Below are 70,881 nucleotides of genomic sequence, written 5' to 3'. Positions count from 1 at the left end.
GCGTCTTCCATGGCAGCCACCCCCAAGTCCGGGTCGTCAACATCATCCACCGTGCGGTCGGGGGCGTACTGGCGTTCGATCCCTGCCACCCCGGCCAGCGGCGCAAGAAGAGGGTTCTGCTCAGAGAACCGACTAGTCAGAAGCCGGCCGACACGAAGCCGGCTGACGACGAAAAAGAAGATAAAGGGAGAAACTTACCACGGGTGGAGGATTTGCGCGAGAATACGGCGCCTTGCCGTATTGCCAGTCCCCGCTGAGCTTGCAGTTGGCAATGTAGTTGACCATGAGCGCCACCTCCGCGTGGGGCATCTCCCATGTGCTCAGCCGGCTTAGGTCGAAGCGGCCGCTCATCTGACACATCATATGGGGCCGGCTCTGGAGAGGAAGGATCCGGCGCTCCACGAAGGCGGCCACCAAGTCGGCCCCGCGCAAGCCTTCCGACTGAATCAGCACCCGAAGCCGGGAGATGGCAGCGTTCCCGGCCGGAGACAACGACCGGGATCGAAAGCTCCACGAGGGCTGCCTCCCAGCCGGCGGGCCGGCTACGTAAGCCGGCAGGTTGATGTAGTCTTCTTGCTCGGCGACGTTCCTCACATAGAAATAAGATCTCTGCCAGACCTTTACCGACTGGATCAGGGGGATGGGCGGGAACGGATTGTTCTCGCTCGCCCTCCTCATGGCGATGAAGGCTCCGCAGGGGGCGGGCACGCCGGCGACGACTGTGCCGAGCTTGCTCTGGAAGAACTCTCCCCAGAGCTCCAGCATGGGAAGCAGCCCCAAGAAGCCTTCGTAGAGGGAGACGAAGGCCGACAGCAACATCACCGCATCGGCCGTGAGGTGATGCGGCTGGAGGTTGTAGAAGTCGAGGAAGGAACGCAGAAACCCGCTCGCCGGGAGGCCGAAGCCGCGCAGGCAGTGCGAGCGGAAGACGACCCGCTCGCCCTCCTCCGGCGCCGGCGAGATCTCCCTCTCGGGCGCCAGGCGGACCTGTACGCGGTCAGCGCCGGGCAGGCACCGGGTCTGGCGAAGGAACTCCACGTGGTCTTCATGGACGTTGGAGCCGTCCCAGGAGCTTGACAACGCCATGGGAGCGAGGTGGCATGGAGACGCGACGGCGCTGAGACGGGAGGCTGCGGCGGCAGCGAAAGGAAGAAGACGAGGGTTAGGAGGGACGGAGTGGGAGGGAGCGCGCGAACCTCTGTCGCTCCCCCTCCTCCCCCTACTTATAGGCTCGCGTGGCGGAGCCGAGGAGGCGTGGCATGGGGAAGCGTGGGGGTCGATCGTGCCCACTTCCCACGCCCCGCGATTATCGATCCTTAATGGCGAGACGAAAACTGCCTTGAGAAGGCGAGCGGCCCTGTGGGCCACAGGAGATCCGCGCCCGGACCGAGGCTCGCTAGTGGCGGGCCCGGGCCTGCGGCGGTGTCTCGTCGCGCGCGTGCACTCGCAGGGTCCTGCCGCCACGTGGCCGCGAGAGGGCCCGTAGTCAGCACGCAGGTCCCCTCTCCTCCCGCCTGCGCGGGGCTATCTGAAGTCGACGTATGCCCGCGAAGCCGGCTATTCAGGATAGGAAGCTGACCAAGCTTCTCATCCCCCACTGCTCACCTCGAAGCTCGATCAGCTTTGGGGACTACTGTCGGAGTAAATAGCCATGGGTAGCCTAGCCGGTCTCCCCTGGCCCTTCTGAAAAAATCACGAGCCAGCCCGGCTCTCAAGAATCCAAGACATGGGGCCGCCTTCCCCTAGCCGGCTGCGATCAAGGCCGGCTTTCGGAAGGCGGTCCGACTTTAGCCCTCATGAGAGGGCCGACTCCAAGAAGCCGGCTGTGAGAAGGCCGACTCCTTCGAGCCGGCTCCCCGTAAAGCAGTCAAGACCGTACCCACAAAGTTTGCACCCACCTAACGGCGGTGCGACAGGGCGTGGCTACAGAAGAGCCTGCCACCCTCGAATCCCGGGGCACGCCTGGCACAGTGCGCCGTACGGGGTAGGCATGACCCGTCCGGCGCAACACTGCTACCATGTTGACCCTGGCCTCACCCACGACGGGCCGCCAGCGTGGCCCGCAGGCGGTGGGCCCCTTTGCGCAGAGAGACGGCCAAAGGCGGCCACGCTTCCAGCCAGCCGGCCCAAGACGGAGCCGGCTCCCCGCAGCCGGCTGGCCGCCTCCCTTGAAGAAGACGCCCCATTAAGGGGACAAGACGCGGTAAGGCTACCGCGACCCTCCGATAGGCGGCGGTACTATAGCCGCACTTACCACGATGAAGCTCACGTCAGCAAGATGAAGCCACAGTGACCAGCCGCCGACCTGGCCCCGGACAGTGGGGCCCGCCTGTCGACCAAGGGGTTGGCAGCCGGCGGGACCCACCAGCCGGCGGGCCCCAGCAGCCGGCGCAGAAGCCGGCGAGCGCAGTCACAGACGGCTGGGCCCCGCGCCCAGCCGGATTACCATTGTACCCCCGGGGGGTAGGCCTATATAAACCCCCCGGAGCACCCATGCAAAGGGTTGGACCCCCTGCTAGTTCTAGAAACCATACAAGGAGAAGAAGCAAGCTAGTCGTGCCCTTTCTTCCTCCTCCCGCCCCCCCCCCCCAAAAACAGCTCAAGGAGCGTTGTGTAGCTACTTGATTCGTCTAGTGAGCATGCGGAGACCCCGCAGAGCAGCAGTAGGGGTGTTATCTCCTCGGAGAGCCCCAAAGCTAGGTAAGATCCGCCGGCGTGCATGTCTTCGCCTCATCCCGCTTCCAGGCACCGGCGATGTCTTCTGGTTCCCACAAAGATAAGCCACCCGTTGGCATATGTCGCACCCACCACCCGACAATGATGAGGCGAGAGACCGGTCGCTGTTCGAGAGGTTTTTCGAGTCCTTAAAGACTTATGCCGCTTCGAGCAAGGAACCGGCTTTGTCCGGCCAAGGCGTGGATAGCGCCCCGAACTCGGTCTTCCGAATACTAGGGGCTTCGCTGAAATTTAAAATTATAGAGTTCTATGGCTAAGTGAGAGTGTTCAAGCATTATAGTCCGATTGCCTTGTTCGTTGTGTTGAGCACCTCCCTCGACGGACCCAATCATGGGAAAAAGAGCGCTCAGGTTTATCCCGAACACCCCAGCACTAGTGGCATGGGGGCAGAAGCCGACGACTGGCCATCTCTCAATTTTTTGATAAATGGCTGCACAGAAAGTAATATTTTAAATTCAAGCATTGCTTAGCGCATATGAACAAGTTTTCAGCGCACAGGATAACACGAGCGAGTTCATTCAAAAATTACATCCTTGGTGCATTTCATCCGCCATAAGGCGGGCACCGGCCAGAACATCCTTTTAATAGTTCTCGGGCTTGCGATGCTCCTTCCCCGGCGGCGGCCTGTCCCTCACAAGCTTCTCACCGTCCAACTTACCCCAGTGCACCTTTGCATGGGCAAGGGCCCTACGGGCACCTTCGATGCAGACGGAGCGCTTGATGACCTCGAGCCTTGGACAAGCCTCCACCAGCCGCCGCACCAGTCCGAAGTAGCTCCCAGGCAGGGCCTCTCCAGGCCACAGCCGAACTATGAAGCCCTTCAGGGCCTGTTCGGCCACCTTGTGGAGCTCGACCAGCTGCTTCAGCTAGTCGCTCAAGGGCACAGGGTGTCCGGCCTCAGCGTACTGAGACCAGAACACCTTCTCCCTTGAGCTGCCTTCCTCGGCTCGGTAGAATGCGGCGGCATCGGATACGCTGCGGGGAAGATCTGCGAATGCCCCTGGAGAGCTCCAGATTCGGGTAAGTAACAAGTAGTTTACTTTTATATGCCTACTTTGCATAGAGAATGCCTTACCCGTCGCTATCTTTTTCACCACATCCAATTCCTGGAGGGCCTTCTGGGCTTCGGCCTTGGCAGATTTGGCAGTTTTAAGGGCCGCAGCAAGCTCGGACGCTCGCGTCTTCGAGTCGAGCTCCAAACTCTCATGTTTTTTCATGAGAGCCTGAAGCTCTTGCTGCACCTCGCCGACCTGCGCCTCAAATTTCTCCCGCTCGGTGCGCTCCGTGGCCGCTCTCTTCTCGGCCTCGGACAGCGCCTGCTTGAGGGTCGCCACCTCAGTTGTGGCCCCTACAATAAGCAGTATACTCCTGTCATTTTTTGCAATTGCGTCTTCTTATAGGCATTTTTTTCTATAAGGTATCTCTTACCTTCTTTCTCCTCGAGCTGCCGTTTGGCAAGGCCGAGCTCTTGCTCGGTTCGCTCGAGGCCCTGCTTCAGGGCACCCACCTCCGCAGTTAGTGCGGCGGTGGCCGGCAGTGAAGCCTGCATACGTATATTGACTCCTTTTTAGTTAGACTCCTGCGATATTTAATAGATCCTCTATTCGGCTTTTCTTTCCGAACGCCAAACAGAGCATCAGGGGCTACTGTCTATGCGGTAATATTTTTACATATTTCTATTTACCTTGAAGCCTGTTAGAAGGCTAGCACAAGCTTCAGTAAGTCTGCTTTTGGCGGACCGAACCTTCTGGACCACCGCACTCATGATGGTACGGTGCTCCTCGTCGATGGAGGCGCCCTTAAGCACCTCCAGCAGATTGTCCGGCGCCTCCGGTTGGACGGAGGACGCCGACTCAATAGGCTTGCTCCTCTTCGCAGGAGTTCGCCTGTCGCGGTCCAAAACCGTTGACGATTCCGGCGCGGTGTCCGGCTTAAAGCCGGACTTGGAGCCCTAGGGGGTCTTGTCCCCTTCACTCCTGGAGTCCGGGAGGTCGCCTCGCGGCTCCTCCTAGACCACCTCCTCTTGCCCCGGAGCTTGTCGCGACGCCACTTCGGCGTCATCCGTAGCACAGGGGGAGGCAGCGGGCGGAACTGAATTCACGTCCGATGAATCCAGGGAGCCGCTCGACGACTCGTCGAGCCCGTCCCTGGGCGGGCTGCATGATTATATTCGACATTAGGGAAAGCTGCGCAACAAAAGGAATATCATGAGTTACTCTGGTATCCGAACACTTACGATTTCGCCGGACGCTTGGCCCTGTCCGGCCACTCCTCTTCGTCCTCGTCGGCGTCGGGGGCATAGTCCGGCGGAGGGGTTTTCCTCTTCTTGGACCCTCCGGCCTCCCCTACTAGGGCGGCCTTCCTCTTCTTTCCTCCCCCCGCTGGAGGGGGAGAGGTCTCTTCTTCCTCCTCCTCGTCTTCACGGGAGGAGCGCGTCTCGGACTCATCGGACGACGAGTCTGACACCACCATATGCCGGGAACTCTTTCGAGTCCCCGTGGCCTTCTTCTTCTTGGCCTTCTTCTCCGGCACCACATAAGGTGCCGGAACCAGCAGCTTCACTAGGAGAGCAGGGGTTGGGTCTTCGGGCAAGGGAGCCGGACAGTTAATCAGTCCGGACTTCGCCTGCCAATCCTGTCAAAGGTGAGGGAGTTTAGATCCCGCATAGAGTCAAACTATGAAGAAAACTTAACATCCTGTAAAAGATGAAAATATTTTACCTCGCCAGCAGGACGCTGCAAGCTGAATCCGCGGTCTTCGGAGGCGGATGTGGGAGCCTCGGCGCCTTTGGTTAGCCCCTTCCAGACATCTTCGTACGTCGTGTCAAAGAGCCTGCTCAGAGTTTGGTGCTGTGCCGGGTTGAACTCCCACAAATTGAAGTCCCGTTCTTGACATCGAAGGATCCGGCGGATGAGCATGACCTGGACTACGTTGACAAGCTTGAGCTGCTTGTTCACCAGGGACTGGATGCATTTTTGCAGTCCGGTCACCTCTTCTTCGTCGCCCCACGACAAGCCCGTCTCCTTCCAGGATGTGAGCCACGTAGGGGGTCCGGATCGGAATTCAGGGGCTGCGATCCACTTCGGATCGCGTGGCTCGGTGATGTAAAACCACCCTGACTGCCACCCCTTCAAGGTCTCCACAAAGGAGCCCTCGAGCCATAGGACGTTGGCTATTTTGCCCGCCATGGCACCTCCGCACTCCGCCTGGTTGCCGCGCACCACCTTTGGCTTGACATTGAAGGTCTTGAGTCAGAGGCCGAAATGGGGGCGAATGCAGAGGAAAGCCTCGCACACGACGATAAACACCGAGATATTGAGGATGAAGTTCGGGGCCAGATCGTGTAAATCTAGGCCATAGTAGAACATGATCCCACGGACAAATGGGTGGAGAGGAAAACCCAGTCCGCGGAGGAAGTGGGGAAGAAATACTACCCTCTCATGGGGCCTTGGGGTGGGGAGAAGCTGCCCCTCCTCAGGAAGCCGGTGCACGATGTCTTTGGACAGGTATCTGGCCTTCCTTAGCCTTTTGACATGGCCCTCCGTGACGGAGGAGACCATCCACTTGCCTCCCGCTCCGGACATTGTTGGAGAAGGTTGAGGTAGGAAGTGCGGGCTTGGGCACTGGAGCTCGGGTGCGCAGAAGATGGATAGGCAAAGGAGGAAGAAGGCATAGGTAAAAAGGTGGATCCTTATCCCCTTATTTGAGCGGATGCGACTATGCGTCCCCACCAGCCTAGTAAGGGCTAGTTCTTTTGGGCGGCTTAAAAAATAAGCTGCCTCTCCCCAGCTTAAAAAATAAGCCGCTCTCAAAATTCATGGAGGCTTCTAGATTAGTAATCCCATAACTAGTTCAGAAGCCCCAATAAATAAGGGAGGGGGCTTATGACAAAAGCTAGGGAGGAGGCGGCTTATTTTTTAAGCCGCCAAAAGAACTGGCCCTAAAACTCGCTTGCCTCCCAAGCACCGTGATAAATGGCGCGGTTGGGTTACCCATGTCCGTATTGATGAGAATCCCGTAAATGGGGGACACGATCTCTTCTTTGACAAGACGTGCCAAGGAAACCGCCTCGCAAAACACGCTGAGGTGGAAAAGTGAAAACGATTCGAATAAAGGCTTGGCCGTAGTGTGATGTCACGCTGCGGAATACATCAGCAGATTAGATTTGTGTTAATATTATTCTCTCTGTGGCAATACGTGGAAATTTATTTTGCAGAGCCGAACACTACTCTTGGTGTTTACAAACTTTTATGAAGAATTTGGAGGAGGAACCCGCCTTGCAATGCCGAAGACAATCTACGCGCCGGACTCGTCGTCATTGAAGCCTGGTTCAGGGGCTACTGAGGGAGTCCTGGATTAGGGGGTGTTTGGGTAGCCGGACTATACCTTCAGCCGGACTCCAGGACTATGAAGATACAAGATTGAAGACTTCGTCCCGTGTCCGGATGGGACTTTCCTTGGCGTGGAAGGCAAGCTTGGCGATGCGGATATTCAAGATTTCCTACCATTGTAACCGACTTTGTGTAACCCTAACCCTCTCCGGTGTCTATATAAACTGCAGGGTTTTAGTCCGTAGGACAACTTCATCATACAACAATCATACCATAGGCTAGCTTTTAGGGTTTAGCCTCCTTGATCTCGTGGTAGATCTACTCTTGTACTACCCATATCATCAATATTAATCAAGCAGGACGTAGGGTTTTACCTCCATCAAGAGGGCCCGAACCTGGGTAAAACATCGTGTACCTTGCCTCCTGTTACCATCCGGCCTAGACGCACAGTTCGGGACCCCCTACCCAAGATCCACCGGTTTTGACACCGACAGCATCCTTCCTGATGGCGACGGCACAGAGGAACTCTCAAAGCACCAATGTCGGTGTCAAAACCGGCGGATCTCGGGTAGGGGGTCCCGAACTGTGCATCTAGGCGGATGGTAACAGGAGGCAGGGGACACGATGTTTTGCCCAGGTTCGGGCCCTCTTGATGGAGGTAAAACCCTACGTCCTGCTTGATTAATATTGATGATATGGGTAGTACAAGAGTAGATCTACCACGAGATCAAGGAGGCTAAACCCTAGAAGCTAGCCTATGGTATGATTGTTGTTCGTCCTACGGACTAAAACCCTCCGGTTTATATAGACACTGGAGAGGGCTAGGGTTACACAGAGTCGGTTACGATGGTAGGAGATCTACATATCCGTATCGCCAAGCTTGCCTTCCACGCCAAGGAAAGTCCCTTCCGGACACGGGACGAAGTCTTCAATCTTGTATCTTCATAGTCCAGGAGTCCGGCCGAAGGTATAGTCCGGCTATCCGGACACCCCTAATCCAGGACTCCCTCAGAGGCTATGTAATCATATGAGGTAACACTTTTAAGTAGCTGACTACAATATCCATTTCTTTTTGTGCGCCTCTACACTAACATGTCAATGCATTATGTTTAAAGTAAATAACCAATGGCACTAAATTATCTATTTACACGAGAAATACATAGGCTGAGCGTTTGATCCCTTTTTTGTGAACGCGCCACTACCCCCGTACGATTGGCCGCGCCCGTGTGAACGTCCAAGTTATTGGCGCATCATCCCGAGTTATTGTCTTTTTTCTGGGGTGGACTTCACACCAGTTATTAACTGCTGACGCGTGCCCCGTGTACATAGTCTAGCATGACCTTCCCGCTAGCATGGTCCAAAATTAGTTGAAACTGGTTACGAACGATCCCGCGGGCAGCAAAATCTCCCGCCTCCTTCTAAAATTTCCGCCACCTTAGTCTTTAGCATGCGAAATCCCCCTTTTGTCCTTGGTGCACAGAGACCAACAGTTACAATGCCACCCTCATCTACATGATAGGTCGGGGCTGCTTTGGTAACTTCTAGTTCCCCCACTACACGGCACCCCCATTTCCTCTCTCCCTCCTACAAAAACGACTAACTCCACAGCACCAGAGCATCTTACATGACGCTATCCATACTTCATCGCCCTTTCTCCCCTTCCCTCTCGAAACCTTAGACTGCTCATCCACCGGTGTACCATAGCCCATTCACTGCCAGCGGTGTCCACCTCGCCGGATCTGCTTCTGCGGCCGCATCTACCCCTCCCACCTCCCCTAGACACAAGTAGACTGCTCATCCACCACTATACCACAGCCCATTCAGTGCCGGCCTTGTCCACGGCGCCGAATCTGCTTCGCCAGTACTCTCGTCAACCGCCGTGCATCTACAGCGGCTCATTCGTACTCCCCGCCGGAGACGCTTCGTGCACACCCCCCGGAGCCGCCCCACCGACGCCCCCGTCGACGGCCTCTGATCCTCTTTGCCGACACCTTCCTCAACCCTACCGGAGCCGCTTCGCCGACACCTTCCTCAACCCTACCGGAGTAGCTTCGCATATATCATTCTCAACCCTACCAGGGCCGCTTTGCCAACTCACAAGTCCACGACCTCAGATCCGCTTCCTCGCACCCTCATCCAACCTACCGGAGCAGCTTCTGACGCCCCATCCACGGCCGCAGATCCGCATCGTCGACACCACCCTTAACCCAACCACCGGAGCAGCTTCTGACACCCCGTCCATGGCTGTAGATCCGCATCGTCGACACCATCCTTAACCCAACCACCGGAGCAGCTTCACCTACGCCCTCGTCCACGGCCATAGATCCGCTTCGCCCACACCGTAGTCCACCCTACCGGAGCCTCTCCACAAACACCCTACTCGACGGTTCTAGATCTCCTTACCGGACCCCGACAGCCAGTGCAACGTCATCACCCTCGACGTTTCTAACCTGATTCCCATAGTCTGGAGAGATGCCAAGCACCCGCCACGGCCTAGGTACTTGTCACCTTTAAACCCGTCCAGCATCACCTGCCCGATGTACTTCAAATATACTAACCGGCCGCTGTTACCTGTTATGCAGCTGGCAAAAACTATAAGGACGATGTTTCTTCTGGATCTAACAGCTTGGCCAACCAAGATCCTGGACTGAGGCATTGCTATGATCTTGTAAGCGCGTCTCTCTCTCTTGTATTACTCTGTGCCTGCCAGCGTGCTTTGCTAGGATTTTCGACCAGTAATCCCTTTGTGCAGACAATGATTTCTACTACTGGCTGCTAAATTAGATGTAGATGTCATACATGATACTACCTCGTACCTCCATTCCTAAATATAAGTTTTTCTAGAGATTCCACTATAGGCTACATACGGAGCAAAATGAGTGAATCTACACTCGAAAATGCATCTATATACATTTGTATGTGGTCCATACTGGAATTTCTACAAAGACATATATTTAGGAACAGGGGCAGTACATTACACAAAATCATAGGTGGCATGTAGGAATTCCAGTGCACTACATTAGGCTCCCTTAGAGTGCCTGCTAGTCCAGCATACAGAGTCATCGCTAGTTTATGGTATGCACACAATCGTTAATTGGTGGTTTAAGTATGCGCAAGGGATATGCAATGTAGTATCATGTAGAGATGTCTGAAATTAGCCGTGTCAACTTGCAGATAGGGTTACACAATGAAAAAGTACAAGATGTATGTGGCAATTTCATGGAACATCGCAAAAAAAAGGAGAGGCAGCGGTGAGCCTATACGGTGTGCCATGGTATGTCACTCCTCCATTGCAATCATCATGACATGTTATTTGTATGCCAGTTCTATTAGCCAAGTTTCTTAGAGACAGTTATTATGAGTTATCCTAAGAAAATAAGCACCTGTGAATATAAGCTCCATGTAATAAGCCAACCAGTTATTTTCATTGTGTTTTCAGCTTATCTTTGGTATGATCAGTGGAAATTCTAGATTGCATTATATTTTTTCATTTTGCTGCCCATATGGAAATTAATTTGACTTGCAAACATCACAAATTGAACCCAGTGCAGTAATTAATATGATAGGAAAACAGACCATCACTATTTGCTCAAAATGCAAATACAAAGATACCATCTACTTGGCACAATCTACTTTGGTCAATGTTTTCCATAGAGATCCCATTGCCTAATTTAAACGAAGAACGCATGACCCACATTTAAATGAAGAACAATTATTTATTGAAATTCGATGGTCCAAGTGGCTGGTTATTATCGTATAGCAGCACCACCTGAAAGCATCATATAGCAGCAACAGCTCATAGCAACTCATCATACAACAACAGCGGTCTGCAATTCATCATATACCAGCAGCAGCTCATAGCAATTCATCATATAGCAGCAGCAGGAGCAGCTCATAGAAATTCATCATATAGCAGCAGCAGGAGCAGCTCATAGCAATTCATCATATAGCAGCAGCAGGTGCAGCTTGTAGCAACTCATCATATAGCAGCAGCAGGAGCAGGAGCAGCTTGTAGCAACTCATCATATAGCAGCAGCGGCTCATAGCAATTCATCATATAGCAGCAGCTCATAGCAACTCATCATACAACAGCAGCAGCTCATAGCAATTCATCATATAGCAGCAGCAGGAGCAGCTCATAGCAATGCATCATATAGCAGCAGCAGAAGCAGCTCATAGCAATTCATCATATAGTGGAAAGGGTAGAGGAGATGCAAGCGGGCAGGGCAATGAATGCTTGCGTGTTTGTTTTTACTTGAGGGTCAGGTGTGACACAGGCGTCAACGGTTGCATTTTGAGTGTAATATAGGTAGACAACAGAGTCATTTCACTATTCCCCTTCCCTTCAAATTTGAGTGAGATTCTACAAGAAACACCCCCCTCCAAAGCGAAATTAGTTAAGCCCAAGCCCATAACTCAAAAATGACTTCTTTACATCTTTTATGGCTTATTTTCACAATATGCCATGAAAAGGCAGAATCGAACTGGCCCTTGACCTGCAATTCAATTGTGCTTGCAATGATGAATCACTCCTGCCTGCTATCTGTACATTTAGGCATCATCATACATGGCATAACCTAATACATGTGCATTTCATTGTAGAATCTGGAAATATGCAATGTTTATGTTAGTTCATACGTTGCACATGATGTTTAAATGCCCCTTAAATCTGGTCAGTCAAGTGATGGTCTTTAAGCCTCCTTCTTTGCTTCTTTTCTTGATATGTAAGATTTTCTCACACATCTGTTCAATTGCTTGTTTGCATCAGCCGGCCATACTAGGACTATTTGCTTTGATTACTTGTTGTTCTTGACATAACACTCTAATAGAGCTTGTCAACGATTTAAACACTAAGGGCTGTTGTAGTGGGGCCTTGTCTAACTCATAGGTGACATAAAGGTTTGGTTGTACACTACAGTAGGCTCTCCAAGAGTACCTGGAGATCCACTTCGAAGGTATGCCTAGTTTTTACATAGTGCAAACATGGTAAATGCTCATTTCATTGTGTGCAAGTGCAAGAGATGCAGCATGTTTCATTATGTGGTGTTGTTTTGTTATAATCTCATTCTTTTGTGTTCACAGACTGGAAAGTATGCATATTTATCTTCCAAGGAGACGAGTAACTAGTTTGTGTCACCTTGTAGAGGGGGTGCAATGAAGATAATATTGAGGATTTCCAAGTACAAGATGTTAGGAAGGAGCCTTGCAAGAGAAGTAGGAGTTGCGCTGAGCCTCTTCAACCTGCTAAGGTAAGTCACTGTATGCAACTCAACAGTTCAATTCCTTGTTTGTTTCAGGCATAGTTAATTTTCTCTTTTCAATTGCTTTATTTATCCTCAGTTAATGAGATGCCCAAATAATCATGCCTGATGTTCGGTACTTGTATCACTATTAGTTGACATAATTAAAGACCTTACCATTTAATTACTCTACCGAAGTGTGCCTGAAGCTTTGAAGTCTATTAGCCAACTGTTATTGCATGAAGCTCACAATCTAGTTTATACTACGCTAATGATTGCATAGTTTTGCCTGATGTAGTATGTTTGTATGAAACCCTCTGTTGTTCATTATGCTCCCTAAGACTTTAATTGAGGCACAGAATGGCCAACTGCTTGCTTACTTATACGCAACGTGCTGTCTAAATTTGTAACTTGTCTGTGTTTTTGATTGGGCCCCAACATCATGCTCCTCTGGTGAGCTAAGAGGGATTTCTGTATGCAGACTGCACAGACTATGTTTTTTATAATTTTTAAAATATCACCTGCTTATGCTTCATGACGTGTAACAATTTTTTTGAAAGTGACGTGTAACATTATTGTTAGTCCTATTTTGCCATGTAGTACAAAATAGTGTCTTGTTCACTTCACTGTTGTAACTATATTTTTGCCCTAGTCATGTGTACTTACAGAAACATTTCAGGATGAAGTGACATCAACACAAAGATCTGCGAGCAGTGCGGCATGGCCGTTACCGAATGATTATGTATTGGAATTGGAATGTGCTGATGTTCTCGAGCATCAACTAGAGGTGGCAAGACAACGTGTACATGATTTTCAACGTATAATCAACAAGTTGAGACTGGACATGCAGGTATTAGATGCAGGAGTCAAAAAAATGAAACAAGACACTGAGGTAACCATGAAGGAATTGGAGATTTTGCAGACTGAAATTTGTGCTATCTGAATCCGGCCAATCCTATTTTCTGAAGAGATTATAGTTCAATTGGAGTTAAGTTGATGCGCGTCCATGATGTATGAGTTGTATTTGCCCAGTGTATGTAATTTGTTGTTTGTGTAGGCTTTATTATCACCTGTGACGAACCATAATGCCCAGTGGGTATAATCGGCTGTAATTTCTTTATTGTATAGTGTAGGATTATTCTACCTTTCTATGCCTTGATCTCTTTGTTGTAATAGTGTAGGCTTTTTAGAGGTGATAGTATTGAGTAGGATAATTCTTTGAATATGCTATATCGTTCAAACGGGGGCCAATTTTCCCGACCATGGCCCTTCACGGGCCGTCGGATCCATGGGCCTTCTACGTCTCGTAGGATCCATGGGCCGCCGGCTCATTTATGGGTCTTGTACGGGCCTTTAATGGGCCGTAGATGGGCCTTTAATGGAAATCGTACGTTTTATGGGCTGACCATAACGGGCCGTTAATAGGCCGTATTTGGTGATGCTATGAAAATGGCCCAACAGACTAATGGTCCGCAAACGGGCCGACCGTAACGACGGGCTGAATTTGGCCCACAAACAGAAAATGACAGTAACTGGCCGTAAGTAACCGAATGCTGCAAATGAGCCCAAGAATAAATGGGCCCTCAGAAGGCCAAAAGTTAACTTGGGCTGGAAACGGCCCAACGGAATAACGGGCCGTTAATGGGTATAAAGTGATACACTATTCATTACGGGCCAGTTTCACCACGGGCCGTTAATGGGTGTAAAGTAATACACTGTTCATTACGAGCCATTTTCAGCACGGGCCGCTAATGGGCCAAGAGTTACAAAGGGCCTCATATGGGCCGAAAGAAGTCATGAGCTATACATGGGCCAGAAGTGAAAACGGGCTGGAATCATATTGGACGGCCCAGATGACGCTACTGGGCCTAATTCGGATAGGGTGTAACGGGCCTTGGATTAGCGGGCTGTAAATGGGCTATATGTGAACATGTCGTTAACAGGCTTTCCATGGGCCGGCCCGCCAGCTTTTGACCAAGTCAAATGGGCCGGCCTTTTCACAGGAATGGGCCATTGTTGGGCCATGCCACGTGTCGACGTATCATAGGCGCCTTCTGTCCAGTGAGTGGATGACATCTGTCCCAACGATGAGCCGACACGTGTTTCCTCTAGCCAATGATGAATTTACACGTGGAAAATCCCCATTGGTCGGGGGTGTTAACGGGTTATCGGATCCAAAACCCGACCCGATAGCTTAACGGTGTTCCGTTACGGTGGATGCCACGTGTCGGTCACCCTTGACGAAAGCACTTTTGTGACGCGCGATTTATCGTCATGGAAGTGGACACTTCCGTGATGATAATTTTGGTAATGTCATGGAACACTTCTACGACAGCACATGTATGACTATCTTGATTCTGTCATAAATTTGTCATGGATGTACATGCATGACAAAAAAAGTGACCTACTGTGACAAACACGTATCACCACGAAAGTGTATTTTTTTGTAGTGATGTTCTTGCGTGATTTGATTTCGTGCGGTACTACTGCTCCTCCTGGAGCGGTACTACTGCTCACCCGCCCGAGAATCGCCCATGTGCGATACTACCGCTCAGATGGAGCGGTACTACCGCCCGGGGCGCGGAAGTAAAATTTTACTTCCACTCCAGGTGCGGTACTACCGTGCCACCCCAGCACAGTACTACCGCGGCTAGATCGACTGTAAACTTTTACATCTGCACCTTGGCCCGGTACTACAGTGGAGTTAAAATATTATGTTGTTTTGTCCTCCCAATCTCATTTCTACATGTTTCATTTGGTTTTGGCCTTAGTCTTTGCAATAATCCTTCCCGCTTTTATCGTGTTTGTGTTGTGTGGCATAGGTGGTGGCTCAAATGTCCATCGCTAGAATCCCAGCCGTGACACGAGCTCGAATCGCCTTCGCAACCAAGAGGCTCCAGAGGGCTCCAGTGCCCCTCAATGCAGAACCAAGACCACAGCTACCAAGACCAAGGAGCCAAATGTTGGCATGTATGAGATGGCTCAAGGGGGGTTTCTGATTCGAAGGAAGATCAACCCCTACGTCAACCCTAGGGAGATCACAAGGGGAAATGATTTGTTTTGGACCAAGTAGCAGAATATCATCTTCCTAGATGTGATCAAGGCCAAGAAGAACACCTATGTGCCAGTACAATGGATTGACATGCATCATATGAAGAAGGACAGCAACCGGGCATATTTTGGTCTGCCTCTGGACTTAGTGGAGCAGTTTGGCATTGAGGAGTTACTCACGTTCCACATGGACTTCGACCCGGAGATTGTGGCTCAGTTCTTTGCTTTTGCCCACTTCCACACCGATGATGAGTGGACCATGACTTGGATGACTAGTGGCAAGAGGATGTCTGCTAAGTGGAAAGAGTTCATGGAGTTGTTGCATGTTTGTGATGAGGGGCTCAATGTGCTCGTTGGTGTCCTCCCACATGCCAACCCCGAGTCGGCCAACAAGAACAAGCTTCCACCCTACCTTGTTGAGAAGCAGCTAGCCAATGGCAAGAAGACTTGGGTGCTGAACCCATTCCTTGACATCATGCATCAGATCTTCCGCAACTCACTCTTTCCTCGCATAGGCGACAAGGACAAGGTGCATGCCTATCTTGTGGATATGATACTCATATGTGAGAAGGCGTGTCTCCAGCAGACGACACCACTTGATGTCTCTCATATCATGTGGTGTGAGCTGCAGTTTGCTGTGTTCAACCGTAAGGTGCCCATATATGGACCTTACATGTTTTTCTTGATCTCGAAGACTTGGGAGAAGCTCTTTCCGGGTGAAGAGTTTCTTGCTCCCAACTGGATTTGCCATGAGCCTATCAAGCTCCGCATCAAGAGCAAGTGGGCTAACACCACTACCCAGGCTGAGGCAGAGGCTGCTAGGATGGATGTGGATGAGGATGAGTTTGAGGAGGAGGAGGCGGCTGAGGACAGTTCTGAGGGATACACTCCTCCCTCTATTGAGCCCACTTGGGGTAAGAAGCTCAAGGCCAAGATGAAGGCCCTGTTCTGCATGCAGGCCAAGGGACAGTACCGGGCTCATGTGAACGCCAAGATGGCTCGTCGTCGCAATAAGGCTATTATGAGGCAGGTTGGCCTTGAGGTCCAGGATGGCTCTGAGGAGAGGATCACAGATGAGGAGCAATGGATCAGACAACACTGCCGATGGAGTGAGTCATAGGAGGAGACTGAAGTTCCCTATTCATCCCGTGCTGCTGAGGAGGAGGAACATGACTGGTGATGCCTTGGAGTTCTACCACCACCTGTGTCGTAGGTGTCCTCTCTACCTTTTTGGTGTCTCAATGCCAAAGGGGAGAGAGTGTAGGATTTGTGAGTCTTGTGTCGAGTCTTGTGTCACTTTGCTTTTGTTGAACTCTCTTTGCTTTGGTTTGTTGGTTTGTGGTTGTGTTCGTGTGAGTCCAGGAGACTATCATATGGCATATGTCCTCAGCTTATCATACTGTCTTATCTTATTGTCTAGTATGTCTAGTAGATTGTGAGCTTATGCTATCTTGTGCCCTTTACTTCATGCTTATCACTTTACCTTGCCTCCATGCTTAGTGTCATTCATATTGTTGCAAGGATTGCCTTGTTTATAAAATATAGGGGGAGTGTTGATCCTAAGTTGTGTGCCGTGCAGTCCAAAGCATTCTATAAAGTGCACACATCTAGGGGGAGCTTGTCTATATTTTATAAATGTTGGGTTTGCTTATGTTCATCTTATATTCCTATGTACAAATTCGTATTGTTATCAATCCACCAAAAAGGGGGAGATCGTAAGGGCATATTTCTCCCTAAGTGGTTTTGGTGATTGATGACAATGCATTTGCGGACTAATCATGTGCATTGAGCATTTCAAATATCTCATGTCTATGAAGGAAATATGCCCTAGAGGCAATAATAAAGTTGTTATTTATATTTCCTTATATCATGATAAATGTTTATTATTCATGCTAGAATTGTATTAACCGGAAACTTAGTACATGTGTGAATACATAGACAAATAGAGTGTCACTAGTATGACTCTACTTGACTAGCTCATTAATCAAAGATGGTTAAGTTTCCTAGCCATGGACAAAGAGTTGTCATTTGATAAACGGGATCACATCATTAGAGAATGATGTGATTGACTTTACCCATCTGTTAGCTTAGCACGATGATCGTTTAGTTTACTACTATTGCTTTCTGGTGTCTACTACACAACCTTCTTCTTGTAGACGTTGTTGGGCCTCCAAGTGCAGAGGTTTGTAGGACAGTAGCAAATTTCCCTCAAGTGGATGACCTAAGGTTTATCAATCCGTGGGAGGCGTAGGATGAAGATGGTCTCTCTCAAGCAACCCTGCAACCAAATAACAAAGAGTCTCTTGTGTCCCCAACACACCCAATACAATGGTAAATTGTATAGGTGCACTAGTTCGGCGAAGAGATGGTGATACAAGTGGTATATGGATGGTAGATAATGGTTTTTGTAATCTCAAAATATAAAAACAGCAAGGTAACTAATGATAAAAGTGAGCCCAAACGGTATTGCAATGCTAGGAAACAAGGCCTAGGGTTTATACTTTCACAAGTGCAAGTTCTCTCAACAATAATAACATAATTGGATCATATAACTATCCCTCAACATGCAACAAAGAGTCACTCCAAAGTCACTAATAGCGGAGAACAAACGAAGAGATTATGGTAGGGTATGAAACCACCTCAAAGTTATCCTTTCTGATTGATCTATTCAAGAGTCCGTAGTAAAATAACATGAAGTTATTCTTTCCGTTCAATCTATCATAGAGTTCGTACTAGAATAACACCTTAAGACACAAATCAACCAAAACCCTAATGTCACCTAGATACTCCAATGTCACCTCAAGTATCCGTGGGTATGATTATACGATATGCATCACACAATCTCATATTCATCTATTCAAACCAACACAAAGTAGTTCAAAGAGTGCCCCAAAGATTCTACCAGAGAGTCAAGACGAAAACGTGTGCCAACCCCTATGCATAGGTTCATGGGCGGAACCCGCAAGTTGATAACCAAAACATACATCAAGTGGGTCAATAGAATACCCCATTGTCACCACGGGTATCCCACACAAGACATACATCAAGTGTTCTCAAATCCTTAAAGACTCAATCCGATAAGATAACTTCAAGGGGAAAACTCAATTCATAGCAGAGGGGGAGAAACATCATAAGATCCAACTATAATAGCAAAGCTCGCGATACATCAAGATCGTACCACCTCAAGAACACGAGAGAGAGAGAGAGAGAGAGAGATCAAACACATAGCTACTTGTACATACCCTCAGCCCCGAGGGAGAACTACTCCCTCCTCGTCATGGAGAGCACCGGGATGATGAAGATGGCCACCGGAGAGGGATCCCCCCTCAGGCAGGGTGCCGGAACGGGTCTAGAATGGTTTTCAGTGGCTACAGAGGCTTGCGGCGGCGAAACTCCTGATCTATTGTGTTCCCCGATGTTTTTAGGGTATATGGACATATATAGGCGAAAGAAGTCGGTCAGGGGAGCCACGAGGGTGGGGGCGTGCCCAGGGGGTAGGGCGTGCCCCCCACCCTCACGGGCAGCCCGAGACTCTCCTGGTCCATCTCCGATACTCCGTGGGCTTCTTCTGGTCCAAAAATAAGTTCCGTGAAGTTTCAGGTCAATTGGACTCCGTTTGATTTTCCTTTTCTGCGATACTCTAAAACAAGGGGAAAAAACAGAAACTGGCACTGGGCTCTGGGTTAATAGGTTAGTCCCAAAAATAATATAAAAGTGTATATTAAAGCCCATAAACATCCAAAACAGAAAATATAATAGCATGGAACAATCAAAAATTATAGATACGTTGGAGATGTATCACTTTCTCCATAACTTATACATGTTCCTATGACTATGAGATTATGCAACTCCCGAATACCGGAGGAACACTTAGTGTGCTATCAAACATCTCAACGTAATTGAGTGACTATAAAGATGCTCTATAGGTGTCTCCGATGGTGTTTGTTGAGTTGGCATAGATTGAGATTAGGATTTGTCACTCCGTGTATCGGAGAGGTATCTCTGGGCCCTCTCGGTAATGCACATCACCATAAGCCTTGCAAGCAATGTGACTAATGAGTTAGTTATGGGATGTAGCATTACGGAACGAGTAAGGAGACTTGCCGGTAAGGAGATTGAACTAGGTATTGAGATACCCACGATCGAATCTCGGGCAAGTAACATACCAATGACAAAGGGAACAACATATGTTGTTATGCAGTTTGACTGATAAAGATCTTCGTAGAATATGTAGGAACCAATATGAGCATCCAGGTTTTGCTATTGGTTATTGACCAGAGATGAGTCTCGGTCATGTCTACATAGTTCTCGAACCCGTAGGTCCGCACGCTTAATGTTCGGTGACGATCGATGTTATGAGTTTATGTGTTTTCATCTACCGAAGGTAGTTCAGAGTCCCGGATATGATCACGGACATGACGAGGAGTCTCGGAATGGTCGAGACATAAAGATCGATATATTGGAAGCCTATGTTTGGACATCGGAATGGTTCCGGATGAGTTCGGGCATTTACCAGAGTACCGGGAGGTTACGGGAACCCCCCGGGGAGTATATGGGCCTTATTGGGCCTTAGTGGAATAGAGGAGAGGAAGGGAAAGGTGGAGGGCACGCGCCCCCTAGCCCAATCCTAATTGGGTGGGCCCCCTTCCTTCCCTCTCTCTCCCCCTTCCTTTTCTCCTACTCCTACTAGGGAAAGGGGGGAATCCTACTCCCGGTGGGAGTAGGACTCCCCCTAGGGCGCGCCATAGAGAGGGCCGGCCCTCCCGTCCTCCACTCCTTTATATACGGGGGAGGGGGCACCCCATAGACACACAAGTTGATTGCTTAGCCGTGTGCGGTGCCCCCCTCCACAGATTTCCACCTCGGTCATATCGTTACAGTGCTTAGGCGAAGCCCTGTGCCGGTAGCTTCATCACCACCATCATCACGCCATCGTGCTGACGAAACTCTCCCTCGACACTCAGCTGGATCTAGAGTTCGCGGGACATCACCGAGCTGCACGTGTGCAGATCGCGGAGGTGTCGTACCTTCGGTGCTAGGATCGGTCGGATCGTGAAGAAGTACGACTACATCAACCGCGTTGTCATAATGCTTCCTCTTACGGTCTACGAGGGTACATGGACAACACTCTTCCCCTCTCGTTGCTATGCATCACCTAGATGGATCTTGCATGTGCGTAGGAATTTTTTTGAAATTACTGCGTTCCCCAACAGTCTAGACACAAGACGGTTCGGTTCCCCTCGGAGCCTGTCGAAGACGGCGTTTCTCTATGTTTCCTTTTGGTGGATTTGAGTTGTAGGAGAGCCGTACAATTAAGAGGGAGTCCACTTCGAAAAGGTTAGGGTGGAATCAACACGTACACATCTGTTCCTTTGCACCACATTTCCTTCGCTTCATTGGAGCACCGGTTGTTTTCCCTTGTCATTGCGTAGATCAAGGCCTCCAAGTGCTATTGTTCCGTGGCGTGCGGTAGTACTGTTCAAGGGAGCAGTAGTACCGCAACGGCCGATGGTAGTACTGCCCTTGGCAGCAGTAGTACCGCTCCTAGCGCACGGTAGTACCATGCCCTTTAGCCCAGAACGGTGGCATGCGGGGAAGTAGGGCCGGAACGGTGGCACCCTACGCGGTAGTACCGCTCCCGATGAGTTGTAGTACCGTGCCGGATTCTTGCACGGACCGAAACTCAACGGAAGTAGCCACGGATGTAATTTTATTAGTTCGTGCCTTCCCAGCCCAGAGTGAACACTACTGCAAGGGCGCACGGTAGTACCGCTCCGGCGGTTCTACCGCTCGTTGCTATACGCAACAGGACCTCGTCTGGCCCCTGCCGCACGAGCGGTAGTACCACATGCCCATGTGGTAGTACCGTGGGTATGTGCGGTAGTACCGCATGTCGCGGGCTAAGTAAGTGGGTTACGGTTGGATCTTTCCTCCCACTATATAAGGGGGAGTCTTCTTCCCCAAGTTGACCACCTCTTCCCTCCCCAAGCTCCATTGTTGCTCAAAGCTCCATTTTCGTCCAATCTCTCTCCCTAGCCAATCAAACTTGTTGATTTTCTAGGGATTGGTTGAGAAGGCCCCGATCTACACTTCGACCAAGAGAAATTTGATTTCCCCCACTAATCCCTTGCGGATCTTGTTACTCCTGGGTGTTTGAGTACCCTAGACGGTTGAGGTCACCGCGGAGCCATATTCCATTGTGGTGAAGCTTCATGGTGTCGTTGGGAGCCTCCAATTAAGTTGTGGAGATTGCCCGAACCTTGTTTGTAAAGGTTCGGTCACCGCCTCCAAGGGCACCAATAGTGAAATCATGGCATCTCGCATTGTTTGAGGGCGTGAGGAGAATACGGTGGCCCTAGTGACTTCTTGGAGAGCATTGTGCCTCCACACCGCTACAACGGAGACGTACTTCCTCCCAAAGGGAAGGAACTTCGGTAACACACCCTCGTCTCCACCGGCTCCACTCTTGGTTATCTCTCACCTTTACTTGTGCAAGCTATATTGTGTTGTATCCCTTGTTTGTTCTTGTGCTTGTTGTTGTTACATCATATAGGTTGCTCACTTAGTTGCATATCTAGACAACCTACTTTGATGCAAAGTTTAATTTGGTAAAGAAAAGCTAAAATTGTTAGTTGCCTATTCACCCCCCCCCCTCTAGTCAACTATATCGATCCTTTCAGGCGCGCCTATAAAATGCAGCGCCCGTCACGCGCCCTCCCATCACTCTCCACCTCACCACGCGCCCTCTGTCGCTCTTTCATCGCTCCCTCTGCCGCTTTCTCGCCTCGGCGCCGATGCACCATGATGCCGCCGCGTCGTTGGGGAGTTTCGGGCTACCGCGGCGTCCACGCACGCCCTCCGGCGCCTTCTCCGCCGAGATTCGGTCCGGCAACGTGTGCCTCGGCCTCGCACATTCGAGATCGCCTACAAGGCCGCCCGGCGTACGACGCTGCGGTGTGGCGCCTCCGGTTGTCCCGCCGGGACATGAAATTCCCGGAGGTGCCGACGCGGGAGATGGCGCAGGAGCTGGTGCCTCCCCGCGGCTTCTCACCGACGAGGATCGTTGCGAGAATCGGAGGCGGGAGTGCCGTTTCAGTCTCGTCGAGATGGACGAGGAAGCCATGGCATTGTGGCGCCAACGTTTTCCACATGACGTCATCAATGAGCAGCAGTTCTTCGCGGAAAGGAGGGTGGAGAGGGAGGAAAGGAGCGCGGAGCGAGCCGCCTATCGCGAGGATCGACGTACGCGGAAGGCGGCCGCTGAGTTCAGCATCGAGCTACGAGCAGCGTCATCCTGGGACTCCAAAGACGAGCGGTACCTTGACGCCTTCATTGTGACGTCGGAGAAGGACATCACCGAGGTGGAGTCCGAGTCAGAGGAGGACGACGAGTAGTTTGTTTATCTATCATAGGAGGAGACTATTGTAATGCCCCGAGACCGATGTGCCAGGTGTCGTCCAGTTATTCGCTGTCGTTGCCTTGTCATGGCTTGCGTGTTGCATTTCATCATGTCATCATATGCATTGCATCATCATGTTTTAAAAATTTGCATCCGAGATTTTTCCCCGTTGTCCGTTTTGCTCTCTCAAGATCTTGTTTCCCTCCGTTCTAACATTTGTTGTAACCGTGCTCTCTCAAGATCTTGTTTCCCTTCGTTCCGGAGGCATTGTGATGTTGCTCTCCTCAACCCATCTTCTCGGATTGTCAGGACCATGTTTTGCTCATGCTTATCCTTTTAACCAGAGTGTTGTGTCCCCTTTTGCTCAAGCTCTTTCATTTTACCAAGTTTTTCATCTCTTTTAAACCGGAGTGCTGTCCGAGATCTTTCTTACCCCTTGTTTCAATTCATTCAATAGTTACGGAGGCAGTGTATTGTGATTTCATCAAGTATCTTCTCATCTTATCAAGTTATTATTCAATTCCTTTTCTTTTCAACCGGAGTGCTGCCCGAATTTTGGTTTTCCTTGATCCCCTTCTTTAACCGGAGTGTTTTCAATAAATATCTTGCCCTTCAACCTCAAGGTTTTTTTCGCAATGCTCTTTGTCCCTCTTTTCTAACGGAGTGTTTTCGACCTAGTTCACCTTCGTTGTATTCTTTGCTCGAATTTGTTCAACCTCGCAAGGTTCTTGGTTTCACTCATTGGTCAAAGAAGCAACTTAATTTCACCTCTTCTCTTCCTCTTTCGTTTTTCCCTCCGGTGCCATTCTAGATCTCGGGACGAGATCCTCTCGTAGTGGTGGAGTGTTGTAACGCCCCGAGACCGATGTGCCAGGTGCCGTCCAGTTATTCGCTGCCGTTGCCTTGTCATGGCTTGCGTGTTGCATTTCATCATGTCATCATATGCATTGCATCATCATGTTTTAAAAATTTGCATCCGAGCTTTTTCCCCGTTGTCCGTTTTGCATTCCGGCGTTCCATTCTCCTCCGGTGGTCATTTCTACCTTTCTTTCTTGTGTGGGGATTAAACATTTCCGGATTGGACCGAGACTTGCCAAGCGGCCTTGGTTTACTACCGGTAGACCGCCTGTCAAGTTTCGTACCATTTGGACTTCGTTTGATACTCCAACGGTTAACCGAGGGACCGAAAAGGCCTCGTGTGTGTTGCAGCCCAACACCCTTCCATTTTGGCCCAAAACTCACCTAACTCTGCTCCATCATCTCGGTCGTTCGATCACGATCGCGTGGCCGAAAACCGCACCTCATTTGGACTCTCCTAGCTCCCTCTACCTATAAAAGAGCACCCCCTCTCCGAAATTCGCGGTTCATTCTTCCCCTAACCCTAAAAATTCTCAGATCCGCGCCGCCGGACATTTCTTCCCCGCCGACGGACATGTCCGCGCCGCCTGCCGCGACCAACCACGGCGTGCCACGTCAGCGCCGCTGCCTCTCTCCACCGCGCGGGCCCGCGGCGCCTAGAGCCAGCCCGCCCGGGCCAGAACCCCCCGCCGCCCGAGCGCTCGTTCCTCCGCGCGCCTGCCACCGACCGCCACCGCCACCGCCATCGCCGGCAGCCGCCTTCGCTCGCCGCGGCGCGCCCCGGCACCCGAACGCCTCCCCGCCGCCGTCCCGAACTCCTCCGGCCTCGATCCGAGCCCGAGGAGGACCGCCACCGCCGCCTGCTTTCAGATCCGGCGCCGCCCACCGCGGCTCCGGCCATCCCCGTCGCCGGAGTCTCCCAGCGCCACCGCCGCCCTGCCTCGATCCCGATCTGATCGGGAGAGACGACCGGGTCGCTTCGTGCCCGCATGGGCCTCGCCTTCGGCCCAGCTCCAGCCGGCCTCGTTCGGCCTGCCTCCTCCTCCTTCGTGGGCCGGCCCAGCTTCCCGGCCAGCGCAGCGCCAAGCCCAGGTCCAGATCCGCGGCCTGCCTCTCTCCTCCACCGGCCTGCCTTCTCCTCTCCACGTCCGGGCCGAAGCCCACTGGGTGAGGCCACACACTCCCCAGCGCCTCCTGTTTTTTTTTCCTACTGTTGGGCTTGCCCAGATTCGGCCCGCATCATTTTTTCCAGTTCTGGGCGATTTTATCTAATTTCCAGGAGCCTGTCAGTTTTGCAGAAAAGTCCCTGTTCTTCATGCATTTAATAACTCACTAACCGTGCATCGGATTAAAATGTTTTATATATGAAACTTGCTCAGAATTTTGTGTAGATTAATAATATCCAACTTTCATCTATGTTTAGAATGTCTAAAATGATGTTTGTTTAATTTTGCTCCTATGCCATGTTAAAATGATTTAATTCATAACTAAATAACCGTAGCTCCGATTTAAATAATCTTTATATATAAATGGGGTAGAAAAATGCCTAGTTTAACATGGTGCTTTCATCTTGCATGTTTAACAACTCTAAAATTGTGTTTAGGGCAGAACAGTACCAAACCTTAAAATATGCACATGGGGAGTTTCCGGACTTGTTGGTTGTTGTTCCGGCCTCATTTAAACTTGCCTAGAGTAGGTAGTTTCGTCATGCTTCACCTCTTGCCATGTTAATCAACATTTAATTTTGTTGGGGTACATAAACGAGAGAGAACTAAATAATTTATGTGGTGTTTTGTCAATATGCATCCCGATTCATATTGAGCTCCACTTATTTTGTAGGATTGTTTGTGCACTTTGCCATGTCATGCTTCATTAAACCGGACATGCATCATACTTGTTTGTGCATCATGCCATGTCTTTGTCGTGGTTGTTTACTATGTCATTTGCTTCTTTCCGGTGTTGCTTCTTCGGGTTGGTTCCGATAACGTCGTGTTGTGAGGATCCGTTCGACTACGTCCGTTTGTCTTCTTCATGGACAAGTTCTTCTTCCTTGCGGGATTTCAGGCAAGATGATCATACCCTCGAAATCACTACTATCTTTGCTATGCTAGATTTGCTCGCTCTTTTGCTATGCCAATGCTACGATGCCTACCACTTGCTTTCAAGCCTCCCAAATTGCCATGTCAAGCCTCTAACCCACCTTGTCCAAGCAAACCGTTGATTGGCTATGTTACCGCTTTGCTCAGCCCCTCTTATAGCGTTGTTAGTTGCAGGTGAAGATTGAAGTTTGTTCCTTGTTGGAACATGGAGATGTTGTTCCTTGTTGGAACATGTTTACTTGTTGGGATATCACTATATATCTTATTTAATTAATGCATCTATATACTTGGTAAAGGGTGGAAGGCTCGGCCTTATGCCTGGTGTTTTGTTCCACTCTTGCCGCCCTAGTTTCCGTCATATCGGTGTTATGTTCCCAGATTTTGCGTTCCTTACGCGGTTGGGTAATAATGGGAACCCCTTGACAGTTCGCCTTAAGTAAAGCTCCTCCAGCAATGCCCAACCTTGGTTTTACCATTTGCCTCACCACCACCTACTTTTCCCTTGGGAGTCGCTCTCTCGAGGGTCATCTTTATTTTAACCCCCCCCCCCCCCGGGCCAAATGCTGGTCCGAAATGGGCAGCCTGCGGGGCCACCTCAGGGAAACTTGAGGGCTGGTTTTACTCGTAGCTTGACCTATCCAGTGTTGCCCTGAGAACGAGATATGTGAAGCTCCCATCAGGATGTCGGCGCATCGGGCGGTGTTGCTGGTTTAGTTTTACCCTGTCGAAATGTCTTATTGTACCGGGATACCGAGTCTGATCGGAATGTCTCGGGAGGAGATCTATTCATTCGTTGACCGTGAGAGCTTGTGATGGGCTAAGTTGGGACACCCCTGCAAGGATTTGAACTTTCGAAAGCCATGCCCGCGGTTATGGGCAGATGGGAATTTGTTAACATCCAGTTGTAGAAAACCTAAAGTTGACCTTAATTAAAATATATCAACAGCGTGTATAACCGTGATGGTCTCTTTCCGGCGGAGTCCGGGAAGTGAACACGGTGTTGGAGTTATGCTTGACGTAGGTCGTTTAGGATCACTTCTTGATCATACTTTCTCGAACGTGCTTTGCCTTCTCTTCTCGCTCTCATTTGCGTATGTTAGCCACCATATATGCTAGTCGCTTGCTGCAGCTTCACCTCATACTTTTACCTTACCCATAAGCTTAAATAGTCTTGATCGCGAGGGTGCGAGATTGCTGAGTCCCTGTGGCTCACAGATACTTTCAAAACCAGTTTGCAGGTGCCGATGTTACCGAGCAGGTGACGCAACTAAGCTCAGGAGGAGCTCGATGAAGATCTTGTCCTTTGTGTTGTTTCGTTTTAGTTGATCAGTAGTGGAGCCCAGTTGGGGTCGATCGGGGACCTTGTCGCATTTGGGGTTCTTCTTTTATTTTGGTTCCGTAGTCGGACCTTGATTGTATTTGGATGTTGTAATGCTTTATTCATGTAATTGTGTGAAGTGGCGATTGTAAGCCAACTATGTACTCTTTCCCTTATTAAATTACATGGGTTGTGTGAAGATTACCTCACTTGCGACATTGCTTTCAATGCGGTTATGCCTCTAAGTCGTGCTTCGACACATGGGAGATATAGCCGCATCGAGGGCGTGACAAGTTGGTATCAGAGCTTCCCCGACCTTAGGAGCCCCATTGCTTATCATTTTTAGTGGCTGAGTTGTGTCTAGAAAAATGTTTTGAGTCATTTAGGAATTATATATCGAAGAGTTTAGGAGTTCTTTTTACTTCCCAGTCTCCTCATCGCTCTGGTAAGGCATCCTGACGTAGAGTTTTGACTCTTCTCTTCTCAAATTTCACTAAAAAAAATTTTAGGATCACGCGGGTATCTTGGAATCGTTCCGATGGTTTTATGACGAGAACATTGTCTTGGTGCCTCCTGTCAGGGGTTTAGTGGAAGTGTCCCGGGGAGTTGAGCTCTGAGGTGTTGTCGTCATAATTTTATCGTTGCAGTTCTGGAATACCTGAGTTTAGTACGCCGACATCGAAAATCTCTTTTATGCAGTTCGTTGGTGAGATAACCTCGACGCCACCCAGTACTGGGGCGGGAGTTCGGGAGTATTGCCATAACTTGTATAACGGATGCTTTTCGAAGGTTGAGGTAGATGATTTCCGAAGGTTTCTTGGTTATGTGTTGAAGGATGGATACAGCTGGATGTAGGATTTGCTAGTTTGGGTGAGATATTATGCTTCCCCTGTATCCCCAACACCTGATTGCATAACTGGGAAAGTTTCGGGAGTTTATAAGTGGGAATTCAAGTAGCTCTTAGGATATCTTTCTGACAGATGTATGATACGAAATTGGGTTTCGACGTCTAGTGGTCCGCCTATTCACGGTTGGTTTTACAGTGGTCTCACTGTGTCTTAAAGAGTCCTTGGCTATGCCGACTCGGGGACGCTTCGTATGTCATGTGCACTGCCTTGTACATGATGGTGTTGTACGATCGAGCCCGTGTAGGCCCCACCACGAAAACTTCGGACGAAATCTCTATCATATGTTTGTTCTGGCTTATTTTGCAAGCCAATCCTTTGTTTTGTTTTTGAGTTGTGGTATTCGAGTTGCTTCGAAGTCAAATGTTGATTCCATACCTTCCCCAAATGGTGTTTTCATACTCTGATGTGAATACCAATCCTTCATGATAATCGAGATTGTCATGTCAATCCTTTTCACCGGTGTGTTTCTCTTCAAGTGGATCCGAACATTTCAACATCCGCAAGATCCAATCCCAGCTTTCTCAACGGTGTTCGTTCATCCATCCCAAGTTGTCTTTGTTTTCCCGCCCTCCCTCCCTTGTTTTCTTCAAGGACTCAGATTTCTTAATCGAGTATCCATCTATTGATGTGAAACCTCTCCATTCTTTTCCTTCAATGTTCTTATCCGGTGATGCTCATGAAGATTTTAACGAAGTTTCTAGTTCACCATTATTCATTCTTTTTCTTCTCCGGTGGATCTAATTCAAGCTTTCGGTGTTGATCATATTCTTTTCTGTATTTCAAATGCTTTTATCTTACCGGTGCACCTCATAATCATCCACTCTTCACTATTCATTTGTTCCGGTGTGTTCAAGATATCTCGAGTCTATTATCTCATTCAAGTCATTTAATTTAACCAGTGCATTCTCCTTTTCAAGCAATCTTTTCAACGGTGTTTCTTTTGAGTGGGCCCTAACCCACAGGTCTATTCCCAGGATCTTACCTGACTCTTCTTATTTTCCCGGAGGTATTCTCAAATTCCTTTCGAAGTTTGACGTAAGGATGAATTATCATCAGTCAAATGTATGTCTCCAAGATCTTTCAAATTATTTTCATCGTTGGTTCAACCTTTCCAATTTTAATTCCGGAGTACTCAATAATTCTTGGTGGTGTTTCCCGTCATCATTCTCGGGGATTTGTAGACCGAAGAAGATTTTTCTCTCAATCTTGCTCCATTCTCTTCAAGATTCGCGATTCTATCTTGTTGCCATCCTCTCATTTGTGATTGTGAGATATTCTTTTCAAACATCCGGAGTAATTGAGGAGCCTTTTCAGTTTGTTCATCCGGAGCCCATCATCTAAGATTTATTCATTCTCGGCTTTCAGCTCTCATCCTCCTAATTTTACCGGTGCATCAATCAAATTTCCTCTAATAAGTTCTTGATCTCTTCGTTCTCATGTATCTAAATCCTCTCAAGCATCTTCGTTCATTTTATAATTCTTCCCGGTGTTTCTTTATCTTGTCTTCGTTCATTTCCAATTCTTACGATGGTTTGCTCAAGATTCTAGTCCATGGTTATCATATCAACTCATTCGTTGTTTTCCAAATTCTACCGGTGGTTCTTTGAAGACCTTCTCAAGTTGGCGCTATATCTATCTTAATCTTTTCTACGAGAATAAGTAATATGTCGAATCCATTGATTGTCATCAATTTAATTGGTGAAGGATAAGCATAATGTAATTCTAATTCTTGTTTTATCCAAGTGGTTAATTCCCTATTCCGGAGGCTCATCAAATTCTTGTTTCCATTTGTTCATCTTTCTTTACCGGAGTGCCAATTTTTCTCTTTATCTCGTTGCTAAGCTTCATCTAATCATTGCAAGGCTTCAACCTTACTCTTCTCATCTTCCTTTCTGTTTGATCATTCTTTTGTTACCGGAGTTCGTCATGAAGGTTCTACATGATGGTTCATCAAGGATTTAATTCTTTCTCGAAGTGTTCATCGAGATTCTTTTCAAAGGAGCTCAAGCTTTCTTCATCTTGCTATCCGGAGTGCATTTCTGTCTATCTTATCATTCGAGGTGGTATTATGTCATTCTTGATAATTTGAGTTCATGTTTTCATGATTCACATGCTGTCAAGAATGAGACATTTTTAAATCCATCATTTTCTTCATTGGAATTATCTTGGGTTTATATTTCATCTAAAGCCTTCCCTAAGGATTGTTGTTATTATGGTGCTTATAAATGATCCAAGTTTTCATTTATCCTCCCGGTGAAATAAGTTTCTCACCTCCTAGTTCATATAAATCCAATCTTTTGTTTTCGTTAGTGGAAGAATTTTCACCTCATAAAGTTTGAGATGGTCTCCATAAGCCCACTACAACCTTGTTTTTTTCTTGTTGTTAATCCAACAAATCCGTTCTAACATTTTTTGTAACCGTGCTCTCTCAAGATCTTGTTTCCCTTCGTTCCGGAGGCATTGTGATGTTGCTCTCCTCAACCCATCTTCTCGGATTGTCAGGACCATGTTTTGATCGTGCTTATCCTTTTAACCAGAGTGTTGTGTCCCCTTTTGCTCAAGCTCTTTCATTTTACCAAGTTTTTCATCTCTTTTAAACCGGAGTGCTGTCCGAGATCTTTCTTACCCCTTGTTTCAATTCATTCAATAGTTACAGAGGCAGTGTATTGTGATTTCATCAAGTATCTTCTCATCTTATCAAGTTATTATTCAATTCCTTTTCTTTTCAACCGGAGTGCTGCCCGAATTTTGGTTTTCCTTGATCCCCTTCTTTAACCAGAGTGTTTTCAATAAATATCTTGCCCTTCAACCTCAAGGTTTTTTTCGCAATGCTCTTTGTCCCTCTTTTCTAACGGAGTGTTTTCGACCTAGTTCACCTTCGTTGTATTCTTTGCTCGAATTTGTTCAACCTCGCAAGGTTCTTGGTTTCACTCATTGGTCAAAGAAGCAACTTAATTTCACCTCTTCTCTTCCTCTTTCGTTTTTCCCTCCGGTGCCATTCTAGATCTCGGGACGAGATCCTCTCGTAGTGGTGGAGTGTTGTAACGCCCCGAGACCGATGTGCCAGGTGTCGTCCAGTTATTCGCTGCCGTTGCCTTGTCATGGCTTGCGTGTTGCATTTCATCATGTCATCATATGCATTGCATCATCATGTTTTAAAAATTTGCATCCGAGCTTTTTCCCCGTTGTCCGTTTTGCATTCCGGCGTTCCGTTCTCCTCCGGTGGTCATTTCTACCTTTCTTTCTTGTGTGGGGATTAAACATTTCCAGATTGGACCGAGACTTGCCAAGCGGCCTTGGTTTACTACCGGTAGACCGCCTGTCAAGTTTCGTACCATTTGGACTTCGTTTGATACTCCAACGGTTAACCGAGGGACCGAAAAGGCCTCGTGTGTGTTGCAGCCCAACACCCTTCCATTTTGGCCCAAAACCCACCTAACTCTGCTCCATCATCTCGGTCGTTCGATCACGATCGCGTGGCCGAAAAACGCATCTCATTTGGACTCTCCTAGCTCCCTCTACCTATAAAAGAGCACCCCCTCTCCGAAATTCGCGGTTCATTCTTCCCCTAACCCTAAAAATTCTCAGATCCGCGCCGCCGGACATTTCTTCCCCGCCGACGGACATGTCCGCGCCGCCCGCCGCGACCAACCACGGCGTGCCACGTCAGCGCCGCCGCCTCTCTCCACCGCGTGGGCCCGCGGCGCACAGAGCCGGCCCGCCCGGGCCAGAACCCCCCGCCGCCCGAGCGCTCGTTCCTCCGCGCGCCTGCCACCGACCACCACCGCCACCGCCATCGCCGGCAGCCGCCTTCGCTCGCCGCGGCGCGCCCCGGCGCCCGAACGCCTCCCCGCCGCCGTCCCGGACTCCTCCGGCCTCAATCCGAGCCCGAGGAGGACCGCCACCGCCGCCTGCTTTCAGATCCGGCGCCGCCCGCCGCGGCTCCGGCCATCCCCGTCGCCGGAGTCTCCCAGCGCCACCGCCGCCCTGCCTCGATCCCGATCGGATCGGGAGAGACGACCGGGTCGCTCCGCGCCCGCATGGGCCCCGCCTTCAGCCCAGCTCCAGCCGGCCTCGTTCGGCCTTCCTCCTCCTCCTTCGTGGGCCGGCCCAGCTTCCCGGCCAGCGCAGCGCCAAGCCCAGCTCCAGATCCGCGGCCTACCTCTCTCCTCCACCGGCCTGCCTTCTCCTCTCCACGTCCGGGCCGAAGCCCACTGGGTGAGGCCACACACTCCCCAGCGCCTCCTGTTTTTTTTCCTGCTGTTGGGCTTGCCCAGATTCGGCCCGCATCGTTTTTTTTCAGTTCTGGGTGATTTTATCTAATTTCCAGGAGCCTGTCAGTTTTGCAGAAAAGTCCCTGTTCTTCATGCATTTAATAACTCACTAACCGTGCATCGGATTAAAATGTTTTATATATGAAACTTGCTCAGAATTTTGTGTAGATTAATAATATCCAACTTTCATCTATGTTTAAAATGTCTAAAATGATGTTTGTTTAATTTTGCTCCTATGCCATGTTAAAATGATTTAATTCATAACTAAATAACCGTAGCTCCGATTTAAATAATCTTTATATATAAATGGGGTAGAAAAATGCCTAGTTTAACATGGTGCTTTCATCTTGCATGTTTAACAACTCTAAAATTGTGTTTAGGGCAGAACAGTACCAAACCTTAAAATATGCACATGGGGAGTTTCCGGACTTGTTGGTTGTTGTTCCGGCCTCATTTAAACTTGCCTAGAGTAGGTAGTTTCGTCATGCTTCACCTCTTGCCATGTTAATCAACATTTAATTTTGTTGGGGTACATAAACGAGAGAGAACTAAATAATTTATGTGGTGTTTTGTCAATATGCATCCCGATTCATATTGAGCTCCACTTATTTTGTAGGATTGTTTGTGCACTTTGCCATGTCATGCTTCATTAAACCGGACATGCATCATACTTGTTTGTGCATCATGCCATGTCTTTGTCGTGGTTGTTTACTATGTCATTTGCTTCTTTCCGGTGTTGCTTCTTCGGGTTGGTTCCGATAACGTCGTGTTGTGAGGATCCGTTCGACTACGTCCGTTTGTCTTCTTCATGGACAAGTTCTTCTTCCTTGCGGGATTTCAGGCAAGATGATCATACCCTCGAAATCACTACTATCTTTGCTATGCTAGATTTGCTCGCTCTTTTGCTATGCCAATGCTACGATGCCTACCACTTGCTTTCAAGCCTCCCAAATTGCCATGTCAAGCCTCTAACCCACCTTGTCCAAGCAAACCGTTGATTGGCTATGTTACCGCTTTGCTCAGCCCCTCTTATAGCGTTGTTAGTTGCAGGTGAAGATTGAAGTTTGTTCCTTGTTGGAACATGGAGATGTTGTTCCTTGTTGGAACATGTTTACTTGTTGGGATATCACTATATATCTTATTTAATTAATGCATCTATATACTTGGTAAAGGGTGGAAGGCTCGGCCTTATGCCTGGTGTTTTGTTCCACTCTTGCCGCCCTAGTTCCCGTCATATCGTTGTTATGTTCCCGGATTTTGCGTTCCTCACGCGGTTGGGTAATAATGGGAACCCCTTGACAGTTCGCCTTAAGTAAAGCTCCTCCAGCAATGCCCAACCTTGGTTTTACCATTTGCCTCACCACCACCTACTTTTCCCTTGGGAGTCGCTCTCTCGAGGGTCATCTTTATTTTAACCCCCCCGGGCCAGTGCTTGTCTAAGTGTTGGTCCGAAATGGGCAGCCTGCGGGGCCACCTCGGGAAAACTTGAGGGCTGGTTTTACTCGTAGCTTGACCTATCCGGTGTTGCCCTGAGAACGAGATATGTGCAGCTCCCATCAGGATGTCGGCGCATCGGGCGGTGTTGCTGGTTTAGTTTTACCCTGTCGAAATGTCTTGTTGTACCGGGATACCGAGTCTGATCGGAATGTCTCGGGAGGAGGTCTATTCCTTCGTTGACCGTGAGAGCTTGTGATGGCCTAAGTTGGGACACCCCTGCAGGGATTTGAACTTTCGAAAGCCGTGCCCGCGGTTATGGGCAGATGGGAATTTGTTAACGTCCGGTTGTAGAAAACCTAAAGTTGACCTTAATTAAAATATATCAACAGCGTGTGTAACCGTGATGGTCTCTTTCCGGCAAAGTCCGGGAAGTGAACACGGTGTTGAAGTTATGCTTGACGTAAGTCGTTTAGGATCACTTCTTGATCATACTTTCTCGAACGTGCTTTGCCTTCTCTTATTGCTCTTATTTGCGTATGTTAGCCACCATATATGCTAGTCGCTTGCTGCAGCTTCACCTCATACTTTTACCTTACCCATAATCTTAAATAGTCTTGATCGCGAGGGTGCGAGATTGCTGAGTCCCTGTGGCTCACAGATACTTCCAAAACCAGTTTGCAGGTGCCGATGTTACCGAGCAGGTGACGCAACCAAGCTCAGGAGGAGCTCGATGAAGATCTTGTCCTTTGTGTTGTTTCGTTTTAGTTGATCAGTAGTGGAGCCCAGTTGGGGTCGATCGGGGACCTTGTCGCATTTGGGGTTCTTCTTTTATTTTGGTTCCGTAGTCGGACCTTGATTGTATTTGGATGTTGTAATGCTTTATTCATGTAATTGTGTGAAGTGGCGATTGTAAGCCAACTATGTACTATTTCCCTTATTAAATTACATGGGTTGTGTGAAGATTACCTCACTTGCGACATTGCTTTCAATGCGGTTATGCCTCTAAGTCGTGCTTCGACATGTGGGAGATATAGCCGCATCGAGGGCGTGACAACTATGAACTATCTACGCACTATCTATGTATCGTTTTTATCTATCATTTAATATATCTATGTACTATCTATCTATCGTTTAATCTATCTATCTATCTATGCATATATGTGTATCGAGTCGTAGTACAAAAGAGAACAAATGTAGCGCGTCTACTGGTGCAACTCGCACGCGCTCTATTTTGCAGCGGCCGCTGGAGCCAGTGCTTTGCGGCGCGCAAAATCTCGCGTAAACGACGCTGTAAACGTTTTTTTTGCGCGACCCGCGCGTGTTGGAGATGCTCTTATGGATGAAAAGGAGAGCTTGCAATAATAAATTAGTCCGACTCATGCTCAATCTGATTTCATATTTGAAACAAGACACAATAAAGTGCAGGTTTAAAAAAGAAAAAAATAAATATTTGAAACAAGAAGCCGATCTAGCCACATCCACAAACAAAGCGAGAGTGTGTGCAGTAGTTTCAACGGTCTGCACACATGTTCATACGAAACTAGCGACAAGTAAATTCCAAGGAAGTATTATATGCACGCGCTCGTCTCCCATCGTCTAGCGCGACCAGCTCTGGTCGGCCGCTCCATCAGTTATTCAGTTGTAGTCGAGGGCTCGAGGCTGACGGGCCACGGCGGCGCGCTGGGAGGACAGTAGTAGACTGGTGATGCCGGCGCCGTGGTATGGTACGCGTACGCTTCCGGCTGGCACGGGGAACCCCGGCGGCGGCGGCGAGACCCGGCTGCTGCTGCTGATGGTGGTAGTCGTTCCCCGCCAATGCAGCGGCCGCGCCATGGCCGACCTACTGACGATGATGCGGCGGCGGCGCCTGCCGCTGCATGTTAGCGAGAACCGCCTCGAGCTGCGCGTCGGCTTGCAGCGCCTGCTCCTGCATGTTAGCGAGAACCGCCTCGAGCTGCGGGTCGGCTTGCAGCGCGGGAGCGTCGACGAGGCTAGGGTCCTTCTTGGTGGGCTTGTGGCGGCGCACGGGGTCCGCCGTGGCCAGCACGCGCACCTCCTCGCTGGCCTCTGTCGGCACCAGATCCACGGCCATCACGCCCTTGTAGTAGGACGAGGACGGGCACTGCTCCGCCCCGTCGGCGGCGCCGAGAACCGGCTGCTGCTGATGGTGGTGGTGGTTGTTCTCCGCCAACGCGGCGGCCGTGCCATGGCCGACGTATTGACAATGGCAATGGTGGTGCCGCTGCATCTCGGCGAGCACCGCCTCGAGCTGTGGGTCCTGCACCGCGGAGACGTCGACGACGCGGCTGCCCGTCTTCTCGCAGCTCTCGCCGGCGGAGCTCTTCTCCATGGGCTTGGGAGGGACGACGGTGTCGACCTTCTTGTCCGTGGCCTTGCTGTCGCGCTTGCGGGAGCTTTTGGGGGGCGCGTCGGTGAGCTGCAGCAGGTCGGCTTGCGAGACCGCGGAGTCGCCGATGAGGGGAGGGTTCTTCTCGCTGCTCCCGCTGGCGGAGCTCTTCTCCATGGGCTTGGGCGGGACGATGTCGTCGACCTTCTTGTCTGTGGACTTGCTGTTGACAACCTTCTTGGTGAGCTGCGGGTCAGCTTGCCGCTGGTGGACCGCAGAGTCACCGACGAGGGGAGGGTTCTTCTGGCTGCTCACACCGGCGGAGCTCTTCTCCATGGGCTTGGGCGGGACGATGTCGTCGACCTTCTTGTCCGTGAACTTGTTGTTGACGACCTTCTTGTCCGTGGACTTGCTGTTGACGACCTTCTTGGTGAGCACCAGGTCGGCTTGCGAGACCGCAGAGTCGCCGATGAGGGGAGGGTTCTTCTCGCTGCTCCCGTTGACGGAGCTCTTCTCCATGGGCTTGGGTGGGACGATGTCGTCGACCTTCTTGTCTGTGGACTTGTTGTTGACGACCTTCTTGTCCGTGGACTTGTTGTTGACGACCTTCTTGGTGAGCTGCGGGTCGGCTTGCCGCTCGTGGACCACAGAGTCACCGACGAGGGGCGGGTTCTTCTGGCTGCTCCCGCTGGCGGAGCTCTTCTCCATGGGCTTGGGCGGGACGATGTCGTCAATCTTCTTGTCCATGGACTTGTTGTTGACGACCTTCTTATCCGTGGACTTGCTGTTGACGACCTTCTTGATGAGCTGCGGGTCGGCTCGCCGCTCCTGAACCGTGGAGTCGCTGACGAGGCGAGGGTCCTTCTTCTTCTTGCTGCCCCCACCGGGGGAGCTATTCCCCGTGGGCTTGGGCGGGACGACGGCATTGATCTTCTTGTATGTGGGCTTGTTGTTGACGCCCTTGCGGGGGGTCTTGGGGCCCGGCATGGTGGGCGCCCGGACCACGGGTGCGTCGTCCTCCTCGCTGCTCCCGCTGTCAGAGCTCCCGCGGGTGCATCTGCGTGAACTCTTGGCGTTGCCCATGGACGGGACTGGTTACCTCCCTCTGTCACTGAAACTCGAGCAACTTATTAGCTAGTGCCGTAGCGGAGGCCGGGGCGGACGGAGGTACGGAGGTGTGGGCGAACTTGGAGGGCTCCTGTTTAGTCCTACTGTGCATATATAGAACGAGACGAAGCCACGTACGAAGGAACTTGGAGGTGGGTGTTGACTCAGATGGGAGTGGCCGAGTGGGACTAGCCGCGTCGTCCCCTTGGTTTTCTTCACCGGCAAGGAAGGAAGGAAGGAACGCACCGAACAAATGGGATCATAAACAATTTGCTACTCTTATAGTACTAACTCTCATCTGCTCTGCTCGTCTTGGCATCTTACGAGCCAGAACAATCCGGCACTGGCTAGTGGGTTGTGGGCGTGCGTCTAGACGGGGGAAGGGAGGCAGGAAGGAACAGCGCAATTCATAACATGATCATTCACAGCGACAACACACACGGAGCACACGGATCACATTTGGAACATGGCCGAGAGGACATCTGGGTGGGTAGGGTAGGGTCGCCTCCGCCTCCGCAGCGAGCTTCTTCCTTCCCTAGGCTTGTTTATTTCTTCAACCAAAATCGATTGAACCAAAATTCGAAAGCCAGGCGATTGATATGTAGCTATTGTGAACAAGAAATAAAAAAATACCCACACAAATGTTCGTGTAAAATCATTCGCATAGCACCTAGACGTGCAATACTTAGGACATGTCTAGACGTGCTTTTAGCAAAACCGTACTCCCACCTTCCATCTATATAGGGTCTAATACGTTTTTCGAGACTAACTTTAACCAAATATTAGAGCAATAATACATGACATGCAACTTACACAAAGCACACCGTTAAATTCGTGTGTGAAAGGAGCTTTCAATGATATAATTTTCACATTATGCATGTCATGTACTCCCTCCATTTTTATATACAAGACCACTATGCAATATACATTTTGCATCTATACAGGGCTATCAACAGTAATCGAAGCAAAGTTAATGATATTTTCTCGTACTAACAACCTGTTTAATAGTTGCATGCATGCAGTCATAATGACAGTCAGCTACTTTCTCCACTCAGTTTTTTTGCATGCATGCGAAGTATTAATGATCCCAGTAAACAAGAAAAAAAGTTGACTTGTAAAACAGGCATTAAATTTTATATTGGTACCTGTAATCTGAGTTTGTGGCCTTGTATACAAAAATGAAGGGAGTACTATTAATCTTGTCAATAGTCAAAGGCGGTCTTAAAAAATGCATTAGGCCCTATATAGATGGAAGGAGGGAGTAACTTAAATAGCGAAGCAGTCCCATGCATATACTACTCTCAGCTAGTGAGTGCGTTACCATAAGCATTAATTAGAGCTGGAGCCTTTTGGATGATGAATGTGTGGTTGACCCACCAATCTTTGACATATTTACTACAAGGATGTTGCTCTCCCGGAATGATATGGTCCCTAATTTTTTTGCACCCGCCGCGACCCAGAGTTTAGCTTCAAGCTTGATGTTGTTGAGCAAGATTGTTGAAGGAGATGACTCGTTGCGGAAGACCCTCCCGTTTCATTCATTTCAAATAGCCCAAGATATTAGCATGGTAAGGGAAGCCCCGGGGCCTTGCGATTTGGTATGGTGATGTTGGAGCGGTTGACCCACCAATCTTTGACATATTTACTCGAGATGCCATGTAGAAGTGTCAAGGTGCTCAAAATGTAGCCATTCATTGACCAAATTCCAAAGGCGAATGGTGAATCTACATTTGTAGAAGAGGTGGGCGCCAGACTCTTGCACTCCCTTGCAGAGGGGGCAAAGGTCGCAATTTGGCCATCCACACTTTGCCAATCTGACGGCTTCCCAAATCCTATCTTGGATAGCCAACCACGTGAAGAACTTCACTTTAGGTGGCGCCTAGGCTTTCCACACCTCATGTGGCATCAGAGAGTCTATAGAGCCCATGAATTGTGCCAAGTAAGCGGTTGCCAACGAGTATTGCACATTCTCTGTGTGCTTCCAGATGATTCAATCCTCGATGTGCTCCACAAGATGGAAGCCATTGATGAGAGTCTAAAGGTTTATGAATTGCCTAATGTGCTCGACGATAAAGCTTCTCGTGATCTTAATCTTGAAGATCCATGCATCATTGAGGAGCGCATCCTTGACTTTTCAATTTTTTCTCGAGGATGCCTCGAAGATAAGAGGCGCGATTTCCTTAGGCTTCCGGTCTTGAACCCATGGAGCTTCCCAGAAGGGGGTCCTCGCCCCATTACCAACCGTGATTGTTGTGCATGCGTAGAAGAGGTTGAGGTCCATCCCATCGCAAGGATTTCCCATGCCGACCCAATATTCTCGTTGGTTCCTTCCACTCGAGCCAAGGCTATCTCAGTCTTAGGGCTCTCGCAAATTTTTGTTGTGTTTAGTACTCCGAGACCTTCCCTCTGAAAAGGCCGGCAGACCATGCCCTAATTGTCTTGTCCGCGCGCGGACCAAAGAAATGCCCTCGCAATTTTATTTGTGTTGTGTAGTGTAGCTATGTAGGATGCTCGTGGGGACAACCAAGCGGTGTGATGCAGTAAACCACTTGCGAGGCGAGGCAAGATTTGACAAGTGTGGTGGGCCCAATGGTTGTTACCCTCCCAAGGAATGGAATGAGCCTTGCACTTGCACTTGCACTTGGCACCAGTCGTCCTGTCCGCCCCGGTCCTTATTTCTCAGGATAACGTGCATGCATGATTGGCTTTTTGACGCGGCAAATATTGCATCGGGCTGAGACCAGACGCGGCCATCGTCTGCTTGATCGGCGAGGAAACGAAAGAACGCACTGAGATGATAAAAAAATAATTGTTGCTAACCTTCTACAGTAGTAGTGACTAGTGCTGGAGCAGCAGTTGGTCCCACAGAAGGTGGCAGTAATAACACCGCTCCGCCTCCGCCAGTGAGTGATACAGTAGATGTGAAACAAATTGGACAGTAGGTATGATTATTTTTCTCCACGTCGTGCATGCATGATTAGCATCGCGTGGGCCACTTGGGCCAGAATGGAGCTGCGGAGCGACCGCGTGCAGCGGACCTTATTTTTTTTTGCAAATGTGGAGGCAGTTCGATCGGTCATGGGCCCATTGCTCAAAACAGAAGGTAACCAAGGCGGAGCACTGCAGTGTCCACGCCGTTGTACATCATTTTTGCTTTTTTATTCCCTTTCCTTTGGACTTGTATCTCTTCTATGTACTTCCTTCGTAAACTAATATAAAAGTGTTTAGATCGCTAAAGTAGTAATCTAAACTCTTTTATATTAGTTTACAGAGGAAGTACATTCCTAGTAGTGGAGTACTAATCTTTAGTGCATATGCAGAGCCCTGCTGTTCCGTTTCAGAAAAAAAGAAAAGAAAAAAGTTTCAGTGCTGATTAAGATGCTGGATTTGTTAAAGGTCAGTCAGTACGGGGGCATGTGCCTTTTTTTATACTGGTTGGTTATGGCTGTTGGGAGTGGGGAGTGCAATTTAATAAGACCGATCGAGATCTTATATATGTACTCCCTCTGTCTTTGTCTGGAAATACTTATCATCAAAATGGATAAAAAAAGATGTCTTTTTATTCATTTTGATGACAAGTATTTTTGGACGGAGGGAGTATAAAACAACAAGTGCTAGCACATAATCCATACCTGATTTGCTGGATAGCAGAGAATGTTTTATAACCACAAGCATGTTGATAGAGTAACTGTCCAAGCCGCCTACGTAGTTGTAATCTATAAATGATCATCAAACTATGTTTTTTAGGAAGTAAAAAGGTAGCACTGGGTTGGTGTGGTATGTAGAACTGAATGCTATTGTATACTGTATACAGTTGACAGGTTCAGCAAATGGAAAAGGATGGTTCTTCGAGTGATATCAGCAATCGCACTTCATCTCGTTTTACAAAAGAAAAAAGGAAGATCTTAGAAGGAAGCAAGTGAATCTAAAGAAAATGAATCTGAGAAATCAATAGCTGATATGCAAAAGAAAAAGAAGAGGTGTGTAAAGAAAATTAAGACATCAGAAAGGGAAAAAAACAATCAAAGCCAGCAAAACTGTCGGGACCAGCTTTGAAAGTGAAGATTTACAGTCAAAGAGGAAGAAGAAATGCAACGCGCGAGAGCAAGTGCAGATGCGGCAGTCACAAAACTGCAGCAATAAGAGCATCTCCAACAGAAGCGCTATATGAGCGCCGCGCGGTATAAAAACTGTTTTTAGCGCGCGCGGACCCGGTTTGGAATCTCCAGCGGCCGCACAAAAAGCGCGCGTGCGCTATAACTAATGCTGCGCGCATCAAAAAGGCATCGCGCGCAGCATATTTAGTGTGCCCGGTCGCGCGCGCTGCAAATTCTGGGCTGCTGCAGATGGGACCGCTTGATTGGGACCGTTGGACTCGCGCGCGCAGCATATTTTGCAGCGCTTGTTGGAGCAAACGTCTTCTAGCGCCCTAAAAAAATTTACTTGCGCGCTGTAAACCTGTTTTTTGGGCGCCGCGCATTGGGCGGATGTTGGAGATGCTCTAAACAGAGCAGCGGCAGCATGACAACCCAACCCACTTTGACGCAACGCTGATGATCTTTCTTTTTTCTTTTTTTGGAAACAACGAGCCTCCTCACTTACCTAATTCAGTGCAATGTGTACATTCAGTGCCCAATGCATCTATTTTTTCACCAGGGAAATACGAACATGAAGGAGTAACACTGCATAGTCAGGACCGGAACGAATGCTCTGCCGATTTAACAGCGGCCAGCTTTGTACAATAAGAAGGCAGTGCAATAATATGCAGGTTCAAAATTGGAAACAAGGCAATAATATGCGGCCAGCTTTGACCAACTCACTTGAGTTTATAACACAAATGCATTTTTTCAGATCGCCAACATATTTTGAACACATGCTTAGTTAACACACGCACTGCACAGAAAAGAAACAAGTAATGTCATGGCTAGTCCACAAATATTTGCATTAGCATCACCAGTTGTCAATGCAAGAGCATGACCCTTGTTTCGTTTCATTCAGCCTGGTTCCATCATTCAAACAAATATCTCTGCTGTAAATCTTCGACAGATACTTGAAAGTAGATTGAAAACCAGCATGCATCCGAAGATTACCGACAATTTTTATTGGTACTATTTTAGTGCCTTAGAAAAATTTTACTTGCACAACTCATCACAGCAATAAAACAGAGCAGCAGCAGAAGATTCCCCAGTTCCTATGCAGCTATTGACACGAAGGACTTGGGATTCCATGCCAGCCATTGACACGAAGGACTTGGGATTCCATGCCCAGTTCCTACACTTCTCCCCTGAATTCCTATCTACTACTGCACAACATCACGAATGCACAACGAAGCAAAAGAGAGCATGCCAGTATCATTAAGTCATGGATAGAAACAGAGAACAAATCGGTTAAAGCTCTTGGCAGAAAATGCTTGCGTGACAAAAAAACAGCTAGCACGAAGCAAAGGTGACGACGGAGTGCAGCAGCATCTGCTGGCTGTGCTATTGAATAAGCCTTCAGAGCTCATAGACTGCCATTGTCCCCTCGATGTCAGATGCAGCCCACACGCCGAGTGCGCCGGGCAAAGGTAGCGACCAATGGTAAGCGCATCTCTGAGAAGGCACGGTCTGGCTCCTCCACGCCTCGGGAATCGGCGGTGCGCTCGGCGTAACAGGTGTTACTGGGCTTTCCTCTGGTGTGTCCGAAGCGAACAAGCCGGAAGTAGCCTGAAAGGTTCGGTTGGAGAAATTGAGATGATCATGCAGTGCATCGTACATCAGATGGTTCATAGCTGGTGGCCTACTATCTAGCAGTTGAGAAATGGAGGTAAATACTAACATGATGTGGGTGTACTCTGGGTGTGGGTGTTTGGGCACAAACAACATCAGTTACAAGAAATGGATAGCTCAGCAGCTCACCTACCTAATTTGGTGCAATGTGTACATTCTGTGTCCTATGCAGCTATTGTTTCCCCAGCGAAAGACAAACATGAAGGAATAACTGCATCAATAGGACCGAAACGAATGCTCGACCGATCTAACAGAAGCCAGCTCTGTATTTCCTACCACCATCATTAGATCTATAGTATGATTCATTTTATCATCGCAATTTTGATGGACAATCGACTTATTAGTCTGAAAATAATGGTACCTGGCCGCGGTTCTTGGTTTCCTGAGAAGCTGCAGTTTCTCCTTCGGACACTGTTTTTTCAGTTTTTATCTTCACATGCTTCTGTGTTAGTTGATGCAGCAAACAGCAGAGCTTCTCTGGATCCATTCTCCCGACCACTATCACCTCTGCTGCCTCCGCCACCAAATCAGCTCTCTCCACCCCTTCGCAACCTTGAAGGCTAATAGTTAGGTCATTCGCAAAGGCAGTGCAGCAGAAGACATGCGCAACAATCACACATAAAAATAGATGTATACTGTCAGTCTATCACAAAGAGATGCTGATTTCCGCAACTTGCATATGTACCTTCTGAAAGGGCGATCTGTTTCACCCCATCGTTGATCTTCTTGATGCAACCATTGCACTGGCAGTGCATGATGATCTTCAGAACACAAGTCTTTGACTCATTGTCCTTGTGTTGGTTCCTGCCACACGTTCACAAGAACCTCTCAATCTGTAAACAAGGGACTTGCTGTGCCATGGATGTGTATGCCAGTTTATATGCTCGAAAGAACATACCCTTGCCATGATCAATTAGATCATGTCTCGAGCTTGGCCGTGATACATCAGCTCTCCAGGAAGGGCACGATTGTAGTATGGTGAAAAGGAGAGCTCAAACAAGAAGGTTAGCTGTTGATGTGGTTGGTCACCACCTTCTTGACACTGTTATGGTGAAAAGGAGAGCTTGCAATACTAACTTAGTTCGAGTCATGCTCAATCCGACTTCAGATAATCATTAGTAACTAACCAAAAAAGAAATAAATATTTGAAACAAGGCAATGCAATAAAATGCAGGTTTACAATTGTACAAGTAATTTGAAAATACAGGTTTTATCTGGAAACACACACATTTTTATAAACAAAGATGAAGAAGAAAGTCAGTAGCTTGCCATTGCAACAAACAGTTGTGAGCTTCTTTCTGTGTTCTCATTCTCCTTTCTGCAGTTTAACAGCACATTGACCATGAAGTGTTCAGATGTAATTCTGACAGAGTTAGGTTAGCAGCAAATCTGCATTAAATTGTGAGTTGTCGGTTTGATCCACCCACTATTGTTTGACAGGTGCATTGTTTTTAGATCTCCAACATTTTGAACACATGCACTGCACAATAAAGAAACGAAAAAGAAAGGGAGGCTTGCCTGAAATATGTGAACATAATACCTGTTATAGTTTGTCCGGAATATTTGCATTAGCATCATCAGTTGTCAATGCAAGAGCATGAGCCTTGTTTCATTTCATGCAGCCATTCAAATAAATATCTCTGCTGTAAATCTTCACCGTATACTTACAAGAAGAATGAAAACCAGCATGCATCTGAAGATTACTGACAATTTTTACTGGTATTTTAGGGCATTAGACTAAATTTACTTGCACAACTCATCGCAGCAATAAAACAGAGCAGCCGTCCAGCCAGCCCATTGACACGTAGGACACGGGATTCCATGCCCGGTTCCTACACTTCTCCCCTGGATTCCTATTTACTATTGCACAACATGACAATCTAACCCGCATTGATGCAAGCAATGCTGATGATTGTACAAAGCATCGCGGATTAACAACGAAGCAAAAGAGAGCATGCCCGTGTCATTAAGCCACGGGTAGAAACAAAGAACACGCAGGTTAAAGCTCTTGGCAGAAAATACTTGCGTCACAACAAATCAGCTAGCACAAAACGAAGGTGACGACAGAGTGCAGCCTGCTTCTGCTGACTGTGCTGTTGAATAAGCCTTCAGAGCTCGTACACCGCCATTGTCCCCTCGATGTCAGACGCTGCCCACACGCCGAGTGCGCCGGGCAAAGGTAGCGACCAACGGTAAGCGCATCTCTGGGAAGGCACGGTTTGGCTCCTCCATGCCTCGGGAATCGGCGGTGCGCTCGGCATAACAGGTGTTACTGGGCTTTCCTCTGGTAAGTCCGAATCGAACAAGCCGGAAGTAACCTGAAAGGTTCAGTTGGAGAAATTGAGATGATCATGCAGTGCATCATAAATCAGATGGTTCATAGCTGGTGACCTACTATCTTCCTACCCGGCGTGTAGCAGTTGAGATGTGGAGGCAAATACGAACATGATGTGGGTGTTTGGGCACAAACAACATCGATTACAAGAAATGGGTAGCTCAGCAGGTCACCTACCTATTTTGGTATGATGTGTACATTCTGTGTCCTACTCCTATGTACCTATTGTTTCCCCAGCGAAAGACGAATATGAAGGAATAACTGCATCAATAGAACCGAAACAAATGCTCGACCGATTTAACAGCAGCCAGCTTTGTATTTCCTACCACCATCATTTGACTATATAGTATGATTTATTTTAACATTGTGATTTTGATGTACGATCGACTTATTAGCCTGAAAACAATGGTACCTGGCCAAAGCGGTTCTTGGTTTCCCGAGAAGCTGCAGTTTCTCCTTCAGATACGGCTCTTTTGGTTTCTATCTTCACATGCTTCTGCGTTAGTTCATGCAGCAAGCAGCAGAGCTTCTCTGGGTCCATTCTCCCGACCACTATCACCTCTGCCGTCTCCGCCACCAGGTCAGCCCTCTCCACCCCTTCATAACCATGAAGGCCAAAATTTAGATCATTCACAAAGGCAGTGCAACAGAAGACATGTGCAATAATCACACATAACAACAGATGTATACTATCACTCTATCACAAAGAAATGCTCATTTAAGCGACGTGCATATGTACCTTCTGAAAGGGCGATCTCTTTCACCCCGTCGTTGATCTTCTTGATGCAACCATTGCACTGGCAGTGCATGCTGACCTTCAGAACATAAGTCTTTGACATGTTGTTCTCGTATTGTTCCTGTCAGATATTCATAAGAACACCTCAATCTCAAAACAATATGAAGAACTACTTGTACCATGGATCTGTATATACGTTTAGATGCTCGAAAAACATACCTTTGCCATGATCATTTAGACCTTGTCTTAAGCCTGGTGGTGATACTTGATTCTCCAGAAAGAGTGTGATTGTAGTATGATATACAGAGAGCACAAAGGTGGAGCACAAACGAAAAGGTAGCTATTGTTGTGGTTGGTCATCACCTTCTTGACATTCTTGTAGGTGAAAAGGAGAGCTTCCAATAAGAAATTAGTTCGAGTCAATCTGACTTCAGATTATCAGTAGTAGCGAAAAAAGAACAACATCAATATTGAAAAAAAGGCAACGCAATAAAATGCAGGTCTAAAATTGTACAAGTAATTTGAAAATACAGGTTTTTATGAAAACACATAAAATTTAAAAATAGATTAAGAAAAGTCAGTAGTTTGCCATTGCAACAAGCAGTTGTGAGCTTCTCTCTGTGTTTTCATTTTTTTTCTGCAGTTAAACAACACATTGACCATGGAGTCTTCAGATATTATTCTGACAGAGTTAGGTCAGCTGTTAATCTGCACTAAATTGTGAGTTGTTGGTTTTGATCAACTCACTTATGTTTAACAGGTGGATTGTTTTGGATCTCCAACATTTTAAATTAATTATTAGTTTACGCATGTACTGCACAGAAAAGAACAAAAAAGAAAGAGAGGCTTGCCTGCAATTTGTGAACATAACGGCCATAGTTTGTCCAGAATATTTGCATTGGCGTCACCAGTTGTCCATGCAAGAGCATGACCCTTGTTTCATTTGATGGAGCCTGGTACCATCATTCAAACAAATATCTCTTCTGTAAATCTTCACAGATACTTGAAAGAAGAATGACAACCAGCATGCATCCGAAGATTACTGACAATTTTTATTGGCATTTAGGGCCTTAGAATAAATTTAGCAACCCAAAGGCTACAGAAACCATCTCACTATGTTGGGTGCAGTCTTTCCCCCACTCATATTGTGTCTGAAAAACCTACACTGCTACTTTGTACGCTTGTGCTTAGGTTTGAGGCGTATAACCTTTCTCACCATTGCAGACCTTTTCTGTTTCCTTCCATCTGAAAATATGTCAGACAAGACGAGGCTTTCGCTTTCAGGCTTGTAGCTAGGATCAAACCGAAGTAGTTCCTCCTCTGCAAGTTTTCCAATCCTCATGTTTCCATGGATCTCACATTCTCTCCTAAGAGAAGCCCAGACCACACTATTTGCTTTGAAAGGCATGTTCTGGATAAAACGGTAAGCATCGTCAAGCCGTCCATCTCTTGCAAGGAGATCAGCCATGCAAGCATAATGCTTAATATCTTGTTCTACACCATACTTGCCCACCATGGAATTAAATATCTCAAACCCTTGTGTCACTAAGGCACCGCGGCTGCATGCACACAACACTGCCGTGAAAGTGATCTTATCAGGATGGAGCCCGAGCGATCTCATTTCATCAAAAAGCATAATAGCTTTCTCACCAGAATTGTGATGAGCTAGTCCGCCTATCATAGCATTGAACAACTCCACGGTCTTAAATATGTCATCCACACCACAAAACACATCCATGGCTGTCTGTATGAACCCATGCTTGGCATACATGTCAACTAAGGCAGTAGCAAGTCTTGCATCTGTGCTGATCAGCTCATTATGCATCACACGATGATGAAGCCTCTTTGCAACATCGAACGTACGGTACTGAATACAAGCTGAAAGAACTTTAACTACTGTGACTCCATCTGCCTCAATTCCTGCCTCCTCCATCTCCTCAAATAACATCAATGCCTCCTTAGATCTGCCAAACTGCACAAACCCACCAATAAGAGCCGTCCATGCGACCAAATCCTTCTCTGGCATCTCATTAAATAACGCTCTAGCCATCTCGAGCTCCCTAGACCTGGCATACCCTGACACCATCATGGTCCATAACCTCACGTCCCTTGCCTTCTCCCCTGCCAAATCAAACACCTTCCTGGCAAGCACCAGCCCCCTGCACTTCACATACATGTCCACCAGCACGATCGCCACCTGTTGTGACTGAAACGCTGCAGCCCGAAGCGCTCTCATGGCAACCGCGTGCAACGCTTTTGCCACCCTCAAATCCTTCAGCCCCACACATGCGCCTGACAACGCCGTGATGGTCCACCCATCCGGCCGCAATCTTCCCTCCACCATAACCTTGAATACTCCGAAAGCATCGCCAACACAGCACGAGTTCGCATATGAACCGATCAGAGTGTTGAATGATACGGTGTCCCTCGCTGGCATTTCATCGAACAGCCTGCGTGCCAGAGAGGGTAAACCGAAGGACGCATAGAAGTGGAGCAGGGAGTTGGCGACGAAGAGGTCGGAGGCGTAGCCGGACTTGACGAGGAAGGCGTGGGCGGAGAGCCCGGGGGAGGGGGACGCGTGGTGGGCGCAGGCCGCGAGGGCGGCCGAGAGGGAGTGGGAGTTTGGGACGGCCTCCGCCTGCGTCTCCAGGGAGCGACGGAGTTTGGGACGGTCGCGCAGGATTCGGAGGAAGAGGCGGAGCGAGGCGAGGTGGTGCCCCGAGCGGAGGTGCGGGCGTAGGAGGCGCGAGGCGGCGTGCGCCGGGAGCGGGAGCCCGAGGAGGAGGAGCTGCGCGTGCGCCTGGAGCGAGGGCCGGCGGCGGAGGGACGCGAGGAGGGAGAGGTGGAGGAAGCCTCCCGGGGCGGCGGCCGCGACGGCGCTGCCGGCCCGGCGGAACCTCGACAGGCGAGGCCTCGTCGCCGTCGGCGTGGATGCCGCCGGAGTGGCGGGGGCAGACGCGCCGCCGCTCATCTGGCGTTTGAATCAGACACGTAGACGTGGGCTTGGAGGTCATTGCCTGAAGCCCATCTGAACAGAAGTATGGGCCTCCGCGAGCAAACGCCAACCCAGATAGACGCCACTCTGCCTCCTCCGGTCCTCCCCCAAACCCTCACCGCCGCAACCTCGACGCCGCCGGCGGGAAAGTTCACCGGATTCCATGGACTACGACAGGTAAGCAAGCGACACCCTGAACACTCCCCTCCTCTCGCAACTTGCCCGCCCTTCCTCCCGTTCCGGCATCTAGCTATAATTTTAGTAGAGATTTTGGGCCGCTCCACTGATTTTTCATGTATTCCGGTCTCATGTACGGTGTCATCTGATGGCAGGCTGAACTCCCCGAGCACGTCGGCGATCACGCTGGAACTGATGGGCCACCGCCTGCATATTTCTCAGGTCGTCATGCTCCGTGACGCGATGTGCTTTCCTAGCTTCTTCTTTGCTGCCACTCTCATGAAGTCTGAATTTTTCGCTGTCTGCAGGACCCCAATTCGAAGCACCTCGGCACGACGGTATGGGACGCGTCGATGGTGTTCGCAAAATTCCTGGTAATAGCCTGCTGTTAGTTCCGAGCTCTCTTTTACAGTTCTGCATTTTGTAAGCTTGATTTGTTAGTGCTAATGTAGCAGTCTGACTTTATATCTGCAGGAAAAGAATAGCAGGAAAGGTAGGTTTTGTCCATCCAAGCTGAAAGGGAAAAGGGCGATCGAGTTAGGAGCTGGTTGTGGTCTAGCCGGGCTTGGTAAGCTGGATCTCATTGTCCTTTCAGAGATATCTATGATCTTGGAGGTTTTCTCTCAAGGGAAATAATATATGCTTCTCATTCAGGTATGGCATTGCTTGGTTGTGACGTTGTTACAACTGACCAGGTTGAGGTGCTCCCGCTGCTCATGAGGAATGTTGAACGCAATAAATCGTGGATTGCGCAGTCTAATCCCGACTCAGGTTTGTTATCAAAGAAAGCACCATTCATATATGTAATTTAGGATACTGTGATGATATTCTCATCATTACATGTTCTGAATGCATAGACCTTCTGTTATGCTTCTCAGTGATTAGCTAAATTTTACTCTTTAGTATAGGATACTCACCACACTTGGATATTCCTAGTTCTTACAAAGTGTATTTTGCAAATAGGTTCCTTTGGCTCAGTTACGGTTGCAGAATTGGATTGGGGGAATAAAGAACATATCAGAGCCGTTGAGCCTCCATTCGATTACATCATTGGGACTGATGTTGTAAGCTTTCTGACGCAGCACTTGTGTTTGGTGCAAGTTTTTCCCTCAAGTTGTTTCTCCTGATTTCATATTATGCAAGATTATGTGCTGAATCGAATTGACTGATCTTAGAAACATTGCCCATGATCTCTGCGTAATCGAATTGATAACTTTTTATAGGGAACCTCTTAAGTATTTACCTAACTTAATTAATATTTTTAATAGGGAACCTCTCAAGTATTTACCTAACTGAAGAAGAAAAACTTGGTCACAATACAGATTCTTTTTGAACGGAAAACTGTAGAGGACGCCCCACATTACAGATTCTTGGGAATATTTATCCATGGATGTTATGAAAAATAGGCATACCCTATGAGTTGAAATCGAAATGCTGAGAACATAGTGAAATTGAAACGCAGATGACAGACATTCGACATACTATCAATATACAATACAGAGACCTGCCACTTCATCATATCCTTAGACAACACAGAGACTTACCACTTCATCTTTTGTGTGTTTTGAAGGTTTATTCAGAACATCTATTGCAACCTCTACTGGAGACAATTATTGCACTATCTGGTCCTAAGACGAAAGTACTGGTATGTGATTTCCCCTGTCCAAGTAGCATTATTTTATAACCCTGTAGAAAAGATCAGTAAAAGAGCACAGCTGAGTAACTGTTTGATAAGCAGCTAGGATACGAGATCCGTTCCACCACTGTCCATGAGCAGATGATGGAGATGTGGAAAATCAACTTTAATGTGAAAACTGTATCCAAGTCAAAGGTACATATCTTGATTATTGTTTTCCCTCCACCTATTTGAAGCAGCACTAAAGATGGTTTCTGAATTATTGCACAGATGGATGCTAAATATCAACATCCTAGCATAAATCTTTACATGATGGACCTCAAGGCTTCATCAGTCCCTGAGGCCGGACCCAACGGCAATGGGAACACCGAGGAGGAGGATGACGATGCCTCCAACCCAGGAGAAGACGAAGATCCAGGAGTGAAGACTGAACCTTGTACGGCTTCAAAAGAAGACATGGACGACTGGGAAATCAGAAGGTCCGGGGCCATGGCTGCAAGACTTCTCAAGGATGTCAGGTTAACATGAGTTTAGATCTGTTGAACTCTACCCAGTTGGTGTTGTACTTTTCTGTGTGTGCGTGGGAACATGGTGGTGTTGTTGTCTTGAACATTTATTCTCGAATTACAGTTTAATCTGCTGGCCCTATTGAGTTGCTATATGATGCAAAGTTGATGTTATGTACTGTGTTGAAATAAACGAAGCAAGAGAGAATGTGGAGAAGCTTTATTACCATTCATCCAGGCTGATTTAGGGATTGTTCAACAAATATGGTATAGCTGTCAAGTTGCCATAAAACAACTATGGTGCAGATGTTGTGAAACTGTGATGAATGGAATGGGTCATAAAAGATGAGATGACACCACTCGTCAACAGAGAGGTTGTAGGTGATATTCATAAGCCGGAACATAATCCTATCACTGGAAGAGTTGGGCGCTCTTTGATGTGCCTTAGTGCTGTTGGGTTTCTTAAAGCTCTTTCAAAATATAAGGTCTGTTAATTTTTTTTAAAGTCAAACCTTTTAAATTTGATATAATTTATAGAGTAATATAGCAAAATTCATAATATCAACAGTATGATTAAAGTCATCATGAAATTAATTTCCATACTTTTTTGTTTAATATTGTGGATGTCGATAATTTTTGCCTGAACTTGTTCAGAGTTAAAGAATTTTGACTTTCCAAAAAACTAATACTCCTTATATTTTGGAACTGATGGAATATTTAATTTGGCGGGTGGGAGAGATGATGAAGTGCCTTTTATTTTTATTTATAATGTGGTGATTTGATGGGCCTTTCGTAGTGTAGTTCTGTGTTATCTGCTAACCAACATATATTTGTGTTATCTGCTAACCAAGCTGGTCTTTACTATTTCCCTTTGCAACCCTGGAACATCTAACCGCAGCCAAGAGTGATCACAGCCCGATTTTGCTCAAGACTGACTTGGAGACAGGCAGCCAACGGACGATAGGGAGGAAACCATTCCGATATGAGTGTGCATGGGAGTCGGATGAGCGCTTCAAAAAAACGGTGGATGAGGCATGGAATGGAAACGGCCCTGCGACGACACTAGCTGACTTGGCCAACAAGTTGCAAGATGTCTCGGCTTCAATGACACGGTGGAGCAAGAGGACTTTCGGCTCGGTACGTCAGGAGATGCGGGGGTTACGCCGGCAGCTCGCTGAGCTTAGAGCAGATCCGTTGCGAACGGGGCCAGGGCAGGAAGAGGAGAGGGTTATAGCTCGCTTGATTGAGTTAGCATACAGGGAGGAAATAATGGCAAAACAACGCTCTCGGATCATGTGGCTTGCTGAAGGCGATAGCAATACTAAGTTCTTCCAACGGAAAGTGAGTGCTCGGCAGGCAAAAAACAGGATCGTCAAACTGGAACGAGGTGACGGAACAATGTGCACTGACCCGAGCGAGCTGGCAGGTATGGCCACAGAGTTTTATAAAAACTTATATTCATCAGAGGGTACTATTGGTATGGAGGAGGTGAATGCTCGCCTTAATGCAGATTATAGCAGAGATGAAGTTAAAGATGCTTTGTTTCAAATGTTTCCAACCAAGGCACCTGGCCCAGACGGTTTTCCCGCACACTTTTTTCAAAAACATTGGGACTTCTGTGGTGATGAGGTTACAAGGATGATCATTCGAGTGCTTGATGGAGTTGATTCTCCGGAGGAGATTAATAACACATTCATCGTCTTAATTCCCAAGATCTCCAGTCCAAAAGTTTTAGGACAATTTCGGCCAATAAGCCTCTGTAACGTAATCTATAAGATTGCGTCAAAGGTCTTAGCTAACCGGCTGAAATTAATTCTCCCCGACATTATCTCCAAAGAGCAGTCTGCTTTTGTCCCTGACGTCTCATTACAGACAATTTTATCACGGCCTATGAGTGTTTGCATTATATGAAAACAAGAAGGGTGATGGGGAACAGGTTCTATGCGCTTAAGCTGGATATGATGAAGGCATATGACCGCTTGGAGTGGCCGTATCTAAAAGCGGTTATGATTAAACTAGGGTTCAGCCCTAGATTCACGGAGACTGTCATGAGGTGTGTTTCTTCGGTCACTTTCTCGGTTTTGTTTAATGGTGATTGTCTGGATGGTTTCAGGCCGACTCGTGGGCTCAGGCAGGGAGACCCGATCTCGCCATATTTATTTCTGCTTGCAGCGGAGGGACTTTCTTGCTTGTTGAAGTCCCAAATTGGTGTTCAAGGCATTGCAGTAGCACCAAATGCCCCTTTGGTTAATCACCTCCTTTTTGCCGACAACAGTCTACTCTTTTTTGAGGCTAATGAAGAGTCTGCTACACGTGTTAATGGGCTTCTTAGAGTTTATTGTGATGCATCGGGTCAGAGAATAAATGTGGATAAATCTTCAATATTTTTCAGCAAGGGGGTAGCGGACTCGACCAAGGATGCGATCAAGACTATCCTTGAGATACACAATGAGTCTTTAACCGAGAAATATTTGGGTTTGCCTTCTGATGTGGGTAGATCAAAAGAAGGATCCTTTAAGTATCTAAAAGACAGAATCTGGAAACGGGTACAAGGTTGGATGGAGAAGTGTCTGTCAGCGGGAGGAAAAGAAGTCCTTATCAAATCTGTCGCTCAAGCCATCCCAACATATTCGATGGCATGTTTCAAGCTGCCTCGGGGTTTATGCGAGCACATTAATGGTTTGATACGGAAATTTTGGTGGGGCAGTAAAAACGGCCAGAGGAGGACGGCATGGTGTCGTGGAAAACAATGTCAAAACCAAAGTTTATGGGTGGTCTGGGTTTCCGAGATATCGAGTTGTTTAACCTGGCTCTTCTAGCGCGTCAGGCATGAAGGTTGATGCAGCAACCGGATTCTCTGAGTGCTCGTGTTCTAAAGTCTCGGTACTTTCCCGACACTGATTTGTTGAACGCCACTTTGGGAACCTCCCCTTCCCAGGTCTGGCGATCACTAATGGAGGGCCGAGACATTCTGGCCTTGGGGCTCATTAAGAGAATCGGCACAGGTGCTAGTACTAGTGTTTGGGTGGACAACTGGCTGCCGAGAGATTACAAGCTTAGGCCCATCTGTGCCCGCACAACGAACCCGCCGGTGATGGTTTCGGAACTTATTAATTCTGCAACCCGAACATGGAATAAACCTGCCCTAATGGAGCACTTCTTACCTGTTGATGTCGAGGTTATTCTCAACATACCACTTAGCACAAGGCAACAGGAGGACTTCTGGGCTTGGCATTATGACAAGAGAGGTGTTTTCTCGGTAAGGTCAGCTTACAGGATGATTTGTGCAATCAAAACACAAAGAGAAGATTGGCTAGAACATCGACCGGGCCATTCTAACATTGCTGCAGATAAAAACTCATGGACCCAGTTGTGGAAGGTGAAAGTTCCCTCAAAGACCAGAGTGTTTGTGTGGTGTTTGGCGCATACTTCAATCCCAACCGGCTCGGTTAGACATGGAAGACACATAGCAAATTCTCCATCTTGCTCCATTTGTGGGGCGGAGGCGGACACTTGGCGCCATTCGTTGCTAAGCTGTCGTATGGCAAGATGTGTTTGGGCTTTGGAGGACGACGAGCTGGTCGAGCATGTGATATCAAACCAAAACGATGATGCTAGGCTCTGGCTGTTTTGGCTTTTTGAGAATACTAATCAACAAGATCTAGCTCGAGTTCTAGTGACCATGTGGGCAATCTGGTGGGCCAGGAGGAAAGCTATACATGAGAATCAATATCAGAGTCCTCTTTCCACCATGAGTTTCATACGGAGGTTTCTGGAGGAGTTAGATATAGCCAGCACGCACAGACCCAAGGCCAATGAAGTTCGAGCGAACCGGTCGATAGCTAAAGTTTGGTTACCACCCCCGGGTGAGGCGGCAAAATTTAACTGTGATGGTGGCTTGTCAACGTTGGGGGACAAGGGGGCAGCAGGAGTGGTTTGCCGAGACAAACTTGGGAAATTTTTGGGTGCTTCAGCGACGGTTTTTGATGGCCTGACCGATCCGGCGTCTCTGGAGGCACTTGCATGCAGCGAAGCACTAGCCCTAGCTCGGGATTTGAATCTTCAAGATCTTGCCATCGCTTCAGATTGTGCAGAAGTGATTTCCAATATAAAATCTGCAAGCTTTCCATCTTATGCTCCTATTCTTAGAGAAATTCAAACTAGTAGCAATAATTTTATTTTGATTGATTTCCGTTTTGAGAGTAGATTTAATAATTTTGAGGCCCACTTGCTAGTCAAGGGAGCTGTGTCTCTCGCGGTGGGCCGCCATGTGTGGCTAGGGGTTTTATCAGACATTGCCTGTATTCCAGACGTGGTGAACCTTTAATGAAATCCCTAGTTTACCTTCAAAAAAAACATATATTAATGTGGGTAAATTTCTGTGTGGGTGGCTGCATGTGTTATCCACTTTTTTTTAGATGGTGAGAGGGTGCATGGGATCTATAATATCAAAAATTGAATACCTCAACTGAAAGAAAAAACTACAAAATTGGGGAAGATGGAGAATCAAATGAATTGAATGGGGGAGCTCCTTGAGAAATAAATGACCGGTCAAAATCGGGTGACCCAATTCTAAGTGGGATAAGTATATTTTTCGTCCTCGAACTCTTTCGAAAGCTGAGAAATCGTCCCTCAACTCCAAAACCACCAAAAGTCAGTCCTTGAACTATTTAAACCGGATATTTTTCGTCTCTCATAACGCTTAAGGTGGTTTTACTGCAACTTGGACAATGTTTTGATTGAAACGGGCCATGTTGGCTGGTTTTGAATGCCACGTCAATTAAGTGTTTGTGCATGAGTATGTGTGTGTACATGCGTACAAGTGAGAACAAGAGAAAAGGAAAGTGTTTGCACTTCTACTTTTGTGTGAACAAGAGAAAGGCGACTGTACTGAATATATTTCAAGAAAATCTGAATATAACTGAACATAGTTTGGACATTTCAAAGCATAATACTGAATTTAGTTGGGCATAGTCTGAACCCAATTTAGTTGAAAATAGTATGAACATATTCTCGACCCAATTTAGTTGAACATACTCTAACAAAGTACTAAATGGGAAAGGGAAATAGTGCCGAATATAGTTTACAATCAACGACAAACATGAATTCTCACATGGTCTGACATAAGAACATATAGCAGCAAATAAGCCATTCATAAGAACAGAAAGCAGCAAATAAGCCTCTGAATCTTCATTTGCAGGCTCATTTGAGTTACCAGCAGTGATTGCAAGACAATCAGTAGGTGCAGAACTAGCGAATGCGACAAAATGATCTCTACCTCTCCCTGATTCACTACTATCATTTGGACCTATCAGAAACTCAACATCACTGCCCAGATCCCTGTCATGTTCGTCATTTTCAGAATTTGGATATAGCTCCAGATATATTTCAGCTACACTTCCAACAACAACACAATTTTCAGTCAAAAAAGTGTCATGTCACTGTAAAACCACCTTAAACCTTATGAAGGACGAAAAGTATTCGGTTTAAATAATTGAGGGACTGATTTTTGCTGGTTTTAGAATTGAGGGACGATTTCTCAACTTTCGAAAGAATTCGAGGATGAAAAATATACTTATCCCATTCTAAATTCAAGACCTGATTAATTGTAAGGCCTTAAAAATTAGTAAGCATAATGTATAATATAAAATAATTGAATAAGAGAGCTTTAAGAAATTATTGACCCGGTCAAAATCGGGTGACACAATTCCAATTGGGGACCTTCATTGAATGTGGGCTTACAAAATTAGGGAGCACAGTGTTATAAAATGTTATAGAGGATTCTCCCCTCGAGGATAACTCAAACTTATTAACCGAATCGTTTTTCTCTTGTGCAAGGCAAAGGCCAAGGCAGCAGGCGATTGAAAAAAGGCAAGACCCAGGCGACTCTTTATTAGGGTTTCCTCAGCCTCTCACCAGTGTCGTCGCTGGTCCGCTTTGTCTCATATGGTCCTAGGACCACAGAGGGCTTTGTTTTAAGTTTTTTTTTCAGTCTTGTTGGGGATTGTGCTATACTTAGAAAAACGAGGAGGAGGCGGCTTTTTGAAGACAGAATAAGGTTCTCCCTGCCTAGTCTCATCCTGGTGGTACTACTAGCGTCGTTTTCTCTCTCTTTGCATTCATATAGTAAAGAATAAAGTATAAGTCACGTAAATACTGGCATGACAAAATTGAAAAGATAACAGAACGTCTCTGAACTTGATACCAACGTCCATCACCTGTCTCCGGCATCACCACATACTGCTAGCGTCGTTGCAGGGCGCGTCGCGGTGTGTCCGACATGTTGTACTTTATCGATTAGCATGAACTACATGTTTGCTGTGTTTTGGATTATGTATGCACTTGGACTCGGGTCGGTCGGTTGGAGACCTGCACACGTGTCGTGCGTATCGCCCAGCCTCCAGCAGCAGCAATATTTAAGCGCGCAGCATCCTATCGACGTGAGGGAGAAGCAAAGCTTTGACGAGCAAACAGAGCAAGGAAGGAGAAGATCGCGCATGTCGATGCCGGCGTTCGGGTGTCCGCTGCACCGCGGCCTCCTTGCCGCCGGCCACGGCAATGCGACGGCGCGCCGGCTCCTCGCGCCCTTCTCCAGCAACGTCCGTGTCCCACCACGACGTTTCCCTCTCCTTTTTTGGACGCCTTGACCTAACCATTGATCGATCCTCCCTTGTTCCATCCATCGCAGAGATATGGGGTTTTTTTTAAAAAAAAAAAGCGGACGTAGTGGTCTGTATAAGAGTTTAACATACAGATCATAAAGTTGTAGCGACATTTTTTATTTGAAGTATAAAGTTGAGACACTTATTTTGAGACGGAGGGGTACATGTTTCCAATTAAGACTTATGCAATATCTTTTCTGCAATTCATGGAATGTTTTTTCCTTTGTATTCGGTGAGCATATGCACACCGCAGATCCAAACACAACTACCCATATGTTTGGCTTAATCGTAGAATTTTGCCTATCAAAATAAAACCATCGGTAAGCGGCAGCCAGTTGATTCTTGGATCAGCCGTCTCGCGAGCTGTTCGAATGGGACGCGCGCGCCCTCTGATTTTTTCTCTCTACTCGGTTCTATCCCCCCCCCCCCCCCCCCCCCTCTCCCCTAACCCGTCGCAGCGTTCATGTGTTCACAACTCCCATGTCGCCATCTCCTATCCCCGATGCGTCGCAGCTGACATGAAAGAAGATCATAATATATAGTTGAAACTTTCATGAAACTGCAACAAAAACATGTGCATATCTATCATTATAATGCTTTTGTATTACATATACATTCAGAAGGAGATGCCAAGGTGAACCAAGACATTACATATACATTCTTCTAAGTATAATGCAGCATGCGCAAGCATTCATCCTCCCGTTAAAAATCTTTCATGAAAGTGATTTGGCTTCTAACTGTATAACAAATCATGCATACACCAATCCAACAACATATATGTTCCTAAAAAATTGAAATAAAAAAAACCTTACACAAAATTGGATCGCCCCATAAATTAGAAGTGGACGTTATGAATCGGTCAGCACAAGAAGAGAACTAGAGTTAGACAAACAAACAACACCCAAATGGCCTACAAGCGGGTAGTAGCTGGCGGAAGGATTCTAAGACAACACACTCTCTTCCCTTCTCGAGAGAAGGAGGTAGATAAGCGATGGCATCTCCCCCCTTGGTGAACACTAGTTGGTATATATGACAGAAGAAACCGTGAAACAGCCACGAAAGATCACAATACATGAAAGTGGCCATTGTTGGTGGTGAAGCCAAATAGATGACACCACTCGTCGAAAGATAGGTCATAGATGATATTCTTTCTTTCTTTGTTGCGGGCAAACTTTGTATTGCTCAATCACCTTCGGGCTAACATTCTTCGTTACAAAGATCAGTTGTATTGGCAGAACCAGATATAAACCAAACATTAGTTCTACCCTCAGCATTAGCATAATTTGCTAATGAGTGAGTAAATGTTTCTGACTATGGTTTACATGAGTATTACAAGTCTGATGATAAGACATTAGTGTCTTACCTCAAGCACTAAAGAAGAGTAGATAGACTCGTCATTGTCGCTATTCTGGATCATATTCATCCCTTCCAGCGCATAGCACTTCACACCATTCCAAAGCAAGAGAGACACCTTCCATGCACGCACATAATTAACTCGGCTTCCAAAGCCTCTCTGCAGGAGAAAAGTTGGCGACATGAAGAAAATATAATGGCCCATAAATCATCTCTAAGAACAATGCCTGCACCCGCTTGATTTGTGGAAGCAAAGGATCCATCGGTATTCAACTTCACCCATCCCATGGGAGGAAGGTACCATTTCCACGACGTTGCTAGCACCGATGGCTTCAGAGCATGCAAAGATTGGGCCATAGAATCATAAGATACCACTACTTTTTCTTTGGCATGATCATGACCTGGCTGATGTGTAAGACCCAAAAGAGATTCCAGGTAACTACAGAGGAGATGGCGAGAAGCATCAACTGGGCTGCTTGTCAGGAACAATCTCATTATAGACATGCCAAATCCTCCAAATGGTCACGAGGAACATACTGCAATCAATATCAATCAATATTTCACATGCGATCCAGAGAAGACAGTCTACAGAATTGAGCTATTTCGTTCCATATGATTCTTGTCATGGGGCATGTACAAGAGGGCCTCGAGATTGGCGATGAGCGCAAGCAGCATGTGCAAATTAGTTGGATCATTCTATACATTGTGTTTTCATCGATCAGCACAAAGTACCTTGTTTAGAGCACTTTCCTTAATCCCACCTACGCACGGTTTGATTGCCAAAGTCGGACGAGAATCATACCTAAGGTATGGTGTCATATGTATAGCAGAGTTCAAAGATTAAAAAAAGCATATGTAATAAAAACGTTCTTATATTATGGGAGAGAGGGAGTAGTATATAGCAGCCACTTTGAATCAAGTAGTTCTTTTAGCATGTATCTTTCCCTTAATAATAAACCAGCGATTGTTTCTGGTCGTCCGTCGATGACGTTTTGGAGAAAAGACCCTCCCTTTCTGAGAAATAAACCCGCAGTCCTATTTTAAGTGTGTTCCTGACAAGATAACGTTTCATTTTTTTGCAAAAAAAACCCTGGAACCACCGGCCACCTCCGCCACTTATCCATTGCCTGCCTCCACCGAGTCGCTGCTGCGGAGCTCCATTCCCAGCAGCCGAGCTCCCCTATGCTCGTCGGCCAGAAGCCGCGGTGAGGCGCTCGTGGCCAGCAGCCGCGATGAGGCGCTCGCCATCAGGCAGCCATGGCGCCGCTGCAGAGTTAATGAGCTATCTTCCCTCTTCCTCGCGTCGGCTCGAGGTGGGTGGAGCAGATCGGCGCCCATGACCTCCACCACGGCTCCGTCAACGTGCTCCACTGCCTGCTTGCCGGCACCGGCCTCCGCCTGCCCCTGCACATGGACGCTGTCGAGTTCGCGGCAAGGAGCCATGGCGCCGCTGCAGAGCTATCTTCCCTCTTCCTCTTGTGCAGAATAGTCCCACCTCGCCCTCTTCCATTAAATCCTCCCAATTTAAATATGCTTTTATGTTTTCTCCGTATCAAGGAGTCGTAGCCAAGGGTGTGAGAGCTAAAGTGTGCAAGGAACAAGGAAGGGAATGAATTGAGTGACTATGGCAAAGAAAGCCTCTCATTGAGAGATGTTCAATTCTGACTTTGAGAGAAAACACCGTTCAAATCTGGCAGAGAAAATAAAGGAAGGAAAGCCTCTCATTGGGATGGACTTAGCAAAAATTAGCAACTGAGAATGCACAATCAAAAAAAAGAGGAACCAGGATTCATGAGCATGCACAAAGGAGAAACACATCATGGAAGTTGGATTCAGTAATAAAACACAGTGTACCTCTCTAATTTGTTCCATATAATCAGCAAAACAAACTTTTTTTTCTCCTGTGTAACAACAGATTACCACCAAGATATCTTCCCGGCTACATCCTTTCTCCTGCCCATCTACTACATTGTTGATGTTGCCCCCTAGATCACATGAGAATAGATCAGGATTGATAGAAAATTGCTCTCTCTGTGGATCAGCATGCATCCACTGTGTTCTTGAGCATGGAAGCAGCTCCTGGCACTTCATCATGCATAGGTACGTTTTTGCGCCTTGAATCTACAAATTTTAGACCCTCTTATCATACAGAGGAGATAAGATTAAAACAAACAAAGAGTTTAATCTATGACATGCAAATTACAGAAATAGCTCTGGGAGTGATGACCGTGGGCGTGCAAATTAATCCTTCAGAATTACATTATAATTCTGGGAGTGATGATCGCGGGCGTGCCACACAAGTGGCCATGCGCATCAGCAAAATCAGTTTCAAACATGCCTCATGTAAACATATAGCAAGGAGCGGCCTCATGTTTCGAACATGCCGTATGTATATGCATGTGCTTTAGTGCTTCATTATAGTACACGATTTCTTCAGGTTTTGTACAGTAGTTCCAAGGGGAGGCAATAATCAATTATAGTTAAGGTGATTTTCCACAAGGTACATTTTTCCAAGAAAAAGTTGCATTTTTATTTTACTGATTATCTAAGATTTATATATTCTCAGCTATATTCCAAGTTACGTGTTTTGTTTTGTCATCTCAGCATTTTTTTACCTTTTTTTGTCATCTCAGCATTTTATACTAACGGCTGACACCGAGGTGAAGCCTCTGAATTTGTTTTAACAGTTTGTATGTATTATATAAGAAGCATTACAATGATATAATAGTATTCTGTGTAAAATGCAGTTGTATTACCATCCATGTTTGTCGTCTAATAAATGAGTGCTTGTAAAGGTACAACTGGTTTGATACTCATTGTTCATTGTTCTAAGGTATGTCTCAGTTTTAGAATGGTAGCCTGTAGAAAATATAATTGTGTATTCAGTTTCAAAGTATAGTTTTGCATGATTTTCATAATTTCTATGAATTCAAACTGTTAACTGGTAGTTTTATACTCAAATAAAGATATATATGAATACAAATTAGTTGCTGGTTATTCCTCCATGATTTAGTTTTCCAGTTCAATGTAGTCTTGCGCTCGTGTGATTGAAAACTAAGAATGGAAAAGTGAAGCTGCACGTCAAACTACACTACGTGCATATGTGCATACACTCTGCCCCTCCTCTGTTTCTATCACTTTGAGTTGCAGAAAAGGGAAATTACAGGCAGATGAAATAGTGTATGGGGGTAGCACTAGAAATAGCATATGGGGGTAGCACTAACCTCTGCCTCTTGAGCTTGCATCGAGTTCCAAACTTGAAATGAGTCTACATGAGCCCCTGCTGTATCTCGAGGTACCCGCTGACCGCCCCCGCGCGCGATGTTGTTCGGCAGGGAACAACAGCATGGAGCAGCTGCCACAGCTTAGGCACGCCAGACGCAAACGGTGCTACACAGCATAGCTCTCGCCCTGCCGCCGGCGACGGCGACGGCCTCGGACGGTAGACCGCATCTCACCTTGTGTGAATTGTCTCTGAGCTCGAACTGAGGAGAACATAGGCAAGGGAGCAGCTGCCATAGTTTAGTCCCGGGATTGGACGCGCCGGATGCGGGCCTTGCTACCGCATCGCGTCCCTACTTGCTGCCGGCGTCGGCGAGGGCCCCGGACGGTGGTCTGCATCTCACGGTCTCACCTTGTGGCCTTGTGGGAAACGCCTCATGGAGCTGGAACTGAGGCAGCTAGAAGAGTCCAGGAGATAAGTTAAGGGAAATAAGTAAAACAAAATAGCACTGTTTCAGTGATGGGACCGATCAGAACACGTGTTGGTCGCCAGATGCTACACATGCATAAAAGAGGACATGCACGCCACATTTACCGCATGAATTGGCTAAAATGGAATTGTGTGCTGATTGCCTCTAATTAAATAGATTTATGTGTTGGCTTGTGAAAATTAGCTGGAGAGGGGCACGCATGCATTTATTTGGGCAATTTCGGATCTTCTTCCGTCCTTGCAATGTGGGGCAAGATATTTGGGGACACAATGCATACTTTTTTTAATTAACTTTGTGTGCATACCCTTTTTAGTTAACTTTGTGTGCATGCCCTTTTTAATTAACTTTGTTTATTAATTATTCTGGCGCACTTTAATTAGGAATCTGATAATGTCCGTCGGGTACGAACAAATGACAAATCAAACATTTTTATGGCGAATTTAGTGACCCGAGGGTGATAATTTTAGTTAGCAAGCATGCTAACTTCATGTTTCAATTTATTTTTGACAGAGAATTGCCGTGTGTGTCTAACTTGCCATCCTTGTGTCAAGAATTGCTATCGAAAATGTTCGATGTGCCATGTGCTCATACTTGACATCAGGTACTTATCATTTATGTTAATTTATTCATGTATTGTGCTATCGAAAGTATGGTATAGAAATCATACCAAAAGTATTGTATCTATAGTATGGTTCTTAATTCATCGAGGTGCCTGCCTCCCTGCGGCATGATAGATGTTTTGATGAGCAGGTCAATTATTACTCCCGTTGCAACGCACGGGCATATGTCCTAGTAGTATATGATGGATTGTTGTAGATGGTTGTCCGGGCACAACTTTTTTTTAACACAGTATAATTGCAGATGCCTACTTCACAACCTTTTTTTTGACACGGTACAATCGCAGATGCCTACGACACAGTTCTCACCAATTGATTGAATGGCCAGATAAATATGTGTAGTAGTATAACGTACGAAGATCGTAGCCTATGAGGGGTTCAAACTCCAGAGCACGTTCCCCCGAGTCGAGTCGGACTCAACTGCCGATCGTGGCTTTCGATTCAGTATCGGACACGGGTCGGTAGGCCGGAGCGGGAGTCCAAGCCCGAGTCGAGCTGGACCTGCCCTGCACACGTGCGTATCGGCCTCCGGTAGTACTACTAGCATGTACCCGCGCGGTGGCACGCCGCGCCTTGTCGATACATTGCGTTTATATATGTTACTTTTATTTTCACAGTTAAACTCAATTTAAAGCAAGAGAGCTAGATAGTTGAGGTTACAATCATAAAAGAAGAAGCTAGAAATGACACATTTATCATCACCGTGCATATGTATTAATGTTAAGTTTTGTATATATGTCGCTTTTGTCTTGTTTTATAAACTTAAACTTAAAATGAAAATCTTTAGGTCCATATGTTAGTACGAAAAAGGCAAAACATGCATAAAAGCAAATTCATAAGTTTGTAATGAAAAAAAGGCAAGACATGATAAAAGCAAATTGAGGACGATACACTAATTATTTGCATGAGTGCTACATCTTACAAAGTCCAAAATACACATCGAAACTTCCTTAATAAGACTAAGCACATTTCATTTATTTATGACAGCGCGGCTTCCTGCCTGTGATGAACTTGTATAGATCTTTTGCAAATTGGTGCATATCTTTCCCAGGATCTTAATCTGCCTTGTGAATTTATTTTGCTAGGATCTTAGTCTGTCTTGTGAATTTACTTTGCTAGGCGGTTACATGTTGAACTGTCATTGATTGGTGAGTGCCTTCTCTTGCATTGGAAACAGGTTTCTCTTTGTGACTTCAAATGTGTGATAGTTATGATCATTGATAATCAGGTGATGCTATAGTGAGCACAACCTTGAACCGCTCACGATCAGAGGCGGGAAGAAGCATGGCCAGGCGCAATGGGGCCACTATCCTATGACGTCTTTAAAGATCAAAGCGAAACCATCATTGGGAGAGAAAGACATGCTTCGTTCGATATTGGGCCGACGGGGCACAGGTTGGTGGAGAACAGATCGTACTGCGAGAGGACATGGCTAATCACATGATGGAAAAATATCTCAATCAGACAGAAATAATAATAATTCAAAAACACCTAAGCTAATCACATGAAAGAAAAATATCTCAATCGAAAAAATTAATAATAATTAAAAAAATGCCTAAGCTAATCACATGCACGTAATCACATCCATTGCCATGCAGGTAATCACATCCCCGAAATTTTTGCCCTGTCAGTGCACTCACCTATCAGCTGCCAAACCGAAATCTAACCAATCCCATGCCGCAAAGCAAAAGGCAGTTTGAGAAAACAAACAAATCCCAGGATAAATCGCTATGTCCGTCCAAGTAGAGTACCACTCAATTACCCTGGAATTCAAATGAGAAGCCCATAAAATTGGCCGGTAAATCCAAGAATATCTTAAATAAAAAAAAGAGAAATGGGAATCCCTAGGGGAAATAGAGAAGTTAGTAGTATGTGAAGAAAGAAAGAAGTTAGTTCAAAGACCATGCATGTTGTTGTATCCGTGTATATATGCATTTCATGTCCAACACTGGATTTGTTCAAATAGGCACATTGGGTCATCAGTCTAAAGCACATCAATCCAGAATCCAATTATACCGAATATACATCCATTATTGATAGAAAGCATCCACTAATTCCATCCTCATCATTGAGTATAATCTAAATAAGACTACACTGGATCAAGACATGTAAAGCATGTGTTGGGTATATGTAGGACATGACCAAAGCTGAAACTGAACAGAACAGAGATGACATACAGCCATCCTAGATCAGAGTCGTCACCCATGATGGCCAACGACGTGTTCAGACCAAAGTCGCTGCTGAATTGATCCGTGGTTCCATGTTCCACGGTCTATACAACATAAACAAGAAATCTCCATAAACAGACACGCAGGCACAGAAAAATAAAAGGAGACAGGAATGGAAGTAAGGAGACGAACGGTTACTACCCATGTACCTGTGAAACGAAGATAGTAGCAGCATGGCCGCATGCGAGAGGAACGCCGACGCTTGGGCGGCACCTCCACGCATGTTCCCTCAGGACGTTGAGAGAGGCAACAAAGCACGCAGCTAGGGTGGGGGTGCGGTGGCGCGTGGGGTACTGGCAACTCACGCGGGGGCATAGGCAGCGGTCACACGCCCCAACAGTTGATGTTGTAGAGCGGCGAGAAGAAATTGGTCGACCCGCAGGTGACACCGTCGTGCAAGATGCCAGCAGCTCCCCGACTTTTCTCGGTAAAGCAGCTAGAACAGCGCAGCCGGCTCCTCCATGATGGTGGCTGCTCCTCCTTCGACGAAGATGCCCGAGGGCGGCGCTGGCGGCACTCCTGCTTGGACGGCGAGAGGCAGACCCACCTGGTGATGGTGATGCAGGTTCTTGCTCCTCAGAGCAGCACCGGCATCAACTCGACGCAGCTCCTTGCCCGGTACAAGCCCCTAGTGGCGGCGACAGAACCCCCCTTTGCGGTCGCACCCCGAGTGATCCCTGGTGCCTTGTGCGGCTCCATTGACTGCAAACGCCCAGCGGGCTGCCCTCGATGTCCCTGGCAGCTTCCGGTCTTTCCATGGCTCCCCGCGGCGTTAGGGCACCATGAACTGTAGGAGGAAAAGAAAAACATAATGAGATCGGAAGAGGTGGAGAGGCGAGGAGAGCGAGAACATGAACAATAGCGACGGGAACGGCATGCCGTCGCCGCCTTAATCCTGCTTCCCGCATGCATGCCGTTTCTGACGATCTCTGTGCGCCATCGCCATAGTCGCGTGGAGAAAAGGTTGGAGCGGGACCCCGGAAGAGAGGGCGCCGAGACGGGTAGCCCCAAGGATGGACGTGGGAACAACCTTGATCGGGAGACGCAGGCCGAAGGGAGGAGCTTTTATAGCCAGAAACGGCGGTAGAGCAGTGCTAAAACATTGGATGGGATTCTCCGCGACGCGCCTTCGACTGCAGATGAAACGACGACAGCTGCACCGATAAGAAAGAAACAACAGGCTCTGGAATAGACAGTAAAAGCGGCAGCTGTGAAAAAAACAGCAACATCTAGATAAGACGATCGAGGCGGCACCGTTGTTTCTCTTCTCGCAGCTGGACGACACCGATTAGCCCAACGGAGGACAACACATATAACCCAATAAAGAGACTTGCGCAATCAGCACCATCTAGATCGAACGACCGAGAGCGGTAAGGCGGCACCGCTGTATCAAAAGGAAACACGCCACCGCGGAGCGAAGGAAGACCAACTGGGCCAATAGCAACACGCACGTAACCCAATGGACAACAGAAAGCGACACAACAACTAGGCCAACAATGGCACGACCGGAACGGCAGACAACAATTGGGCCGTCAGCGACACAAGCAGAACCCAATGACAAATAGAAATCAAGAGAAGCATAAAGGCAGAACAGCCACGCCAGGGCACAAACTCAACCGTACAACCTGCCGCATAGACAACAAAAAATGCTAAAGCAACCAACACAAATGCCACGCACGTTCAAATTTTTTGAAACGAAACCTTGAACACACCACGCATTCGTACACGGCCATATAACAAAAAAAATACACGTGCCATGTATAAATTTACCTAGAGGTCATTTTCTTACAAGTGGGTTAACCTTAGAGGAAAACGCTCCCGGAAATAGGGGCCTGGGTAAGGTTTAGTATATTAACAAACAATCATCTGAACCAAAATGCTAAAGATACCCCAAGTGCACATGGGAAAATGTGAATCAGTTAACAAAATTTTGAACGAAGGCCTACGGCCACATGCGTTTTCTACCCGGTAGCCTCCCAAACAAATGCACGTGTCAACAATTGATAGGTCTCCCAGTCCCCATCGGCCAAGTGGCGAGACGTGGGGGCAAAAACCTCCCCGAATATAGAGGTTTGGGTACTAGTTGCAATATTTAAGCAAGCAAACAGATAGCTAGCTACTCGTCCAAAGCTGAGTCGAGCAGCATCGATCGTGTTCACGTACGGGAGGCGACAAGCAAGCGTAACAGGCAAAGCAAGAGGAAGAAAGAAGAGCAGGCATGTCGATGCCGGCGTTCGGGTGTCTGCTGCACCGCGGCCTCTTCGCCTGCGGCCGCCGCGCGGCCACGGCGGCGCCGCGGCCAGCAGCTCCTCGGCCCTTCTCCAGCAACGTCCGTCTCCCCTCCCTCCCCCTTATTTTTCATAGATCGCATCCGATCCCGTACGTCCCGTGGCTTGACCTAACTATTCATCTCCTTGATCCATCGCAGAGTCATTATTATCATCGGGCGGACAACGAATGCCACGGATGGTGGTGGTTCTTCATGGGATTCCTCCTCGGGTCTTCCAAGCCTTCCGGACCGTAGAATCGTCGATAAGAAGAAGATGGTGGATGCATGTGTTTTGATTTATAGAATTTTTTTTCGATCATAGGGGAGTCCCCCGGTTCCATTTTTTTATTAAAATGAAACCAGCAGTTAAAAAACGATCTACTGGTCTAAACCCAGGTTCAACATGGCGCTAAAAGTATTACAACATATAAAGTTTTTAATGTGATAAGCTTCCAGCACAAGAAACTAAGTCAGGAAAGGCCAACACAGGGCCGGGGAGCATGAATCAGCTCATGGGGATAAAGACCACATGGATCTCCTCCGCTTTCCTTGGATCATCCTTCACCTGCTCCAGGGTAGCGCGCCCTCCATGCGGCATTCCTTGGATGGTCTTGGACCAGGACAGCTGTTGTAGGTTTTCTTGACATTTCAGTCTGGTTCCAGTTCCAGCGGCGATCTCAATCTCCTCAGCAGATGGTCTCTGAATTTTTTTCATCTGTCCCTCCTACAGATCCTTGTGAGGTTTCACCCAATCCCCTAGATATTGACTTATCTTTTGCCAGACCTGTTTGACAGAAGTCCATTTAGCTCTACTAAACACAATGGAATTTCTAGTGTTCCACAGCCCCCACAGGACTGCAGAAGAAACCACATTTAAATGAGCAAATTTCTTATTGCAGAGCCAACAGGAAGCTAGCTCCAAGAAGGAGTGGAAGCTTCTACCAAAACTTATCTCCACTTCTTTCCACATCAACTTAGCTACCACGTAGTCAAAAAATAAGTGGTGAACCGATTCTATTTCGCTGCAATGTACACATTCCAGGGGTTTTGGAATGCCTCTTTTCCTCAGATTATCACAGGTCATAATTTTGTTCTGAGAGAAGAGCCATAGAAACCCCTATATTCTAGGTGGGACCTTCAGGTTCCACACAGCAGGTGTGTAGATGGGTTGTATCCCCCTAAAGTTTACAATAGCATATAAGGATTTAGAAGAGTAAATGCATTTTGGTTCATATTGCCAAATCATACTATCATCCTGGTCAACAAAGGCTATTGATTTAGCAATCGTTTCCGAGTCAAACCACTGATGCATAAGCTCTTCATCAAGATTTCTTCTAAAGGAAATTCTAAGAGTATTCCCATCCCAGGTTTATGCTATGGTTTTGTTCTTATTATTAGTAATGCAATACAAATCCCAGAATTGTGTGGCAAGAGAAGCATTACCGAACCAGATATCTTCCCAAAATAGGATGGATCTACCATTTCCTACCGACCATTTGTACCCAATCTTAACTGCTTTCATGGCCCACATCACACCCTTCCAGAATTGTGATGGGTGTGGGTCATTGCAGCAAAGAATATTTGGTCTCTTAGTATTATATTTGGAGTCAATAACTCTCCTCCATAGGGATCCCTCACTACAAATATATCTTTTGATCCAAGACCCTATCAGGCATAGATTCAAATCTTGCAGATTTGGAATCCCCATGCCTCCATATTCTTTCTTCATACACACAGACTGCCAATTGGCCAAATGGATTTTTTGATTTCCTTCATCATCACTCCAGAGACAATTTGCTAGTTGGGAGTTGATCAAGGAAATTGCCCATTTTGGAAATTTGAAGAAAGATAGCATATATATAGGTATGCTAGCTAGACAGGTTTTAACTAGAGTGACCCTCCCTAATAAGGACAGAAGTTTACCCCTCCAACCAGCCATTCTAGCCAGAAGAGCATCAATAAGGGGTTGCAGATCTTCTCTTCTAAGTTTATCAAAATGCAGTGGGATACCCAAATATTTGATTGGGAAATTTCCTCTAACACAATTGAAAATCTCTAGGAAAGTTTGGATCTCCTCCTCCTCTAAGTTGATGCGGATTAATTCACTCTTATGGTAATTAATAGACATACCAGAAACTAATTCAAAGCAAGTCAGGGCCCATTTGAGGTTAACAGCCGCCCTATGATCATTATCTACAAAAAGCAGAGTATCATCTGCATATTGTAGGAAGGTTACCCCTCCTGGATAGAAATTGGGGCATAATCCTTTGATCAACCCTGCTTGAGACCCTTTAACTACCATCTTGGCAAACACATCAACTACCAGGTTGAAAAGCAAGGGTGATAAAGGATCCACTTGTCTTAAACCACCACTAGTAATAAAGAAATCACTCAAACTCCATTCACCTTGACTCCAATGGATCCCTGTTGGGTAATACTTTTAATCCAGTTAATCCATTTCCTAGCAAAACCTCTTAGTTCAAGGACCTCATAAACAAAATCTAGGTTAACTCTATCATAAGCCTTTTCATAATCTATCTTAAGAATCATCCCTTTCCTACCAGAGGAATGTGTAGTGTGCAGCACTTCATGTGCAGTAACCACACTTTCCAAAATGTACCTCCCTCTAATGAAAGCAGATTGATTTTCCGAAATCAACTTACCAATGATCAAAGCTAATCTATTAGTTAACACTTTGGTGAATATCTTAAAACAACAATTAAGGAGGCTAATAGGTCTAAATTTCCTCGTCTCTTTAGCTTCCTCTTCTTTAGGGATCAA

At 47.4% G+C, this 70,881-nt stretch overlaps 4 protein-coding genes across 4 annotated transcripts; 1 reads left to right on the top strand and 3 right to left on the bottom strand.

Annotated features, from left to right (window-relative positions):
• Positions 1 to 42,179: 42,179 nt before the first annotated feature.
• Positions 42,180 to 44,398, bottom strand: LOC125517043 (uncharacterized). Its single transcript, XM_087529034.1, has 4 exons — positions 43,772 to 44,398; positions 43,559 to 43,677; positions 43,235 to 43,425; positions 42,180 to 42,810 (listed from the first exon to the last, which is right to left on the bottom strand). Exons 2-4 carry the CDS (start codon positions 43,626 to 43,628, stop codon positions 42,601 to 42,603), a joined length of 471 nt encoding a protein of 156 aa, XP_087385160.1. The 5' UTR covers positions 43,629 to 43,677; positions 43,772 to 44,398; the 3' UTR covers positions 42,180 to 42,600.
• A 151-nt stretch (positions 44,399 to 44,549) lies between these two features.
• LOC125515463 (heavy metal-associated isoprenylated plant protein 5) lies at positions 44,550 to 46,302 on the bottom strand. Its single transcript, XM_048680933.2, has 4 exons — positions 46,164 to 46,302; positions 45,948 to 46,065; positions 45,621 to 45,805; positions 44,550 to 45,191 (listed from the first exon to the last, which is right to left on the bottom strand). Exons 1-4 carry the CDS (start codon positions 46,176 to 46,178, stop codon positions 44,982 to 44,984), a joined length of 528 nt encoding a protein of 175 aa, XP_048536890.2. The 5' UTR covers positions 46,179 to 46,302; the 3' UTR covers positions 44,550 to 44,981.
• A 671-nt stretch (positions 46,303 to 46,973) lies between these two features.
• Positions 46,974 to 48,944, bottom strand: LOC147966698 (pentatricopeptide repeat-containing protein At1g31430-like). The gene has a single exon (XM_087529033.1). It carries the CDS (start codon positions 48,913 to 48,915, stop codon positions 47,113 to 47,115), a length of 1,803 nt encoding a protein of 600 aa, XP_087385159.1. The 5' UTR covers positions 48,916 to 48,944; the 3' UTR covers positions 46,974 to 47,112.
• A 21-nt stretch (positions 48,945 to 48,965) lies between these two features.
• LOC125515464 (S-adenosyl-L-methionine-dependent methyltransferases superfamily protein) lies at positions 48,966 to 51,432 on the top strand. The gene is made up of 9 exons (XM_048680934.2): positions 48,966 to 49,116; positions 49,272 to 49,338; positions 49,425 to 49,490; positions 49,591 to 49,684; positions 49,771 to 49,887; positions 50,080 to 50,180; positions 50,687 to 50,761; positions 50,855 to 50,947; positions 51,023 to 51,432. Exons 1-9 carry the CDS (start codon positions 49,103 to 49,105, stop codon positions 51,278 to 51,280), a joined length of 885 nt encoding a protein of 294 aa, XP_048536891.2. The 5' UTR covers positions 48,966 to 49,102; the 3' UTR covers positions 51,281 to 51,432.
• The last annotated feature ends 19,449 nt before the right edge of the window (positions 51,433 to 70,881 follow it).

This window comes from Triticum urartu, chromosome 6A (genome assembly GCF_056163025.1).
Source record: "Triticum urartu cultivar PI428250 chromosome 6A, HENAU_Tu73, whole genome shotgun sequence".
NCBI classification, from domain to species: Eukaryota; Viridiplantae; Streptophyta; class Magnoliopsida; order Poales; family Poaceae; genus Triticum; species Triticum urartu.
This window is presented reverse-complemented; position numbering and strand designations above follow the sequence as displayed.

What these genes read in the sequence shown, in the direction of transcription:
- LOC125517043 (XM_087529034.1), bottom strand. Translation starts at nt 43,628, where the DNA reads ATGCACTGCCAGTGCAATGGTTGCATCAAGAAGATCAACGATGGGGTG. An exon ending in ACAGATCGCCCTTTCAGAAG is followed by an intron (nt 43,426 to 43,558) that starts GTACATATGCAA and finishes TTAGCCTTCAAG; the next exon opens with GTTGCGAAGGGGTGGAGAGA. An exon ending in AAACCAAGAACCGCGGCCAG is followed by an intron (nt 42,811 to 43,234) that starts GTACCATTATTT and finishes CGAACCTTTCAG; the next exon opens with GCTACTTCCGGCTTGTTCGC.
- LOC125515464 (XM_048680934.2), top strand. An exon ending in ACCGCCTGCATATTTCTCAG is followed by an intron (nt 49,339 to 49,424) that starts GTCGTCATGCTC and finishes CGCTGTCTGCAG; the next exon opens with GACCCCAATTCGAAGCACCT. An exon ending in GTCCTAAGACGAAAGTACTG is followed by an intron (nt 50,762 to 50,854) that starts GTATGTGATTTC and finishes TTTGATAAGCAG; the next exon opens with CTAGGATACGAGATCCGTTC.
- LOC125515463 (XM_048680933.2), bottom strand. An exon ending in AGAGATCGCCCTTTCAGAAG is followed by an intron (nt 45,806 to 45,947) that starts GTACATATGCAC and finishes ATGGTTATGAAG; the next exon opens with GGGTGGAGAGGGCTGACCTG. An exon ending in CCAAGAACCGCTTTGGCCAG is followed by an intron (nt 45,192 to 45,620) that starts GTACCATTGTTT and finishes TGAACCTTTCAG; the next exon opens with GTTACTTCCGGCTTGTTCGA.
- LOC147966698 (XM_087529033.1), bottom strand. Translation starts at nt 48,915, where the DNA reads ATGAGCGGCGGCGCGTCTGCCCCCGCCACTCCGGCGGCATCCACGCCG.